Raw genomic sequence first — 72,089 nt, 5'->3', positions numbered from 1 at the left:
AGCTCAATCTACAATTCAAATTGTAATGTATGAGATTTTCCTTCAGTTTCCAGGATTTTCCTGTATTTAGACCATCATCACATCTTCCTCAGAGCTCAGTCTTCAGTATGTCATTATAACTCCCAGTCAGAGGTTATATATTGTATGATATTTATCTTCATACGATCAGGTTACGAGAGCTTAGTGTTGGTATATGGAGCCAGGGTTTTATGAACATCAGCATAATTTATTTGTTGAGCAACATTCAGTGTTGAAGGTCTTCTACTGCGGAGGTTTTGACATTATGGACCGTGTCACTTTCCTTTTTCTATTTGTATTTGGATGTTTTTTTAACCATGTTGTAATAGCGACGACACAAGTCACATTTACTATGAAAACATAAATGTCCTGTCACTGTCAGTCAGTTAGTCAGTTAGTTATAGTCACCTTGTGACATCATCAGGGATGGAGATCCCTCATCAATATTAAGGCCATATATAAGAATTCCCATATATGGAGATCCCTGATGTCATCAATATTGGCCAGCAACTCTACGTCTGACCTCAAACCTCAAACCCTTAGATCTCCATAAATGGAGCTGACCTGTTCTGACATCCCATATTGTACTATGATCTGACCTCATTAATCCCTGTATACTCAAGACACGCTCCATATATGGCCAGTACATAATTAATTCCATTATGTTGATCTGACTCCCCATGCCAAAGCGCCAGCGCTCGCCCAGCAGTCTGCTGTCACCCAGGCCGATGCGTGCATGTGACCTCGCCCTTTTCTCGCCCTAAGGTCTACAGTGTCAGGGTTCTACTATTGTCAATGGCTACTGGACATGCTCTGTTAGTATGTATGTTACACTAAATGGAACTTAAAGCTAGGTCAGATAGCTACTTGATTTGCCATTATTCCAAATATATATCCTTTTCATATTCCAAAATATTTGCAATGATTTACCTTTTATGAAGAAAGCCATAGGCAATACAATGCAGATGCGGTGAAGCTAAATACAACTTTACCTTAAGCAAACAATGATTATATCAACTCTACATGAATGAATGACTTGCTGGTATGAGGATAACATTGAGCATTTAGCTTGTCCCTCATCCAGGTGTGCTAAATAATAGTTAGTAGGTAGTTCTATTGTAGGGCTGCATTTCTCTCTGTAGCCTACTATTGTTGAAGCTGCATATATACTTTCACAATTTCTCATTTGTGACATTTCATATATTTTAGGGACTTCTACTCAAGTGAATTTGTTATAATTTCACCACCCTTGCATAAGTGAAGTCAAAATAAAACTAATCTGTTTGATACTGTAGATTTCATTAGGACTGCTTTATTTCCTCCCATTTGGGAAACCATATACGTTTAGTGCCATAACTCCACGAGTATTCAAGCTACAGTTACACAATAATTGGTATTGCTCAATTCAGCAGAACCACACCTTCCATACAAGCCCTCATATGTGTTGCTATGACAATCCATGTCAGAGTCACTACAAAGTAAAGAAGACACTCTACATAGATTTACATTTCCGCCTATTGTAGGTATGTGTTCAAATGTCTATATCTCATATTTACATTCACATATTGACATTATTCGTTTTCTAGAATGTAGAGGGATGTCCTGGCTTCAGGTATGCCAAGTTGTAAACCTCTCAGAGCTTCCATTGTGAATCTACATGAGTTTATATGCCTTAATCCCCAGACGGACAGGCTGTATTTTTACTTTGGGTGTATAACTTTAAATATCAATTTCACCACTTTTGCAGTAAAATATTTGTATACAAGAATCCATTTCATGTATGGGAGGCCTTAGAGATGAGGAAAAACTATGTTGTGTTTGGTCCTAAGCCCGGTAGGGGTATCTCGAAAACTAAAGCACTTTTTGACTGTTCGTCACAGGACTATAAGTGAGTGTGTATGCTCATTTATCCAAGGTGTTATTCTGGAGTTGCATTTCTTTTTGGTTTTTAACGGAGCCACTATATTAAGGGCAGATTCTACTTTGGAATTAAATTGTTGGACCATATCATTCACTGAGGGAGTGACCAGTGATGGGGGAGCAGGTGTGAGATGACGGGAAAAAGCAGTGGGGGTGGATGTGTTAAAAAAACGTTTTTTTATAGTATATTCTGTGTTGTTTTTTTCTAAAGCCGTAATAGTCATATTAAAACATAGCAAATAATGATCCGATAACTCAGGCCTTTCAATGGTCCTATCAATCCTAATATTCAGGTTTCTGCTCATGACCAGGTCAAGGGTATGGCCATGGTTATGAGTAGGCCCAACAACATGCTGAATAAAATCGGAAGAATTTAATAGTTGTAGGAAGTCCATAGCCACGCTGTCTGAGGCATTGTCCACGTGCAAATTGCAGTCACCTATAATCATTGTTTTATCATAGTTTGTGGAACAAATAGATAAAAGCTCTGACAATTCGGTTAAAAACAGGGCTTTACTTGATTTAGGAGGACGATAAATACTAATTAATGGCACAGAGGATTGACTCTCCAGTGTAGTAGCCTGGTACTCAAAAGATAAAAAATTGCAGAGGGCTAAAGGTTTGATTTTTAAAGTGTCAGAGAAAATATTGGCCAGTCCACCTCCTTTCTTAACCTCACGCACTTGGTGGATGAAGCTGTAGTCCGGGGGACATGCGGCTGCTAACAGAATAGCTCCGTCGGAACCAAGCCATGTCTCTGTTAGAAAAATGATATCAAGCTTTTCTTTTCTAATGATATCATTTACTGAGGAGAGCTTGTTAGTTATTGATCTTATATTAAAAAGGGCAAGGTTTAAAATAGCTGTTTTTTCAGAAACAGATGTTGTGTTCACTTGCCGAGGGACAGTGACTAGATTTGAAGTAGATATAACACGTTTTAGACAGTGTGAATGAGCTCTATGTGTTATTGATACAGGAATATGTTGTGGGGGCAAAACTGTACAAATAGATACAGCTGAGTTTAAGGGATGAGTAATGTGGCCGTCCGACCGCAAGGGGGAAGGTACTGTACAGAAACCAGTGGTGGAACAAAACTGACAGATGGCCATCTTTCGGTCGGACGAGTTAGAACGTCGCACCACCAACAGTCAAGCGTGAGAGTCCAGCGTACGCTGTATATGGAGTGAAAGTGATTTGTTTCCCAAAATACTGGGGTGAAGGCCATCGCGGCTGTAAAAGGTTCCACGAGCCCAAAATAGGTGGAAATTGTGGATATAAAAAACGTGGCTTGAGGAGCAGACGGATTGGAGCCAGTAATGCAGATCCAACATCCTAGTGAAGCGGCTCTCCCCTCTGCGCATCGGGGGAATAGGACCTGATATGAAGTATAATCCCATTTTATACTTTGAAAATAGCCAATCTACAAACTCACAAACGCGTCCCATTACTGCCCATTTTGAGCTTGTAGATCGGCTATTTTCGAAACATTTTGATAAATCTTCAAAACATTTCCCTAGCTGAAAATATTTGCATATGGGGGTCTGAAGAATGCATGTCAATTTGGGGGTCCTTGATTCAGGGTTTCAGCTCCCTATGTGTCAAAGTCTGTTGACATCTTCTTTTCAACTAACCAGTAACCTTCATAGCCCATTCAATGGTTCGCTTTGTGTTTATTTCATGTCTGTCTTCTTCAATTTTATCGATTTCATTGTCGTTGAGCTCTCTGTGTCTTTTAATGTCTCTGGTGTCGTCTGGCTTTGTCCGCACTGTTTTCTTCTCTTCTATTTTTCTCTTTACAGGTGACAGGTCAGCCATTAACCAGGAATCAAATTTTTCATCTTCTCCAAATATGTTAAAATTAACCTTAAATGAATCGTCCATTTTGTGTTCTGTGGAGAAGCAACACGCAGGCGATAGTAAACAACAACAACGTTTTAAAGTTGTAGCCGGCACCTGTTAGTGCGGAAGTGCGGATTGATATGAGCTGAGTGCTCTGAGAGGGTGTTTACACTGAGACGATCCGCAGTCAAACCGCATAACTTTTTTATCGTTTTGCCCTTTCATCTACACACTGCCGACCAAAACGGTGAATGAATCCGTTCATTTTTGAAACCGGGTCCCAGAGTGGATAAATATGAAACCGCAACTTTTGCGCCACTGTGTGGACGTCCGAATCTGCATATTTCCCATATTTTTTAATTAGAATACTTTATAGTTTCTTTAATATAGTCCAATCATGTATTTAGGTAAATCTATAAAATCATGTCCTAAACCTTAATGTTTTATTGTAGTCTATCTTGTAGCCTCTACAGGTAGCCCATTGGGCTACTTGCCTCAACCAGGCACTTTCCCTTTTCTGTATTTTTGTATGTTTCATTATTTAGTTTGTATAATGTGCTAAATCAAATAAAATAAATCATAGGAAACAAGACCAAATAATCAACTATACACTTAACAAGCCAAAAAAGAAGCCCAAAGTAGCTTATAATAAACAGACATGGCAACACTGGCATCATGTCTTCTTCTCTCTTTTTGAGGCTTTGTGCCAGCTAGTGCTACAGCACCACCTACAGACTGGCCATATATACTACAGGCGCATTCAGGGCCGGTTGCCGTTTTGGTTGTTTTAGTGTAGACACATAGATTAATTGATTCGATTAAGTGTATATGATCAACTTTTTGACACCGACTCCGTGATATATTTTAAAACGTCTCAGTCTAAATGGGGTCTGAGGCAGGCTTTGATCAAAGCTGGCGTTGATTAGCCATCGGTCTGTTATAGAGCGGAGCGGTCATTATCAAGAAATAACAGACCTCTGAATTCAGCGATTGACCAATCAGAATCAAGCATTCAACCAAGCCATGTAATAAATATATATAAAACACCATTTTAAAGGGATAGTTCAGATTTTTTGAACTTAAGTTGTATGAAATACTTGCCATTAATATAGTGGTTGCAACTGTATTAATTGATTGCCCGAGTCCTGTGGTGGGAGTTCTGCTCTGGTTTTGGTGAAATATCAAGTAGTTCCGGTCATTTTGTGGGGGGCACTGGGGGCCACGCAGTAAAAGTAAATAAATCCACAAAACTAACGTAATTTGTATTGTTGATTTCTAAAATATTAGTGCAACTTCCGTTCTTTTTTTACCCCTCTATCACACAGAACTATGTTTTTTGTGTCCATATCACTACGCCCAAAAAATAGTTCCATGTGATAGAGGGGTCAAAGTTGAACGAAAGTCGCACTAATATTTTAGAAATAGGTCAACAATACAAATTACGTTCGTTTTGTGGATTCATTTACTTTTACTGCGTGGCCCCAGTGCCCCCCACAAAATGACCGGAACTACTTAATATTGACCAAAACCAGAGCAGAACTCCCACCATGGGACTCGGGCAATCAATTAATACAGTTGCAACCACTATATTAATGGCAAGTATTTCATACAACTTAAGTTCAAAAAATCTGAACTATCCCTTTAAAGCATTTGTCTTCCTGCTGTAGTATTCACATATTTCAAAGATGGCAGCATTAGCAGTACATATTAACCTATTGCTAGATTCTAGGCTTCTGGAAAGCTACATGACTTGAGGTATAGTGCCAGAGTTTTGGCTACAGAAGAGCCATTTTCAAGATAGAATGGTCACGTTGGGCTCAAATGGAAGCTTAGGGATAGCTTGAATACAAGGGCGAGTGTAGCTGATCTTAAACTACCAAACCTAAAAAATAAGGTAGGCAGAAGCGCATTTATATATACGGGGGTGGAGGATTGGAACAAAATCCCAAGGGAAATTAAATTTGCCCAGTCCTTGAACATTTTTAAAAATATGTTGAAAAACTGGCTGATGGGCAAGCTAGAATAGTGCTGTATTTATCTATCTATCTATTTATTATGTATTTAATGTTTTATTTAGTGATCTATGATGGTGTCGTTGTAATGTCCATTATTGTCAACGCATGTTCTTCCTATATCATATGCTGTATTTATTTATTTGGACCACAATGGAATTAAGTCTTTGACTTTTTGTGCAATCCTGAAAATTCTGTACTGCTCCTTTTGAACTGTATCTTGAATATATCAAATAAATCAAATCAAATCAAAAAAAAGTTTTCTAAAAATCAAGTGAGGCATATTCCCCATAAAGTGCTGGAAAATTATTTTTTCAAGCGAACAGTACGTTTCTTTGTGTTTCTGGGGATGATGTACAGTCATACATTTAACATAAATATATTTCCAGGGGGTGCATAACCCCATTTGTCCGACTCTTACTATTCTGCCTCTGCCCAGATGGGTGCTGTGAAAGATTACGTAATGTGATACGTTGCCACAGAGGACGGCACAGCACTATATAAGCATAAACAACTAGACAAACAATTTGAGAGGGGGTTAGACAGAGGTGGACAGTCATGGGGGCTTTTCTAGACACACGCCTGCTTTCGTACCTGTACTTGACCTTGATATTGTTTGCTTCATTCTCTCCTTTGTCCGCCTCACCTTCCGCTTCTTGTGAGTTACAGGCACAGTTCAATCTAAACAGAATGTACAAGGACGGGGACTTCATTCTGGGTGGCTTGTTTGATATTTACCTCTCCTCTGTGTTCCCTGAGCTGTCTTTCACCTCCGAGCCACAGGACCCCACTTGCTATGGGTGAGTATCACAAAATAAAATAGCATTCATGGACCTTGTTTTGATGTAATTTTATATATTTATTATTTAACCTTTATTTAACCAGTAAAAAACACATCAAGACAGAGTCTCTTTTTCAAAACTACACATGCATGTCTTTGCTAAACATACACTACAAAACAGGCAACAATACACAGCAATGACCTATAATATCAAAAAAAGAAAGAACAAAAAGATAATAATCCTACATAAGGTAAAACATGACAAAACAAGTGTTGGCTGAGTACATCTACGTGATCATGTTAAACATTCTCAAGGGAAATAGCGAGGCCAATTTGAGTCAATGTTGTGTGGTACACTAACATAGTGCTTGATGTTGTATATTTTCGACAAATATGCAATAAATATACAAACAGTGGCATGTTGTGTGTTAGTTTTCACATTGAAGGGTTCAGATGGGCCCAGACCATGGCTTTTGCAATTACTGAGATCAACAGGAACCCCAGCCTGCTACCCAACGTGACTCTGGGATACAGTCTCTATAGTAACTGTTTCACTCTCGGAGTTGCCTTCCGTGCACCATTGGCATTGGTCAGTGGCAGAGAGGAGCAGGTTCAACTGGATGAGAGCTGCGTCGGCTCTCCTCCAGCGCTTGGATTTGTGGGCGATCACTCGTCACATTCTATTGCCATCTCTAGTATCTTAGGTTTGTACAGAGTGCCCCTGGTAAGTTTCTCGCCAATCTGACGTATGCTTAATTTTGGTTATTTGGTTATGTATTTATTTTGCCAATATATGCTGTACCAGCTGTAGAGTATCTTTTAATGGTTTGAAAGAACATATTTACTTGCAGGCATATAGCATGTGAGTGAGCAGGCAGATTTTGAATGTAGTGTGAAACGGGTTTTCATATGGTCAGAGTGCAATGCATTCTGATTCATCCTGGACCTGAGAGTAGGATTCGTATGGCCCTGAGTCAGGCTGGTCTCGTGGTCACATATCGAAACTAAAAATATATCATTTTTATTATGAGCCTATATATTTAGCAATCCAAATATATGGCAGCGCCTCATTGTAATTGGAAATATGATGTTTGTGCCTGCAGATATTGATATATAATATATATATATATATGTCATATCCAGAATATTGTATGTAAACATCATAACATTAAGTTTTTTCACGATTGTTAACACACGTTTTTCAAAACAATAACGGCATTTTCAAAACTGCACACACAAAACTGAAAACTTCTCCAACTGTGTTCAGCTCCTCACCCGCCACATTGTTTGGTTACATACATGCCCAGACATCCCTATTGCAGGATTAAAATGTAGGCCTACATTTTCTTAGTCAAACATAAAACAGCACACAAATATGCAGCCAATTTTAATTTTTTATTGTTTTTTATTTACATTACTGTAAACCGGCCTGCTCAAAGGTATTAGTTATATCCTACTGTATAGCACATCTGTTGGCTATTAGACACTAGCTGAATCCCAGACATCATATACAAGGTCATAGCGTGGCACTATGAGTTTGTAGATCTGCTCATTTTGAAAAGTTGTGAACATTTGTGCAAATCTTTGACTATATATATTATATTGTTCTTTATTTATTTTAGGGTTAAACCAATACACTCAAACATTTGCTTCTGGGGGCCAAATACATCATTTTGGGCCTCATTGACATGATCAAGTTTTGAGAACCACTGATAGGCATACTGTAGCAACATTGTTTTTTCAGAAAACTGTTTGGAACTAAATTAGACAATTGTAGAATTGGCTTCATGCAGGTCTTATTGGCCTACAGCAGGGGTGCCCACACTTTTTCAACTTGAGAGCTACTTTCAAAATGACCAGATGGACAAGATCTACCCACCGGAAAAAAAGAATACGATGCCATTGCTGAAAATAGTTTAAATATGTACCTAAGAGGGCTTTGGAATAGCGGAGCTGGCGTTACATATAAGACAAATGCACTTGGAATGGGAAATAGAGGCAAGGGGAGAAATGGAATAGGTAGGGTTTTTGTATTTAATTTGTAATGCTACTACAGACAGCAACACTCTTGAAAACAAAATACTGCATTGTGGGTTTGAGCTGACAGGCCCTTTTTATGTCAATCAAGTCACATTAATTCAAGTGGCAGATGCCAAAATAGTTTTTTTTTCATTGACTATGAACCTGTAGGCCCTACAGGTTCATAGTCAATTGGGACTTTTCCTCGCTCCACACACTGCTTTTCTTGCAGGGAAAATCTGTCAAAACAAAATGTAGTATAATTTGCGTCGGGTTATACGTTATATGTCATATGTTACATATGTTATATGTCCAAATAAATAATAATATTGAAAATAGCCGATCTACAAGTTCCAGCGTGTTGCGATGTGTTTGTGGATTGACTATTTGCAAATTTACAAAAAGACATAACCCTAACCGTTGGAGATGCAAGGTTTCTGCCTGACAGCAACTAAACAGCAACTACTGTATAATGACTTTTCTTTCCTCCTTGTATCCCCCCTTCTTTTTACAGGTAAGCTACTACGCATTGTGCACCTGTCTGAGTGACCGCAGTCAGTTCCCTTCCTTCTTTAGAACAATCCCAAATAATGCCTTCCAGGTGAACTTCTACAGACAATAGATGAGTTGGTATCAAGTAGTTCATGTTCCACACACTCACAAAACATTCCTCTTGTGAGTGCAATTGATACTGTGTCACCTCTCATTTGTTTGTGTGCACTCCATTTTAGCCCGTATCAATTGCCCCAGCCTCGCCGACCTTACAGGGGTATATGCACAGGCTCAATTTATGTAATTTAGGAGGCCGACCTTACAGGCGTATATGCACAGGCTCAACTTAGATAGCATTTTTTTTAGACATGACACTCTATAGTGTATACGCATAGTTTCATCATATAGAAATTCCACTGTTTTTAGCTTATGTATGAGTCATGATGACTATTTTTATGTATTTGATGTATACCATGTTTTTGTTCTTCGCTCTGGTCGCTCTGGATTAAGAGCGTCTTCTAAATTGTAAATTGCATTATTGCTGGAGCTGAAGGTCTCTGTTGACATCAACAGAGAACGATTACACCTTTTCATTGTGAAATCTGTTGACATCAACAGAGAACGATTAAAACCTTTTCATTGTGAAATCCGTGAGAGTCACTGATTTACAACTATGTGAATAATCTAGCCTAAACACACATCCCTACGTTCTCCATCCAATCAGGTGGAAGCTATGCTCCAGATTATGAGACGGTTCGAGTGGACCTGGGCAGGATTGTTGATCAGTGACGACGCCTATGGCCACAACGCCGCCCGACTCTTCCAGTCCGAGCTGGCCCAGTCTGGTTGGGGTTGCCTGGCTTATTTGGAGGTTTTTCCCTGGGGCGACGACCCAGCTGAACTGCAGAGGATTGTCACCGTGATGAAGAGCTCCACGGCTCGTGTGGTCATTGTGTATCTCTATGGGAACCATATTGTTAAACTCATGGAGGAGGTTGGTATTGTGATCCATGTTCATTTAAAGCTGCTATAAGCAATAATGTCAAAATCTCAATTACCTTTTCTTTCTTTTTTTTGGTATTCAGACAGCCAGCAATGGGTAGAACGCTAATTTACTCTCTGTGACACATCTAGGGGCCGCAATCTGCATTCAAAGATGTTCCTAGAAGCTTTGTCATTGGTGGAAAAAAAACCTGGTCGCAATGACTAACCAATCAGGAAGCAGACAGGCAAATCGACCAATGACAAAGCTTCTAGGAGAATCTTTGAATGCCGATGTGTCACAGAGGCTATTGTTTTGGGAGCGTTCTACCAATTGCTGGCTGTCTGAATACCAAAAAAAATAAATATATAAGGTCATTAAAATGTTGACATTATTGCTTATAGCAGCTTTAATGCATTTAGACCGGAGGCTGATTTAAAAAAAGGCTTCTAACAGTTGTCTGAATAACCTATTGTTCTATGGCAGTGTTTCATTTCAAGGACCCCCAGAATTATCTGTATTTGGCCGCAGAGCCCCATCTGAAAATATGTTGTTCCAGGACCTCCCCAGAAGCAAAGATTTGAGTTAAAATGTTACAAGCAATGTTACAAAATTCTACAAGCTCATAGCGCAGCACGTGCTATGAGCTTGTAAGATTGTTCAGTAGCTAAAGTATGGGTTAAAAAGAATCTGAATAGAACGTTGAAGTGAAGATATCATTTTATGAAAAAATCACACTTGTGTGAAGTGAGGGGCGCTCTTATCGCCATTCAGCCAATCAAATCATCGCTATGGGGTACGACACAGACCCACAAAGCTGGGCATAGGAGGGGCTAGCGCCCGTCAAAAAACTAGGTTGCTATTCATCTGCGAGCATGTTTTTATTGCAATGCAATTCAGTCACTTTCTTAGGTTCACCAAATGAAATGCTCAGCAATGTGTATTTTTGTAATGGTATTTTCTCGTTTGCCTTCAATTTCAGCACTTCTCTGCACAAAAATAAAATAATGACTCTATTAACATATCTTGTTATAATAAAATTGTATATTGTTATAGTTGTATTCTTCTTATTCGTATTCATATTAGTAGTAGTAGTAGTAGTATCCCATACAATCCGAGAAAGCATCTGTGGCATTTTTTATTTATTACTTGCGCGAGCAGAGCGGCGCAAGTACTGTATTCGGCTGCGTATGTCCGTGACACCTTCGGCCAATCAGGGATTGTGTATTGTCTTTGGTCGCGTCGCTCGGCCAATCCAATCAGGGATTGTGTATTTTTGGTGGCGTCGCTCGGCCAATCAGAGCGTAAGTTGGCAGCTTGCTGCGTATGTCGGTGGCTCCTCGACCGATTGGATTGGGGCCGTGTGTTGGTTGGCATCGCTCGGGCAATCAGGGATTTGGTGATGATGTAACTATGTATGTTTATCTAAAAACGGACATATGTGGATGACGTAACAGATTTAAGTAGGCCATTCATGGACTTGTGTGCGAAGCGCAAGTTGGCAGCTCGATAAGAGTGCATTTCTAGTTCAGAAAAGTGTTTAGAAGACATTGGCAGAATCGGCCTCAGGTTTAAATGGGCTAACAGTCACACCACGGCCATGTTGGCATTTTGTATTGGAAAAACCCGGCTGGCAACGGGTTGGCATTGCATGAATAATTATGGTCTATTGTTGTTCAACACATTCAACAAACAGGTGGTGAGGCAGAATGCGACAGGTCTTCAGTGGATCGCTGACGTGGCCTGGGTAACAGATCCTAACCTCCAGACTCCTCACTTCATGCCGTTTCTTAGAGGTACGCTGGGCGTTGCCGTCCGTCGTGGAGAGATACCCGGCCTCAAGGCCTTCTTGTTAAAAATACATCCTGAAAATGATCCTGACAGCAGCCATGAAAATACTATAGTGAGTCTTTTGTCTCATTTTGAGGTTCGAGGCATTCTTTATTGTGTATGGGTACATACGAATCAAACTTTGTTTTGTTCAGCTCCTCTGACACTGTTAGCAGCATAGTGATAACGATACACCTCTCCAGTGTTCAATTCCACATTTGCACTTTGTTTACCATGTTGATTTTCCAAGCTGGCATGGAATAGAAACGAGCTTGGGTTTATCTAGCATCAGTATTTTAATGACATTGTGGTACTGCTGCTAAAAGTGCTTCAGGAGCCAGAAATAAATGACAAGGACTGGTTATATCAGAGTGGTGATTAAAGCTCAAACCATTAGAAATATGTTTGAGGGACATACAAATGCATGTTGTAGTTCATTTAAGTTAATGGCAGGGTGGCAAATAGTAACCATTTGTTTAAGCCTTGCATGCAAAGAGGCTTTCAAAGCTCACCATATTCAGCCAATTGTCTCATCAATTGTTATTATTATTATTATTACGTATATTATTATTAGTAGTAGTAGGCCTAGTAGTAGTAGTAGTAGTAGTAGTATCACAATCAATCTGGGGAAGCATCTGTCATTTGGGATTTGTAGGCTACAGTGGTGTAATGGTGATTTTTTCTTTCAATACCACATCATTTGTATGCCAAGCTAGTAGTGATGCGCGGGCCGGCCCGTTGTCCGCAGGTCCTGCGCGTTGGGTCAAGGTTTTCAGCGCAATTATCGGCGGCGGGCATTCTGGTACCTGCTCACCTATCCGTGTCCACTTTAAGAGGACGAGTTTGCCCCCCCCGGCACACACACTCTGCTATCAGTGCAAGCACACACTGCTTACCTGTCATCAGCAATTTTTACATGTCGGGAGGAACGCGGTACAAAGTCACAAATTAGATCCAAACTTTGGATGGCAGAAGATCCACCAAGGACAGCTCTCCTAGATTCCGATTTATGGAGCTTTGAAAATCCTGCAGCCACGCTCGGGGCCCGGAAATTAAGGCCCGGCCCTACCTGCATGGGCCCTCATCAAACCCTGTACAGACACTGCCCCCGCTGCCACCCTTAGATCTCCATATATGGAGCCGACCTGTTCTGACATTCCAGACCTCAACAAACCCTACACTCAAGACATGCTCCATATATGGCCTGTATAGAATTCATTCCATATGTTGATCTGACCCCCCATGCCAAAGCGCCAGCGCTCACTCAGCAGTCTGCTGTCACCCAGGCGGATGCATGCACACAGCTTCTTGCGTGCATGTGACGTCTTCTTGCCCTCAGGCGTCTTACTGGTTAGGCTCCTTTGACATTGTAGCAGCATAGTAACTGTGATAATAGGACAATAATTGTACCAGGGGTCTTCTCTGAGAGAGATGAAGCAGGGACTCTCACTACATATGTATAACATATAAAAATGTATTTTTAAAATAAAGAAAAGGAAAAACACACAACATTGGCGGCCCCCCAATAGTAACCCCAAGGACCCCCTTGGGGTCGCGGACCCCTTGTATTCAATTTCTCTCACTTTTTTCCCCCTTCTTTCACTTGTGTTTCTTCAGGTGAGGCATTTTTGGGAGAACACATTTCAGTGTAAATTTGCACCCCTTCCGTCAGAGTGGGTGGATGCTGGTGGAAGGGTGTGTACTGGACAAGAGGACCTAGGAACAGCAGAAAGTACCCTTTTGGATGTGTCTGATCTCAGACTAGAGTATAACGTGTACAAGGCTGTGTATGCTCTGGCCCATGCCCTCCATGACATGTTGCAGTGTGTGCCAGGAAGAGGGCCTTTCGCTAGGCACAGCTGTGCCAGTTTGCAGACAATACAGCCATGGCAGGTGTGATATTTATACACATTTCTAGTTGGATTTTGACTGAGAATAATAATGGCATTAAACTAATGGAAGTCTTTTTTTGTCAGCTCCTGGCCATCTCTGGTAAAATCGCCAAAGTCCTAATTGACCCTGCCCCTTTTTAGCAAAATGTCCTATCACACTTGAGAAAGGCCAAGCAATTAGCCTAAATATAAGGTTTAATCCTATTTAATGCTATGTAGGCTAATCCTCTTTATGTTAACAGACAGTGAAAGTGAAATAGACATACTATTTATAAACGTTGTTGGTGAAATGATTAAGACATTTCATATAGTGTTGTTTTGGATAATTTATTTATTTTTTCCTGGAAGCCTTTAAAAAATGACTTGGCCCAATAGTTTAAGAAGGCGACGATATGCAAGTATGGCGTTGATAAGTAGATAATGTATACACATAGATACTACATTGGCTGCCATATTGGTCAGGGCAAGCTGTGCCTGCGTATGTCTTTTCAGACAGGAGGTCTCTGCACAATTAAAATCTGTAATTCCGACAGCACATTCGTCCGACAACGTGGCTTTGTGTGCGGTTAGGGACAGGGCTAGTAATGGGGCAAGTCGGACCAACGCGCCTCAGGAATAATACGCCTTAGGAATAATGCTGCTAACCCATAGAGCACCGAAGTCTGACGTCACTTTCAGTAGATGGCACCAACACACAGGTTTATAGGTTTTTTATTTGCATTGAAATCTCCATAGGGCGATTTTATGTCGCTTCATATAAGAACTGTGTTTGAAAAATAAACCGACCACCCCGGCGTTTCTGTCAGGGGAGTGGCTGTGCGTCGTTAATGATGTCCATTCATATTTGATACAGCCAGTTTCTAGAGAAAATGGAATTAATGTGACCGCAAAAGCCTTGAAACTACATATGAATGCAATGTCGCTGAGCATATACGTCACGCCCAGCTGTCAACATATTGCGTTCCTGAGATTCCTCGTTGACGTAAGCTCAGCTGGTGGTGACTCGACTCGTACTAACCACGATACATTATATATCAATAAAATAAAAATAAAAATAAACGTAATTAACGTTCAGTTTCTGTTGTGCGACGGGCTGCGGGCAGAAGCAGCCTACCCGGAAATGTAGTCTCTGGGTTGTTTGGCTCGTTTCTAACGCTTATTTTGTTACTCTTTGGGTATATTTGTACATTTCCACCTTCAGTCGATGCTTCATATCCATATGAGTGAAAAGGCCGGGGTGATCGGTTTATTTTTCAAACACAGTTCTTATATGAAGCGACATAAAATCGCCCTATGGAGATTTCAATACAAATAAAAAACCTATAAACCTGTGTGTTGGTGCCCTCTACTGAAAGTGACGTCAGGACTTCGGTGCTCTATTGAGTTGAGTTCGTCACTTCCTTCATCTACCTTGGATCCATCATCACAAACAATGGCAACATAACAACAGAAATAAACCGGAGAGACCAAATTAAGGATATACAACACCTTAATAATAATAATAACACCTTAGTCCTCTCCATCCTTCTCTACGGAGCAGAAACCACTCACACTATCCTCCACTTTGACCCAAAATCCGCTGGCTGGAAACGCCCCTGCGGTGCCCCCCGCACCCGATGAATTGATGCGGTCACCAGGGACTTACACACCAACTGGGCTTGTCACTGACTGAAGCCGAGCCCCTAGCACTGGACCGACCCAAATGGAGAAGATTGGTGAAACTGATTGGCTCTACGAATGGAGATGCCCCCGCCGCCAAGCAAGAGACCTGATGATGTCCCATTAAAATAATCATGACTTGCTGGTTTTTCAACCGGATTACGTTTTCATACCAAACATGTTTTCCTATAACCATTCGCCTTATACCAACTCCCAGGTCCAAACAGTATTGGAGGATCCTTGTGTATAGCCATGACTCCATAAAACAGATTGTACTCTCCCTACTCACTCATCAAAGTTGCTAACACTTGCTTGTTCAGCAAGGCTATAGAGCGTCGCAGTCCCGCCCCCTTGCATGACGACGCCAGGCCCAGGAAATAATTCCCAATGCATTTTTCCCATAGACATTTCAAAACTTATTTATTTAAAGACCTTTTCCGGGTCTCTCGAGGGGGCGAGACTGCAACGCTCTATAGGGCATAGCAGTGGTGACCATTTTGCGGTGCCACACATAGAAAACCCAATATTTTTTTTCCCATTCCCATTTCCAAGAAATATTAAATATAAATTGGTTTAGGCTTGGAACCACCCAGGCTCCTGACCATAAACGTTAAATTGTGTCATTTAATTATACTATACTATATATTAATAAATTGCCCTTTTAGGCGGTTTTCAAATATTTTTGGACACAAAATCAAATGTTTTATGGTCATGATTCACAAGGAGCCTGAATGGCTTCGTTCCAGGCTTAACAGCACTGCTATGCCCTATTAGGAATTAGGATCGATGGAAGATGTCCATATTTACTCTAAAAGGCTTAATCTGCTGTGGTCTCCCTGCTGCACAGGTCCAAGGCTCCAGCTACGAAGCTGTTCAAATGAATTGTAAATGTCAGAATTCTTTGCATTAGACTTAACAATGGCCAGGTTATGGTCAGTGTCTTCCGAATAGCAAAATTACCTTGATCATGACCTTTTAAATTCAAAATCATCCAAAATGGTCATAACAATATCAGAAATTAATTCCACACACCACAGTTAGTTGAAATGGTGGTAGTACATGTATATACACTCAAAAACTAAAGAAAGTTGGAATTTCATCATAACCAATGGCGACCATTATTTATTTGGCTATTGCACCATTCGTGCCACTGTCGGACAAGCACCTCTGTGATTTTTCATGTCTAGGGACAAATTGACTCAGTTCAAGTGAGTCATTTCCCCTAACACCAAACTGCAAACGGGTCTACAGGCCAGGTACTGGAGTAAATACAGCAACAGTCCCTGCCATTGTCACTATTGTGTATCTTGTATACAGTAGGTTTTAGCTTTTAATACATTTGCTCATCAACATTTTTAGCTTGTGTATTACCTGGAAAAGGTCAAGTTCACGACATCATTTGGAGATCAAGTATCATTTGATGAGAATGGTAATGCCATACCAATCTGTGATGTCTTGAACTGGATGTGGCTCCCTGATGGAAGCACAAATGTTCACAATGTAGGTGTGGTCAAGAAATCAGCTGGAGGGGAAGAACTCATCCTTGATGAAGACAGAATATTCTGGAGCTTTGAATCTGCAAAGGTAACTTTGGCATTCTAAAATAACTAATACCAAACTCATGATGTGAATGTAATTTAGTTTGGACTGAGATTAATTAATCTCCTGTATAGCCACCTCAGTCAGTGTGCAGTGAGAGCTGTTCCCCTGGAACCCGTGTGGCCAGAAGGAAAGGACAACCTGTCTGCTGCTTTGACTGTATTGCTTGTTCTGAGGGTGAGATCAGCAATGAGACTGGTAGGTTTACATTATGTATGTTTGTGATTGTCTTACACGGTTATCTGGCTGATTATACTCTACTTGTATTTACCTTTAATCTTCTCCTGTGTGTTAGACTCCACAGAGTGCACCAGTTGTCCAGAGGACTTCTGGTCCAGTCCCCAGCGTGACCACTGTGTCCCTAAGAGCATGGAGTTCCTCTCCTACCATGAGGGCCTGGGAATCTCCCTGACAATCATCTCATTGCTAGGCACAGTTATATGTGCCATTGTCCTGGGAATATTTATCTATCATCGAAGCACACCCATGGTACGCGCCAACAACTCAGAACTCAGCTTCCTTCTCTTATTGTCACTTAAACTATGTTTCTTGTGTGCACTTCTGTTCATTGGTCGTCCGAGACTCTGGACTTGTCAGTTGAGGCATGCAGCATTTGGAATCAGCTTTGTGCTGTGTGTCTCGTGTATCCTGGTAAAAACGATGGTGGTGTTGGCTGTTTTCAAGGCCTCCAAGCCTGGGGGTGCAGACATTATGAAGTATTTTGGTGCTATGCAGCAGAGAGGAACAGTTCTGGTTCTTACTTGTGTCCAGGCAGCAATCTGCATAGCTTGGCTCGTGTCTGCCTCACCAACTCCTCATAAAAACACACAATACCACAGTGATAAGATAGTATATGAGTGTGCTGTGGGGTCAACAGTTGGTTTTGCGGTGTTGTTAGGTTATATTGGGTTACTGGCACTCATAAGCTTCCTACTAGCATTCATGGCAAGGAATCTTCCCGACAACTTCAATGAAGCCAAGTTAATCACTTTCAGCATGTTGATCTTCTGTGCCGTGTGGATAGCCTTCATACCAGCATATATCAGCTCTCCAGGCAAATATGCAGATGTAGTGGAGGTGTTTGCTATTTTAGCATCTAGTTTTGGACTTTTGGCGGCGCTGTTTGGACCAAAGTGTTATATAATCCTTTTGAAACCTGAGAAAAACACTAAGAAGTCCATCATGGGCAGAGGTGCCACGAATATGTAGAAACAACAACAATATATGTTCTCTGTCTGTATTTTAAAACAAATGTATATGATTATATTAATTTGCTGATAACCTTTTTGGCAGAAGATTATGTTTGCTACCAGATTAAATTAAACATAGTAATCAAGTCATAGATGCGGACACGTATCATCTATCATGAATCAAAGTTGGTCAAAAGTGAATTACCCTCCAATAAAGGCTAAGTTCAGTAAGTTTGGTCAATTTAGATTCTCAGTGGCCTTAAACCTGATAGGTAATTAAGTACATATAGCACCTCTCACAGAGAGATCTCGCAAAGTGCTTTACATACAGTGAAAATACAATACAAAACAAAACAGGGTATTAAAGCAGACAAAAAAGGCTGTACAATATTCATCTCAAGCAGGACAACAAGACAGCATGGAAATTTGGAAAATAAATTCCAGAACCATTAATAAATGCATGTTAGTGGGGCACAGTGGCACAGTCGGTAGTGCTGTCGCCTCACAGCTGTGAGGCCTGTTCAAATAGTAAAGTTTAAAGTTGTTCTTAAAAATGTCCACAGACTTGTGGAAGAGTATTCCAACGTCTAGGGGCTACAGATCTAAGACCCTGTTCAGCAGATCTTATTGACTTTCTGGGCACATAGCGTGGGACCAGGTCAGTCAAGTATTCCTGGGGCCTGACCATGCAAAGCCCTAAAAGTGTGCTCAGGACCTTAAAACGAACCTAAAATTAACATGAAGCCAGTGCAAGGAGACCAGGACTGGAGTGATGTCTGCTGGGCCTGGTTAACAATCTGGCAGCAGCATTTTTAATTAGATGGTGATGGTCCAAAGGAGCAATAATGATGTTGGGGGCAACAATAAGTGCCTCAGTTTAGGCCTAATTTAGCTAGAGTAAATTGTCTGAAATCCAGGCCTTAATGGCTAACATACATTTATGTAAAATATTAAAATTGAAATCAGCAGGGTACTTGGTGTTAAAAGAATAATACAGTTGTATATCATCTGCATAAAAATGGTAAGATATGTCTTTAAAAGTGCTAATAAGGGTCCTAATGGTAGCATATAACGTGCAAATAAGTTTGTACCAATTAAGGACCGAGCCCTGGGGGATTCCACAGTAAAGGGGAACATAATTTTACACATGTGGGCCCACCGCTACTGAGAACTTTCTACCTGTAAGGTAGGAGGCAAACTAGTCAATGTCCTTCTCAGTGACCCCCACCCGATCCCTGAACCTATCAATTAAAACTGAGTGATCATCAATTGGCCATATTCAGACCGCAGCCATCTTGCCAGCAAGAGTCTCAACACACGCTGCTGGAAAAGGAAGATCAGCATCAACATAAAGCTTGTCAATGTACGGAGGCACACAGTGCTGTAAAATATCAGTAGCTCCATGCTTTTATTCTGGCTTCTGGATTTCAACACACACACACACACACACACACACACACACACACACACACACACACACACACACACACACACACACACACACACACACAGTATTGCATCACAGTATATAAGCATAATATATAAGCATAGTATATAAACAGCTTTGAACCCGAGACATTATTTTCTCACCGTTCTACAAGTACAACTACACCCGCCATAAATAAAGCTAACTGTTCGGTTTGGCGATGTTAGCCGAGCCCCGACCGGCCCGAGAACAAGCAGATTGTTAGAGACTAATACGCACAGTTGTGAACTAAATGTTCCAATAATAGCTTATATTTGATGAACTCAAACATGCATTTTATAGGGTTTTTATTAATTCATTATTAATCATAAACACATACAACATACATTCACACGTTCTGTTCACACTTCCCCCAACACAAGATGAATTCAGTACCCTGGAGCTTGTCTGTCCTATTGGTCTGGTTCTATCCTGCTCTGTTGGTAGGAATTCTAGCTATCATTTAAACACTCTAAGCTGACCAGAATCGGCCCTGTCTCAGGACTCCTCAGATCTTGGTACAACTTAGCTTCCTTGATGGTTTTCAGACTTAGTTCAGTGATATGTGTATCACTAAGTGTGTGTGGTTTTAAATCTACGTTACCATTAATTAATTGTCATTAATCAATTGATCGGGACACAAGAAACACAAGAACACTTGGTTACAATCTAAACATCCTATTACATCAATTATGAATAATGCACAATTATATATAGCATTTATACACACCGCTGGCATCTGCCTGCTTCATCACGTTCGTTGGTATTGGTGAATCTGGTCTAATACCAGGCATACAGAATACTTAATGCAAGCCCTCTGACTGAAATCACACCTCCATGCTAACACTTACAGCCAATCAGAAGCCACTGAACATGTCAGCTCCCTGCCTGCACCGCTGACCTTAGGCTGTTAGACTATCACATATTAATTATTTAGGCTTTTTACCAACCCAATATATGATTTGAACACATTAAACAATTGAAAAGGAATTCAAGATTAAAGTTACTTCATCCCATTGCCATGTGCCCAGCCTAGTGAGTTGAGTCTCTCCTCTGAGAAGGTGTCATAAATGGCCTCTCAAGAAGAGGTCGTAAAACCCCCATCTCAAGGGTCTGTATGTAGAATGGAATGTGGAGACCTGTAGCTCTCTCTCTCTAGAGAGCTACAGTTTGACCAATCAATTTGACCCAATATACATTTCTCCCATTATGAGTACAAATCTCGCACACCCATAAATAACACGACACTAACCTTTCGCAGTATGCCATCAAACTCGTGTTTGATCTCAGGGTGTTCGATCCTCATCATCTTCCTGATTGAGGGAGAGTGGTATGTGGCTATCACCTCCACATCTAGCCCCATACCAAGCAGCGCTGCAAGTATGGAAATTTTATTTATGAAGTGCCTTTCAAAACATAGTTACAAGGTGCTGTACAATTATCAAAATGAAACAAACAAGGCAACATAACAGCAATAAAGCATAATGAGGACCTGTCAGTCCACGCTTGAAGCCCTCTGGTTCCATCATAACGGAGCAAGAAACAAAACACAGCAGAACAGAAAGTTATTTCAATAACAGCATGCTACTACACTCAGACGATCCTGCTGTGAACACAACATTTAAAAACCTCAAAATGACCTGTACTAGTTCAGTGTGAACTTGAAAAAGTGCCCTTCTGGGCACAGGTATCCACCAGGAGGATAGGAGTGTGTGTGATGTTTGGCAAAATGTTTAGGAGTAATATAAACATGTTTTGTTTGTTTGTTTGTTTCTTGCAACAATTTTCTTCATTTTGTTGAGGAAATGCAGAGCCAGATCACTCATAGCATCTCTGAGGATAGAATTCTGGATGAGCAGGACATGTGCAGCATTTTGTACAAAACGTGCTACTCCTGAAAACTTTGGAAGGCTATCTTAGCTAATCAGTGTAGAATCTGAGAAATCCAACAGGGTCGTCTTGCTCACATGACTACATAGATCATGTGTACCGATTTGCGTGAGATTTGGATGAAATATGTGCGACTAACATAAACAATGTGTTTTGCAGAAATCGGCCTCATGGTGGCGCTATAACCGGCAGATGTGGAGGGATGCAGGGAAAATGTTTTTCCATGGCCTCTAGGGAGTGTGCATACATAAGTTGTATACAGATCGATGCAGTTATAGGTAAAAACAGGAATTGGCCTGTTATAGCGCCACCGTGAGGCTGTTTTGGGAAAGAAATAGTGGCATGTCGTCCTCGGCCTAGTGGAAATGTGCGTGTATAATTTCATGGAAATTGGACACTGTGTTTGTGATTTGTGGCATTTTGTTCGAAACGGACCAATCATGTGAGCTTTGGAAGCCAATCTTAGCCAATCAGGATGGAAGATGGGAAATTGTGCAGATCCGTGTTGATCACATGACTATGGAGATAGTGTATAACGAATTGTGTGATGTATGGATAAAATGTGTACAAGTTATCTACATAAATGTGTTTTGCCTAAATCGGCCTCATGGTGGCGCTATAACAGGCCGTTGAGGAATATTTGGGGCAGAGGTTCGTCGTTGGCATCCAGGGAGTGTGTGTGCACAGTTTGGCATGGATCGGGCCAACGGTGCCGGAGATTAGCTGATAACGGACGGACGGAAGGACACACACACACACACACACACACACACACACACACACACACACACACACACACACACACACACACACACACACACACACGGACGGAGTGCAAAACATACTCTCTCCCCATGCCTTCGGCCTGGTGGAGACAATGATCTCCTTCGTGTCGTCCAACATGAAGGAGTAATGGCAGTATTTTGCACTGAATCCAGGTGTGTCACATCTGGCATCACCCAAGAGTTGGGGCCGTTGTTGGGGCCACAGATCATCATCCTCTGGTGCCTGCTTCTGGAAGACTCGTGCCAGGAGTTAATTCCGCTGTTGCTGGTACAGTTCCTCAATGGCAGGGTGTAGATATGCCTTTTGCAATCATTCAACTTCATTGCCTTAGACCACTCTGAAAGCTCAGTGAAGGTGCCCCCCGTAAACAGAACAGGTTGACCTCTGGCATTCCCCTGACATCCGGCGATGACCTCCATATGTCCTTCTGGCCACCATTGCACTGCCACTTGACTTTCAGCTGTGCACCAGTATAGAACTTGTGCACATTTGTGTCAAGGATTGCTTCTCCACAGACCTGGCAGAACTTGAAGAGGGACATTATTCTCTCCTCATCCACAAGGACCTTCCCAGTAAATCTCACGTCGTCCTCCTCCTCCCCAGATGAGGTTGTCTCGGGCTAGAAGCTGTCATCCCCTGGGTCATCAGCCTCCACACTGGTCTGAGAAGACCAGTGTCGTCTCAAATTCACTGGAACGATATCCTGTGGTCTGAATGAAAAAACAGAATTTGATAGCAATCTCTTTCATATGAAACTATGATTGTATTCAAATTCAAACTTTTAATTACATATGCAGCTAGAAATGGATGACAACCTGAGTATATATTCTCAAGTGAGTTTTTTTTATTTTTTCACAAACAGCAAGGCTAACTTACAGATTGACTTGGCCCGGGCACTGCCACTGGAACGCTGTACGACGATTCCTCTGGAACTGCCACTGGAACGCTGTACGACGGTTCCTCTGGCACTGCCACTGCCACTGGAACGCTGTACGACCGTTCCTCTGGCACTGCCACTGCCACTGGAACGCTGTACGACCGTTCCTCTGCCACTGCCACTGGAACGCTGTACGACCGTTCCTCTGGCACTGCCACTGCCACTGGAACGCTGTACGGCGGTTCCTCTGCCACTGCCACTGGAACGCTGTACGACCGTTCCTCTGGCACTGCCACTGGAACGCTGTACGACGGTTCCTCTGGCACTGCCACTGCCACTGGAACGCTGTACGACGGTTCCTCTGGCACTGCCACTGCCACTGGAACGCTGTACGACCGTTCCTCTGGCACTGCCACTGCCACTGGAACGCTGTACGACGGTTCCTCTGGCACTGCCACTGCCACTGGAACGCTGTACGACGGTTCCTCTGGCACTGCCACTGCCACTGAAACGCTGTACGACGGTTCCTCGGGCACTGCCACTGCGCACCGGTTCCTCTGGCACTGGCACTGCCACTGGAATGCTGTACGATGGTTCCTCTGTCTGGGTGAGAGTAGAAACAGTTACTACAAAAAATTACTACATCTGGACAGCTGTATGAGGCCTGGTGAGGAATAGTTTAGTCCAGGGGTAGACAACCATTGGCACCAAGGATGGTGATCAGATCACTGGCACACTGGCAACTTAAGTGTGAGAGACAGGCTTTTTGGTAAACTATTTAAAAAAAACGTAGTCAAATAAATAAAGTCCCTCACATTTGTATGTAAATTACATCCTGCACATAATTCTACATTCATTAAAACTCTGAACTCCGACTGCATGGGGAGAGTTGAGTTATTGCTCTGAATCTAATGATCATTATAACTAACAATGTGAGACAAAACATTTTAAATGAAGGGAAAAGGTTATATTTGTGTACAATCAAAATATGTTGGAATTTTCTATGTGGTGTCATTAAAATTAGCGTTGACAATTGGCATGGCACACTGCCTATTTAGAAAATACAAACATGGCACTTTGTTTCTAAAAGGTTGCAGACCCCTGGTTTAAAATAGTTGTTGTCCAAGCAATATACACATTTGTTTTATTTTGGTATTACATTAATTTGACTCGTTTCTTTTCCTGACTAACACTAATCATGTGAGGAATATGAGAATTATAAGATCACAATAAATGGCATTACAGCAAATAGAGACATAGGCCTACTGTAAATGGAGTGCAAATAAATTCACTGTACTGCAGTGCGGTGAAACATCTGGCCCAGTCTGACCAGTTTGGAGGGAGGGAGGCATTATTGGACTATATTTTCCAACGTTGAAAAGCGAATTTGAAAGGAACTGACATGTTGCTCCAAATGTTTACAGTTGGGGGTTTTGATAGCGTGCGTTGAAAATGACGTTTATTAAAACGCGAAACAAACAACAAAAAAGATGGGGCCACCATGGCATGGCAGCCAAATTTATAGACCCACAGTTATGCTATGTTATAGCCATGTTTTCTCAATGTAGTCGGATGAAGTCATGTTTCATACTGTATACTAAATACTACCACGATTCGATCAAAACAGTACTATTTACTGTAAATAACTTTATATGAGTACCTCTGTGCGACTCCTTTTCGCTGGCGGAGGTTCCTCCAGGTTGATAGAAGGAACTGCCGTGGTCGACAGCACGGCTCCAGGCTTTCTACCACCCATAAGACGGTACCTTGTCATGTCGCCGCATTCAAACTCCTCCGGTTGGAAGTGCAGACTACACACACGCTCATTCTGTAGCTCCATGATTGGCGTGTTCTCGTTGTACTTCGGGTTCCTGATTGCTCTGACCCATTCCCTGCAACGCTCTGGGTCGTTGACTGGGAATTTGAAAGAGCTAACTGTTATGGTCTGGCTCCCTGCCTGTCCATCTTTCCACTTCGGCCACTCCCCCCTCCCATTGCTTCTACAGCCCCCTACACACACCTGTCTCCAACTGCCTCATCAGCCCAACTGTTCCCTTCTCACTACTCACCTGTGCCCACTTCCCCTATCAAGCCTCCACCTATAAGACTGGACTCTTTCTGCTCATTCCTGGCTAGAGTATAACCTAACGTTGGTGTGTTTTCCGGACTCCTGCTTTTCAGTAGATCTTGCCCCAGTGTTCCTCAGGTTTGATCTTCTGCTTGCTTTTTGGACTTTGATACGACTTACTCCTTTGTTTACCTTTTGACCTGCCTATGGATAATATGGTTTTTGTCCTGCCTGCTTCAGTATGTAAGGCTTCCCCTTAAGTTTTGTCTTTAATAAACTCTTGCAAAGTACTCTGCCTGTGTTGCCTGCATTTGGGTTCTACTTTGACACGCACCATAACACTAACTTCACCAGGATGATCCCTCCGCTTCCGAGCTGTACAGTGTGGTACTGCGCAACGGCGACACACTTATGTTTACACTTCCAAAAAGTCGCAAATACAAATACTACTCAAGAAACAAGTCTGATAACTCAAGACTGCTCTGAACTCCTACTCTACAAAGTGAATATGGCGCTCCCGAGAATTTATACCCAACACATGGGCGCTAAGCATGCCCAGTTGTGTTGACAGATGTTATGTGTATAGCCGGTGATGTTATTATCTATGCAACCTGGGTGGAACCAGCATGGATCAGGTGGATGTGTTTGGGAACGGCGCCCCCTCGAGGAGGTTGGCTGCGCAAGGCATTCTGGTAGTTGAAGTTATTAAGGAAGTGACAACGGTGTCTCTGACGTCAGAGCCACTCGTGAAATCTAAAATATCTAAAACCAGAGATTACACAAAATAACCCCAGGAAAGTGTTCTAAATCTTATAAACATCATGTTTATAAGTGTCCCTTTAAGCCCTACCAGAGGGTCGCCATGCAACACCTTGCAACATGCAACTAATTGCAACCATTATTCCCAATTGCAGTTGCAAGGAGTTGCATTGGTGTGATTTGTTATGAGTAGTTGCAAGGAGTTGCAGCTGGTGTGGTTTGGGCCTTAGTCTAGTTTTAGTCGACTTAATATCATAAATCAAAAATGTATTTTGGCGGGCCTTGATGACGTCGTAATGCCTGATTTCACACTTTCTGAAAATAGCAGATCTACAAGCTCACAACGTGTCACAGCGTGAGTGGAGTTTACTGGATATCTTGTCCACTAGTCCTGTCATGTTCTATTTCAGAACATACTGAACTTGTCTGTGTTTTTGCGCCCTCTGGTGGACGCTGGTTAACTTTGGGTTTCCATGCAATTTACCTTCATTCACAAGCAAGATGCTAGTCGATGCGGTCACACAGTTCAACTGCTTATACAGTATTCCTTCTCACTTTCTGTTCATGTCTTGGAAAGTATCGTCTGAGTACTGAATGCAATTATTTCTGATGTGTACTGTACATTTTGTAGCCATGTGCTTCGTTTGGATTTCCCCATTGCATTTGTGTTTGGTGCTGAGCCTAGTTTGCTTGCTCATGCTAAGCTAGCGCTAGCTTCCATTCATTCCTGTACATTGACATGTGGTGGTAGTTTCACAGTTTGGCTAACACTAGCTTTATGCAAACTAGAAGCATTCTAGCATTGTTTCATTTTAGCATTGTGTCTTTTCATGTATGGTACAGCAATTCATATATGTATTTTATGATACAGTTCATGTCTTCATGACAATTCTTAAGGACAGTAATTCATTATTGTGTTTCATAATTCCAATTCATATTGCAGTAATGTGTAGGGTTATAAAAACAGGTTAAAAACTATTTACAGATCTCTACAAGCTATTTACATTTTCTATGTAATTTAAAAAATATATAATCTACTGTGTAATACTGCTTGTAGACGTTGTAGCTGTATGTCTCATGCTGTTATTTCATTGAATGTTTGTACAAATGGGCATTATTTAATGGGTGCATGTGTTTGGTCCGACTAGTCATTGGTCCGAAACACGACAACCCGCCTCAAACCCTAACCTAACCATAAACGCAAGCACGGGAGCAGACGCTAGTCTGAGGTGCGGACGCATGTCGGACCAATGCTCCGTCGGATCATAGTATGCCTCCCTTATTTAATTAGTGCTTTTTTGTTATTGTCATATTTTTCAGTTTTACAATTTTGGCTTGATACTGGTAAGAAGTAAAAGCCCCTTCAATACTCTGCCTCTGACCGTCTCTTCAAGTCAACTGTTAGCTGTCTGTTTATCTGTGTACCCTCCACACACATTGAGAACAGAACAGTAAAAAACGTCTTCACGGCGGGCACGGCTGAAAAGGAAAACAGGATACTACAGCATCACTCTGACCTGCATCTTCTCTCAACCACCATCGAGAGACATTCATCATGTCGACTGCAGGAGACGCAGTCAAGGCCACCACACCTTCCCAGGCTAGTGAGCGCCTCTTCCAAAGGAAGCAAATGTTCCACTCCCAGTGCAGCAGCCGCCAAGGCACGAGCTAAGGCTGAGGCTGCCAAAGTACGTGCTGCCTTCTCTAAGAGAGAAACGGAATTAATGGTTCAAGGAGCTGAAATGACACTCAAAGAGGCTCGTATAGCTGCCGAGTTATCCTCACTACAGTATGAACGAGACGCTGCAGCAGCGGAAGCAGAGGCTGAGGTTCTAGAGGCAGTGGATTCTGGAAGTGGAGAAGGCAGCAAGAGAGACAAGGACGACACAACTCAAACTGCCATAGAATGCACACAAGCTTATGTCCAACATCACTCTCAGCTGCCTCATAGTCACACAGAACGTCCACAGCAGTATCCTGGTGAGGAGGAACCCCCGCTGCTCCAACCTTACACACCATCACTTCCTTTCATTCATCCCAATGTAGACCCCCAGTCAAATAGAGACCACGACTCGACATCTCCAAGCAGACAGAGACAGCGTGTCGACTCCAGAGCGGATCGGGACAGCAACGGTCATGGTGTCAATGCGGCTCAGCAGCTGAGCTGGTCAACGCCCGCAGATCACCAACAGGCAACCGCGAACAACGTCCTCCCAGATGTAAGGCCGCATACAGGCCATCCCTCTTTTACAAAGCCCACCTTCCCTGACCCTCGTGCCTCGTAATACACATTCCGGTATCACTCACCCAAAGATGTACAGCAGTCTAGAGTCTAGACTGCTGTACATCTTTGGAAGGCTTCATACACACTCAGAATCATCCCTCTTCTGCTCAGGCCCCCTCCCCTAATTCACATGCTTCCCAACACAGAGCTATCGATGACATGAGTGACGCTGAGTGACATTGCAAGGTACTTGGTGCGCCGGGAGCTTGTGAACACAGGGCTCATCAAGTTCAACGATTGCCCAGAAAACTACTGTCCGTGGAAGTCCTCATTCATGAACGCCACAGGAGGACTGGACTTAACTGCAAGTGAAGAGCTCGATCTCTTGTCTAAATGGTTGGGGAGCGAGTCTTCTGAACATGTCATGAGAATCCGTTCTGTGAGCGTAAACGACCCTGCCACCGGGTTAGAAATGGCCTGGGATCGCCTTGAAGAATGTTACGGCGCCTCTGAGGTGATTGAAAGGGCTCTCTTTGAGAGATTGGATAGGATGCCTAAAATCAATCAAAAGGATCCACAACAGCTCAGGGAACTGGGAGACCTACTGAGGGAGCTGAACTCTGCAAAAAGGGATGGCTACCTGACAGGACTTTCATGTCTGGACAGCGCCAGGGGCATCCAACCTATCGTTGAAAAGTTACCTTTCAACTTACAGGAGAAGTGGATGACTCAAGGTTCACAGTACAAGGAAATGCACCACGTCCAGTTTCCCCCTTTTTCATATTTCACAACCTTTGTCTGCAGTGAGGCACGCAGAAGGAATGACCCAAGTTTCACCCTCTCAGCAGCCTCTATGGGTCCAAGCTATTCCTACAGGCCCATCACAGGCTCATCAAAGCCAGAAGCAGTAAGTAGACCAGGGAATGTCAAAACCCACATCTCCACTTACAAGGCAGAGGTTGCAACCAACCACTCTGCTCCTGAGTCAGATGAAATAAGGGACATAAACCATCACTGCCCCATTCACAGGAAGCCACATGCGTTTCCGGATCATGTCACACAATGAGCGCATCACCTTCCTTAGAGAAAATGGAATCTGCAACAGGTGTTGCGCCTCTAACACTCACCTGGCGAAGGAGTGCAAAGCGGAGGTGAAATGCAGGGAATGCAACAGCGACAGACACGTTGCAGCTCTGCATCCTGGACCACCACCTTGGAACGCAGAAGGCCTAACAGAGAATGGCGGGGAGAGTGATGGAGAGACAGATCCGCCAACAGTCACCTCAGCATGCACCAAAGTCGGAGACCAGAGCTCCAGGTCCTGTTCCAAAGTTTGCCTGGTGAAGGTCTATCCCAGAGCTCACCCAGACAAAGCAGCAAAAGTCTACGCTATTCTGGATGACCAGAGCAATAGGTCAATGGCCAGGTCAGAATTCTTCTACCTTTTCAAACTCACCGGATCGAACTCTCCATACACCCTCCGCACATGTTCTGGGGTTATGGAGACATCTGGGAGAAGAGCTACAGGGTTCACAGCGGAGTCCTTGGATGGAGCGGTACGTGTGATGCTCCCCACACTCATCGAGTGCAATCACATGCCAGATGACCGGTCTGGCATTCCTACCCCGGAGGCCGCACAGCATCACACTCATCTAAAACCCATCGCTCACAAAATACCACGCCTGGACCCAGAGGCCCTTCTGGGACGTGACATCCTCCAAGTACATAAAGTACGAGAGCAACGCAACGGCCCACACAGCGACCCTTACGCCCAAAGACTGGACCTGGGCTGGGTCATTATAGGCAACGTTCACACTGGTTTAGACCACAGCCCAGCAGTTGTTACTTCTTACCACACTAATGTACAAGAAAACGGATGTCCATCCTTCTTAACTCCATGCTCAACCCAGCTTCAGGTCAAGGAGACATTCAGTGCCATGGAACAAGTCAAAGAACCTCTTTAGGTTACTTGGTAACCTAAAGAGAAAAGCAACTTTACTGTCGTGCGCTGCTACTGGAATTAACCAAATTCGTTTGATTAAGATTTATTACTTATAAATTAACTCAGGGAAGAGCTCTCTCTCCGTTAGGGAAATAAATATAACGTGAATCTTAAATCAACGCAACCATCTAGCTCTTGTCTACAAGAATAAATATCTATTATTTTGCCTTTCTTTCTAAACTATAACATTATTTCATGCTATGTGTTTGTAAACCGAACGAAGCTATAGTTGTGATATATGTTTGATCAGAACGGACTTCATTGTGTACTGCCCTTGACTAACTTTGCACCACTCTGTGCGAGTTATATCAACAGCAGACCGCACCGGCCTGACAAAAGTATTTTCTCAACGCGCAAGATTATTCGGTGTGAGCTAATGTCTCAAACCAAATGTCTATTGACGCGCTCGTTCCTGCTATGTGGTATTATTTGAATGTATGATTACACACGACCAGGTGCAAGTATTTTGTAACCAGTATTTCGATATAATAAACATACCATTTTGCTGACACAACAACCAGGTTTGATTTAATCATTTATTTCAGTTTGTGTACATTGATTATATCATTGCAGAGGGGAACTGTATTACAGCATTTATATAATCGCTTTCGAAACTCACGTCTTCAGTTTGACGTTAATATGATACGAGTAGATAGGAATTATATGTACGTTTGATTCGTTTCAGTGCGAGTCAAGAATATATATAATTGCTGGCTAATTGACACCATAAATAGGCCTAATCTCGCTACATTTAGTATCTACAATTACAGTGAAAGTACAGGTTAATATTATGGAAACAAACCATGCTTCCTTTCACAGCACAGTTCCACCTTTCTTACACGGTATCTTGCAGGGGTGCATAGCCTACTTAGTTTAGACTAGTCATTGGTTAGACATGGGTTAAGGTTAGGTTTACGTGTTCTGCCCCGTGGGAGGTTAGGGTTAGGGTGAGGGTTTGAGATTGAGGTTGTAGTTGTAGGACTATAATGACTGGTCTAACCAAATGACTAGTCTAAACTAAGTACTGTCTAAACTAAGTACTGCACCCAACTTGCAAGGTTTGACATGTTAATTTACAGAGTACATACCTGGTAATTAATAGTTATTGCCAGTTCAAAATTCTAAGTTAAAAATACACCCTGATGGGTAATGGGGGAGGATTATAATCTACAATTACCAGGTAGGTACATGGAAATAGAGCACACTTCCTTTCACAGTATAGTTCCTCCTTTCTTACTGGTAACAACTGGTAATTTTCCTGACAACTAGCAGGTAATTACATGGTAACTGTAATCACTGTGTTTACATGGGTACTACCCATGTAAACGCATAGTAGCCTACCGGGAAATTACCTTCAGGTTACTTCAGTAACCTCAGTTGTATAAGTGACTCGAAGAAGAGAGTAATATGGGTCCGAGCCACTTGGTGGCACTGGAGCCCAGAACAAAACATAAACTCACAAGCTAATTTATTGGGTCGTGGAGCTGTCACTCAGAGCGATGCCCCCGGTCTCACCCTCAGGTATAAAACCGGTGGGCGTGATCGCTCGAGTCATTCCTATCAACCATTTTTCTGCCGCCTTCCAAAGCAGACGGGCAGTTCAATGACTCTCTTCTTCGAGTCACTGAGGTTACTGAAGTAACCCGAAGTTGTCTTAAGTGCCTCTCTCGAAGAGAGTCATATGGGTCATCATAAAACTCCCGTATGATCACCCCGGCTGACAGGACCGCTCCACGGTCCCCCCTTTCCAGGAGACACAGACACACGAGACGTCACCATCACGTGAATGTGTGTCCCTCTTGTAAGGGAGACTGAGAAGGTTACTGACCTGGTACTAAGAGAAGGCCCCTCCTCGGCCGCCGGGCCATCTACCCGGTGGTCCAGAGTCCTTCTAATAGGCTAAATGTTAAAAAACACTAACAGAGAGGTGAGGGGAAACAACCACACCCCAGGTGGTCTCCCACCCTACAGACGCAACCCCTCCAAGAGGGCGGGATCCCAGGTACCTCCACCAGGTCCTCTGCCTGGTGGTCAAGGGATCTTCCAGAGGAGCTGACAGCTATGCTGCCTTATGTGCTCCCAGTAGTCTGCAGAGTTCACATCTTACGTGACTAACGTGCGGCAGCTCCCAGGACTGCATGGGCCAGTTTCACGGGAGCCACATCGAGATTGTAATACGTGGCAAAAGTTGACGGGGTCGACCAACTCGTCGCCGCACACACATCCTGTATGGGAACGCCCTTCGCTAAGGCCCGGGATGCGGACATGCCCCTGGTGGAGTGGGCACACAGTCCCTCTGGGAAATCCACTCCACTGGCAGCGTAAGCCAGTTGTATGGCCATCCATTGTGAGATCCGTACTTTCGTGACGGGTCTCACCTTCCGCTGCGCTTGAGGGGCCCACGCAACGAAAAGTTGATCCCCTTGTCTGAAGGGGGCTGTGCTGGCCTTGTACAGCTTCAGCGCCCTGACTGGACAGAGGCGATTCAACCGCCTGTCCTCCTCTGAGGCAAAGGGCGGTGGATGGAAAGCCACCAGTTCAACTGGCTCACAGCCAGAGGGAAAGTTCTTAGGCAGGAACGACAGGTAAGGCCTGACCGTAACCCTACTGTCATTGCCACTGAATCTCATGCAGCTCACGTTGACCGAGAGCGCGTGAATGTCGCTCGACCTCTTAGCTGTCGCCAACGCGACCAGCAAAGTCGTCTTTTAGAGAGAGAAACTTCAGGTCCACCGTGTCCAACGGCTCAAAGGGAACCAGGGATCTAGTAACTGGCCTGATATGCATGACACCTTTCATGAACTGACGGACCAGTGGGAGCTCACTCACCAGGCCGCTGTTTATGCCCAAGTGGTAGGCGGAAATCGCCGCCAGGTTGACCTTCACCGAGGATAAACCTAGACCCCTGTCTAGGAACTCCTGTAGGTAGGACAAGATGAGAGCCACCGGAGCTTGGAACGGGAGGATCCTTCCTGGCCTATTTGAACACCAGCGTACAAACAGCTGCCCTGCCGTGTTGTAACGGCGTCTGGTAGACGCGGCCCTAGCGCTCAGAATGGTCTCGATGACATTCTGTGGCACGCCGGCTACTTCAAGAGGGGCCCACTCACGGGCCAGACCCATAAGTCCAGGTCCTGGGGGCGCGGGTGGAATATTTCTCTGCCGGCCTGCGTCAGCAAGTCCCACCTCAGGGGAAGTTGCCAAGGCTCGTGGTAAAGAAGGGGAACAATGTCCTGCCTCCATGATCCCCAGGCCGGAGCCACCAGCACTAGTTGGACGTCCTGCAATCTCACTCTGGCTAGCACATGTGGGATTAGTTCCTGTGGCGGAAACGCATAGAGTAGACCTTGTGGTCACTGGCCAAATTTGGTTCGCCACCTGAGGGTGGAGAGACCAGTTGCCGTAGCGGAGTGGCCCTCTCAAGAGGAGGTCCGGTACGTTACATACATCCCTGGTGGCGTTTAAGCCCGCCACAGGCCTCATATCCCCCTTGCCTTGCCTTTTCGGGGGCGATCCCGGTGTGCAGCCTGGACGGAGCCCAAGGCGGTGGGGGTATGGGAGAGCGTCCGAGCACACTCCTCCTGGAGACGGGGTTGCAGGGTCCGATTGACCCCTCCGGAGACGCTGTTTCCGGAGGGGTCAATTGTCGGTGGAGCGGCCTAGGACCGCATCCGACCTCCCGTTGTCGCAGCCACCCGACTCGGGAGAGCCTCGTTGGTGGGCTGATGAGGTTCCGCTGGAGGGAGAGCAGCATCCAGAGCCAGCTGGCGAGGCCTGGCTGATGTCTTGGGTCTGGCTCCACAAGCCTGTGTACCAGTGCGGTAATGAGCGTGTAGAGCTTGTTGTTGGCATGCTGGCATCGCTGTCCCTTTTAGTGGGCAGGACGGGCTCCTTGGTCAGTGGCCTAATGCGGTGGGGTCGAGTAGGTAGGCTCCTACGGTTGGACCAACAGTTGGCGTTCGACAAGATCCCACTCTTCAACCGGTGGGCGGGGAGGAGGTGAGGGCCCGGCGCGAGCCTCAGCGCTGTCGTCCTGGAGAGGAGGCTCCTCGTCCAGGTCATGGCCGTGGAGAGGCGAGCCATCGTCGTCGAAACGAAGTCCTGGGGCGTCGGCGTCCAGGTCTGCCAGATCGTCCTCGTAGCCCACCTGGTCTATGACTCTATGCTCCTCAAGAGGCTCTTGGAAGGAGGGTAGTGTAGGTCATCTATAGGTGCCTCTTGGTCCATGTACTCTCCCCAAGCCATATCAGCTGGCAGCTGATAGCGGGGTGGGGGGGGGTACGTAGTCATGGTTGGGACGTCTGTACAAGGTTGGCGTTCTCATCGGGGACGTCGGGGTAGAGGCCTAGGTCGTCCCTGGATCTGAAGGAGGAGTGGAGGTCGGAGCCAAAGCTCCTCTCTGTTCTGAAAGAGGTGAAAGAGAGCGATGCAGTAGGTTGGCGGCGTGGTGCTGCTGTCGCTGAAGCCTCGTAGGAGGGACGAGCAGAGTCAATGCTGGTCCTGGGAGCCTTCCTGATAGGGGAGGGGCATCCAGAGTCGTCCTCGCACCGCTGTGTCTTGTTGCTGCTGGGGCCATGGTCTGCCTCCCGGCTGAGGAAGGGGGGAGGGAGCATCTTGGGTGGGACCATCCAAGCGGGCTCTGACTCTGGAGAGCCTGCAGCCTTTCTCTCTGTCTGAGAGTTGGAGACCACAAGGGCAGAGGCCTAGGATCTCAAAGGCATCTCTTGCATGCACTAGGCCTAGGCAGTGCATGCACATGGAGTGGCCGTCATCTGGAGAGATGAGACCAGACCCGTGGGGGGAATCCAATCACCGTTGTCCCTTCCTGTGGCCATGGTCTTCTCTTCCACTTTCTTAATTTTCAATCAATCAAAAATGTATTACTTTTTCATTTTTATTTTTTTGAAGCCTTTTCCACAAAAAAAATGGAACCTTTTCCACAAAACGAACAAGAAACATTATTTTTTTCGGAATTGTGAAGAAAGCTTGTGGTAAACAAGGCCTACATTGTGTTGACTAGCCAGCAGCCGAGGACTGAAGGCTACTCCACGTGGTGTAGAGTCACGGAAGATCCGTTCCCTTTGTGGGAAGGGTTCAGACGTGACCTCCGGGTTAACAGTGGAGCACTGCTAGCTAGGCGGCGGGTCGTTGTAATCGTCTGTTAGCTTCGGTCCGCTGGGTTGTTGTTACCGAGGCTGTAGCTGAGAGTAGCGAGGCTGCAGGCTGCGTGGCGAGAGAATGAGGAGGCCTGGCGCCTATCCACGTGCACGGAGGCAGCAAGCTATCTCTAGCGAGGGGTTAGCTGCAGGCTAGCTTAGCAGAGAGGCTAATTAGTAGCAGGCTGATGTTAGCTTGGAGTTAACAAATGCTAGCAGTTAGCCGAGCTAGTTTAGAAGGGAACGGACAAACTACAAGCTGCCGGGCGGGCTGACTTGAGTTTCGTGTCCTATATAACTTACGGAGAAGAGTTGAATATAGCTTGTGGATAAACACCGTCTTGTGGCTGTGGATTTCCGCGGTACAAGTCACTTTTAGACTCGTCCGTCTTATGGAAAGGAGTGTTCGACAGCCGTGGTGAGACTTTGGTGTAGCTGTATGTGTGCATCCAACGCGCAGAAAAATGTAGGTTCTGAAACAGAACCACAGGAAACATCTTGCCCTATGTGAGCCTCCCCCGATTATAATTACAATTGCCAGGTAGGTACATGGTAATATCATGGAAATAGAGCACGCTTCCTTTTACAGTACAGTTCCTCCTTCCTTACTGGGTAGTGGGTACCTATCAAGTAATTACATGGTAGTTGTCAGGAAATTACCTAGTAACAACTGGTAATTTCCTGGTAGGCTACTACCCGCGTGTTTCATGGGTAGTACCATAGAGTATATAAAAGGATAGAGACTGAACTGGCGCGAAGCTCCGCCCCCCCAGCTATTCATGTCAGTGGAAGTTGCTCAGTGGCGTTTTGAAGCACCCGGAAGACTGCCGGAAGTCCCTCCTCCGGACCTCAAATTTGAGGTCCGGGGTGACGTTGGAGTGATGGTCCTACGTCACGTCACAATGTTAAAGCCCAGCTGCACGGGGTTTCCCGGTCATGAATCCACGGGTCCGCCTGTAGTCCCTCCTCCTACCACTAGGGCCCAGAGCTTCAACGTTGAATAGCCTCACTGGCCCCTTGGGTAGTACCCATGTAAACACAGTGAATACAGTTACCATGTTATTACCTGGTAGTTGTCAGGAAAATACTTGGTAATGACCTAGTACCTACTGGGTATCGTGCCTGGTTGCAGAGTAAATCATACTATAATTCAGTCAATGTCTGTCTGTCTGTCTGTCTGTCTGTCTGTCTGTCTGTCAGAAACACCGCCATATCTCCTCACCGCCTGCACCAATCGCTCCCACTTTTCACACAGGCATTGTCCATAATAATATGGAGGTCTTAACGAAGCCCTTTTTCCAATTTAACAAATTATTACAAAGGGGGGGGGGGGGGGGGGGGGGCAATATCTCACAACGGGTAAGGGCTAGTACTTATAATTACCGGGTAGTTAGCTGGTAATTGTCAGGAACATACTTGGTAATTACCTGGCAACCAGTGTCATTTACCATGGTAAGTTCCATATAATTACCAGGAGATTATACAGTAAATAGTTATACAATACTTGGTAATTACATAGTAATTACTGAGTAATGTATCTGTAAGTTAACATGTAATTACCAGGTAATTAATGGGTAAATACTACTACCTGGTAGTTACCTGGTAATTACCGTACCGTAAAATGAAGGGTTAACAAATCGGTGTGACACTTACAGTATTAACTGGGACACTTATACTGCCTAATGCCATTACAGCACTGTTTGGCATTTCTCAACTGCCACTGTCTAGATCTCAAGCAGACCTTATAGCCTTTGTAACACTACTGGCAAGACGCCTAATACTTATGAGATGGAAATCGCCCATACACATCCCATACACAATGGATGAGAGATATTTTTAATAATTTGCAGCTTGAAAGGATTAGATACATAATGAGGGGCTCTGTCACATAATTCCACATAGTGTATGGGACCCTTTTCTTGTCTATGCAAGGGAATCACTTTCCCGGTCATCCCTGAATGACTCCCCCTCCTATCTTCTGGTACTATGGGCCCAAGTGCTAAACTATGAACTATATCAATTGGACTTCAAGTGGTGAAGTTACGGTGTGACCAAAATGGCATGGTGTGTGTGTGCGTGCGTGCGTGTGTGTGTGTTGTTGGTTTGTTTTTGCTTTTTCGTTGTTTTGTTTGTTGCCTGGCGTTCCTTTTCCCCCCTCTCCCACTGCAGGGTTGTTTTTCAAACGTCATACATGTGCCATGATCATAGCTATCAGTCACTCATTCGACTCCTGGTGTTCCACCCTGGTGTCTCATGGCCACAGACATACATACCTGGAGTACTTTTACTTTTCATCAACATTTCTTCACGATAGTTATGTTGGTAAAGATATGTCCTGCGCGCTTCAGTCAGCTGAAGGTATAAGGGCTCGTGCACTTGCATCAGAGAAAATAATAATAATTCAGGAGAGAGACTATACCCAAATAAAATATACTGTACTGAAGCACTCATGGTCTGCACGTGTTTTATTGTTTTGCAGGGGTGACATGACATTTTGACTTTTGTCTTCATCAGTCAAAACAGGGTTAATAGATTATTAGTTACTAAAGTTAATATATTAATCTATGAATGGTTTGTTACTTTAAATGTAATCTGGTAGAAAACTAAATGTATATGAACACCATTATCAGCAATCAAATATATCCATATACCTGTACAATCATTGCTGTAAAATACAGAGGCATATGGCAGTGGTTCAATAATGATACCCATTCTACAGCTTGGAGGCATCTCGACCCATGATGGCCTTCTTTGTGTTCTTCTCAGGTTTAAAAATCATCAAATAACACTTTGGTCCAAAAAGTGCAAGCAAAAGGCCAAAACTAGATGCTAAAATAGCAAATACCTCCACTACATCTGCATATTTGCCTGGAGAGCTGATATATGCTGGGATGAAGGCTATCCACACGGCACAGAAGATCAACATGCTGAAAGTGATTAACTTGGCTTCATTGAAGTTGTCGGGAAGATTCCTTGCCATGAATGCTAGTAGGAAGCTTATGAGTGCCAGTAACCCAATATAACCTAACAACACAGCAAAACCAACTGATGATCCCACAGCACACTCATAGACTATTTTATCACTGTGGTATTGTGTGTTTTTATGAGGACTTGGTGAGGCAGACACAAGCCAGGCTGTGCAGATTATCGCCTGGATAAAAGTAAGACCCAGAACTGTCCCTCTCTGCTGTACAGCACCAAACCACTTCATAATGTCTGCACCCCCAGGCTTGGAGGCCTTGAACACAGCCAACACCACCATTGTCTTAACCAGGATACACGAGACACACAGCACAAAGCTGATCCCAAATGCTGCATGCCTCAGCTGACAAGTCCACAGCCTGGGATGACCAATGAACAGAAGTGAGCACAAGAAGCATAGTTTGAGTGACAACAAGAGAAGGAAGCTGAGTTCTGAGTTGTTGGCGCGTACCATGGGTGTGCTTCGATGATAGATAAATATGCCCAGGACAATGGCACATATGACTGTGCCTAGCAATGTGATGGTTGTCAAGGAGATACCAAGGGGCTCATGGTAGGAGAGGAACTCCATGCTCTTAGGGACACAGTGGTCACGCTGGGGACTGGACCAGAAGTCCTCTGGACAGCTGGTGCACTCTGTAGAGTCTAACAGAAGAGAAAATTAAAGTGACCGACAAGTACAATATTGGCCTAAAGGTAAGCTACTGTACATACAGGACATAATGTAAACCTACCAGTCTCATTGCTGATCTCTCCCTCAGAACAGGCAATGCAGTCAAAGCAGCAGACAGGTTGTCCTTTCCTTCTGGCCAGGCGGGTTCCAGGGAAACAGCTCTCACTGCACACTGACCTAAGCGGCTATAGATGAAAGTAATAATGATCAATCACAGTCACAATCACAATTCACAGCATGAGCTCAACATTTGGAAATTTAGAAAACCAAAGACCTTTTTTGTTTCAAAGTTCCAGAAGATTATGTCTTCATCAAGGAAGAGTTCTTCACCTGCGGAGGCTGACTTCTTAAACATACCTACATTGTGAACCTTTGTGCTTCCATCAGGGAGCCACACCCAGTTCATGATATCACAGATTGGCAAGGCATCACTATCCTCATCAAATAATACTTGATCCCCAAATGACGTGGTGAAGTTGATCTTTTCCAGGTAATACACAAGCTAGAAATGGTGATGAACAGAATTATGAAGAGCACGTGTCTTTAAACAACTACTGTAGGTGTCGAACTGACATGGAGTTTGGTGTATCACAGTATTCATTCACCATGTGAATAATGCTCAATTAAAGATGTTGATGAAGCCATATGGGGAACACAAATCACGTAAATAAACTTTAAGCATGTCTCGAGGATATAAAGTGTTGGATGAGCCGCAATTATACTGCCTTTTTTTACCTGCGTAATATTGCAAAAGTCTCAAAATGTGTTCACACATTTGTTGCGGGTCAAGAATGCTTCTGCGAGTGTACTGACAGCAGCTACAAAAAGAGATAATCTCTCTACCTTCATTGGCCTCTCTGCTCTGGGTCCTGGTTTAATGCAAAAAAAGAAATCTCCTCCTCACCTACAAAGCTCTTAATGCTCACTATATTGCTCAGGCACCTCCATATTAAAATAGCTCATTTAAGCAATATTACACGAGAGGGTGTGGGTTAACGTGATTATTGCCACGACAGTGATGCGGTAAGGAACGAGACAAAGTCGAGTTCCACAAGCATCACTGAAGTGGCAATAATCACGTTAAACCACACCCTCGAGTGTAATATTGCAATTATACAACAGTTACCCTTAAAACTAAGAAAATCGCTGAAGAAATATATATTTTTAATGACAGATGTTGTCACTACGACCTCAAATGTCCCAAGAAACTAGCTAGCCTAGTTTAAACAGTCTAAACAGAGAAGCTGTTGTTTTGATTAGGTGGTGAATGGTGCTGGTTTGATCCACGGCTAGAAGCCGTTTCAACCAATCAGATTGCTTCCTCGAAACGACCTATTGTATAATGTGTCTTATACGCCTGCTAGGACGCCAGTGCGCTCCCACTGTGTAAATATGCTTGCGGTTCCAATAATATCTAAGAGTAGAGCAGGAGGCAGAGCATTTTAAGTACCATATGCTCCTCGACTGTGGAACTCTCTTCTAGTTTTCTTCCACGAGGCCCTCTCTACGTTTAATCCTTTAAGGCCTGATGCCGATTCTAAAAATGTCATGAAACATTTCCATGATTCCTCAAAAATAGCAGATTGAAAAAACCTAAACTGCTTTACCTTTTTTACTATAAAAAGAAAAATGGAATTGTTCAAATCTACAGGATCACAATGTGTCGATGTAGATTGGCTAGTTTCAAAATAGTAAAAACAAACGCAAAGGAGTTTAGGGATAAAACCCCTTTCAGTTGGGCAGCGATTCATTTCCAATGAGACCAACGTTTTTTTGTTTTTTTTTGTACACGCCCTCGAGATGTCAGCAAATGACAACGCAAACGTATTTACGTACGTCGCATGAAATTGTCACACGCATGCCAATTTTACTTATGCGTTGTCGCGCCCCTCATGAGCACACCTGTCCAGGTGATAACGTCTGCATTAATTGATGCCTGTCTGAAAGTACCTCAGCATGGCGAAAATAGGGCCCCAGTTCTCTCCATGGACTATGGATATTTTATTATACCATATAATTTTGTGCCATTATATTAAAATTATTATTGTGCATACATTATATTATCTGACTAGATAGCATATACTGCAATTGTACCTGCCATTATTGTCATACTGCTGTTGCTACAGCTATTATTGCTATTGGTGTGATATTTTTACAATTTTTACTGTTGTTGGATCTACAGTTGATTTTTCTCCCTCCATCTCTCCTTCTCTCCGTCTCTCCTATCTCTATTCCCAACTTTTTTTCATTTGTCCCTATAATAAAATTCAATTGAATTTACTGCTTTCAATTATTATTATAATTTATTATTCAAAATTAAACTAAAACTCTAGTAAGTAGTAGTGCATTAATATCCCACCTGCCATGGCTGGACTTTCTGCAAGCTGGCACAGCTGTGCCCAGTGAAAGGCCCTCTTCCTGGCACACACTGCAACATGTCATGGAGGGCATGGGCCAGAGCATACACAGCCTTGTACACGTTATACTCTAGCCTGAGGTCAGACATATCCAAAAGTTTTGTCTCGGCTGTTCCTAGGTCCTCTTGTCCAGTACACACCCTTCCACCAGCGTCCACCCACTCTGACGGAAGGGGTGCAAATTTACACTGAAATGTGTGCTCCCAAAACTGCCTCACCTGAAGAAACAGAATGAAGACTTTAAAAACAGACATCAGCTTGAAATTGCAGCTTAAACACATGCATCTTGCGGACAGACAAAGCATCAGCGAATGTGATCTTCCCTCCAAACCCATCCTTCCTCTTTGATGTCTCCCTTTTGACTGATACCTGTCCATTCAAACTCTAGATGGGCCCACCCAAAGTTATTAGTAGAGTTCTCAACAGGCCGACAAAATTAAGGCCTGGCCCTACCTGGGCCCTCATCAAACCCTTTACACTCAAGACACTTCCCCTGCTGCCACCCTTAGATCTCCATATATGGAGCTGACCTGTTCTGACATTCCATTAATCCACAAAACCAACACAAAAAAGCACACCCGGGTGAAGTGAGGGGTGCTCTTATCATTATACATCATACAATATCTCATGAACTGACTGACTAATCAGACTTTATCTGATTAGTTGGTTACATTTCCAATATGAACAACTGAATTTATCTGATTAGTAGGTTAAATTTACGTCATATTTGACGGACATTTGACCTAATTTTGCCTTTCATTGGCAAATATGAGACTAGCAGGACAGCATTCTTGCTGTTAGCAGTGTCAGCCACAAGAATGTCCCTATCAGTACATGAGGGATGCTGCCGCTTCCTACTGGCAATGTTTAGGTGGTGCTGGCACCAATCCTTGCATTCTACCATACGGCCTGATCAGAGTACGAGCCAGTCAGCCTGCTGAGTTGCACCCTTCCCACTCTCCTAAGCAGGGTCGAAGCAGGGTTGCAGTCACTGTTGGGCCCTGTCAGGGCCTTGAATGGGCCTAAGTGTCTTAGACAGATGGTCTCCAAGACCCTCATTAGGTTGTGAAACAATCCAGCAGGTATAGGTGGGCAGACAGGCCAGCCCCAACAGGGATGTGGGCACAGTCCACGCAGGGCCTCGCTGCCCATGTGCTGACGACAAGGTGTCCCTCTATCTGAGATCTGTGTGACGGACTCTGTATCGATGCCGTCCGCATTTATCAGGTTATACCAGTGTGGTATCCGTGTGGCAGCCAACACCCCCCTCTCGGAGTGTGCTGGTCTCTGCATCAGGACATGGCCTTCAACAGTCTGTTGGCCTAGTGTCAGGCGGGCTGACTTGAGTGGGAGTCCCTGCAGACTGCAGTAACCTGGTTACACTTCCCGAAGGGCACCATGGGGCTCAGAGGAGCTCAGGTTAGGGCCCCACCAGTCCCACTTGGGGACCATACCGTTAGCCCTGCATGGAGGCTCTATGATGAGCCCCCTTTAAAATCCTTTAGTCAGTGAGCCCGACATCCAGTCACTCAAGACAGCAGTCTGTCACGTCTGCAAGGAGAAATGTGGGAGTTGCGAGCTATGTCAATCCATAACAAGCTCTGCAGGCCTAGGCCAGGTGATGGAGTAGTCTTACGCCTCGACCCGACATTCTCCCCAAGGGGGCACATCTCAATCAGGTGTCCGACAAGTGCCTGGGTAGACCACGGTCGAAGGCTGGACTGTCCCATAAGGCTGTCCCCAAACATTCAAGGTTTGAATGTTCGCTCGTTAGGGTTGGCACTCGAATCTTAATTAATGGGCTTGAACCATTTTTTTTATTTTTTATTATTAAATAAGAAATATTATTTTTTCCCTTTTTTTATTAACTCGAAAATATATCTCGGCGATAATGCGATATAAGCAAGTTTCTAGTGCATTCCTGTCAGAAGTTATGATTTTTTAAAGAAATATCACCTAGTTCTGCTGTCCCATCTCCTGTGCACATTCATTTGGAGATTGATAAAGAGCAGGGGAGACGCGCTGCGCTCTGATCAAAGGTTATTTTTTTTAATTAATTAGAAACAAATGGTCCGGATGTTCGCTCGAAAATTCCTGCCGAAGTTCGAGTCCTAAAAAAATGGCTAAGGTACAGCCTTACTGTCCCACTGGATCACAGGGGTGATCCAATTTTACAATTTTACAATTTAGGCATTTAGCAGACTCTTAATCCAGAGCGATTTACATTAACACTAGCGCGTCGGAGCGGTCAGGCTGACCGATTTTGAAATTTTGAAGTGGATTTTCTTTGCCCATGAAGTCCTGAGAAAGTTCCCCTTGCATGACTTTTTCTAAATGTTCGATTCAAACCATCTCTGTTTTTTTTTTCATCTGAAACGTTTTGGAAATATGATTTTAGACATAATTCTACTAAAATGTCTGCTCTTTTTCGGTCCGTGGGACCGCTCTTAGAGCCCTCACCCTTTCTCCCCCACAAGCAGTGCTTTTCACACCTCCCTCCCGGCTGGAGACGGGCATTGTTCAAGCTAATGTGTCATTTGCATGACATCTTTAGCATAATTATGTTGGAATAATAAAGTTTATAGCATTGTGACTATGTCGCGCATATTCATTTCATATATCAAAAATATGGTGAAATATGGTGTATTGACTGACTGGCGTATTGTTTCAACCAAACGCATAGCTCAATAGATATAAATACATGTTGACTATACACGCCATCTTTATAGCATAATTATGTAAGGTGGCGATGATAAAAATGAATCAATTATCCTGGAATAATAAAGTTTATAGCATGGTCTGTTTGACCCGACCGACATTTCCTTGGAGCGAGAATGTTCGCCGATGCGCGAATCAGCGCGATGCCAAATAAAAATGACAGTTTGAAATCAGTCCAACCCGATAGACGTCCCGAACTTCTAAATGTTTTATCAGTAAGAAGAACAGTTCTGTCCGTCCTTCGCCTGTAAACTTTTCTGCACGCGACCAGTGGAACTGATTTCCACGCATCACGGCTCTCTTTTTTTCTCTCTCCCTCTCTCTCTCTCCCTCTCTCGTGGAGAGGGAGAAAATATCCAAGTAACTGACGGTGAGGTATGCGGAAGTGCATTTTAGATAACGCTGTAGCACTATTTGTGGCAGTGATGCGTCACATGACTTGATCTATCCTATGGTTTATATATAAACCGTGCTGCTGCTACGGACCTTTCTGCTGGCACAATAAATCAAATATATATAAATGACATCGATCATAGGCGGCGGGTATGTAAGGCTAGGCCAGGCTTAGCCTTCCCAAAAATTATGCTGGGTATTTTTAAAATATATATAGGCTAATATGTGCGCAGCATTATATAGAAGGCTATAGCCGCTCCCCAACTCCTTTGTCTGCAGCCTAAACTTTTCTGATTTGCACGCATGCACGCACAGCTCTTTCCTTTTTTTGGCACAATCAATCAAATATATATTAATTACATCGATGTTTCCCCCTCTATATAAAATGACAATATATAACTAATGTCGTGTTTCGTCTGAGCAATGTGCCTGGCTCTGGCAATAACGTGTGGTAGCCTATTGTATTGGCTCAATACAAAGTCGGACAGTGTTTGCTGCGCAAGGGTATTCAATAAAGCGCTCACACCGTCACTATAATTATAGTTTGGTAAACTGAAATAAAAAATAACTTTGAGTTGTCCTGTCTAGTTGAAACTGCTGCCTTGAATTCGTTGGAATGTAACATTTAGAAGACAATGGCAAGCCGTCAACGGGTGCAGAGAGAGGTGTGAAGATCATTAGACAGTGGGGGAGACAATGGCCAATGAAATAGCACGAAAAACACTGGTCAGCCTGACCGTTAGCCGTCATATTAGTAGTGCATTTTTTTCAGACATCCTAGTGTTAAGTCGATCCAACAGGAATACAAGCAGGCGGGAGTACCGCTGTGGAATGGTGCATCTCTGATAGAGATTTAATCTACACAGCAGCGACTTGGTCGACTCTGTCTACATTCACCCGGTTCTACCGACGGAGCGTGACGGCATCCGCTCACCCTGGGGGAGTCGTTCTTGCATGCTACTCAGCTGAGCCTAGGTGGTGTCTTCCGCCTAGGCCACTACTTATATGGATAGTTTTGGAGCATGTTGGCAATCGCCTGTGGCAAGGATAGCCACGGTAATGGCGCTCGCCACTTATAGGCTCTGATGAAATTCAGGGTTAAACTGCCTCGGGCTGCCGTGGGGGCAGATGGGTCTGTTTATTTCCTCACGGTGTGTCTTAGAGAGTTCCCATACATATTGAATATATATCTAGTCTCGAACACGATAGAGAACGGAGGGTTACACTGTAACCCAGGTTCTCTGAGTGGAGAGACTGGCTCTCCACGAAATAGCCGCTCCGAAATTCGTGTCAATCAAAAGTCAATCAAAGTGGCCATGCCCGGATGGGGCTTAAATAGCCTGCTGATTGGCATCAGGGCAGGGCCACCATAGATGATGTGTCTTAAAGAGATATCCACGTCCACTGCCCTGTGGGGTCAGTTCCTGTACATATTGAATAATATGTAGTGGAGAGCCAGACTGTTTGACTGTTCAAAACACATTTTGACTGCCGAAAACTCTTGGGATTAGAATATTGGTTTAGAACAGTGGTTCTCAAAAATAGCCCAGCTTGCCAACTTTACTCAGAAGTGCCCTCTCATTTGAAAGTGCCTGTGACATATTCTGCATGATACAACTTGTTTTGACTGTTCAAAACACATTTTGACTGCACATAACTCATACGTCTATGTGATAAATTCGCAGAAACAACAACTCTCTTGTTCCACTCTTACCTTCACAATCAAGTGTCTTCCATTTACCAATGCAGCACATTTTACACAGGTTATTATTGTGTGTGTGCGTGTGTGTGTGTGTGTGTGTGTGTGAGTGTGCGTGTGTGCATGCGTGTTTGCTTGTTTTATCTTCCTATGCTGCTACAATGTCGGAGGAGCAGATGTAACAAGATCAAGAGCACCTTGAAACATTGCAATTAAAAGACTCACTATGATATTTCCATGGCTGTCAACGTCATTTTCAGGATGTATTTCTAACAAGAAGTCCTTGAAGCCCGGTATCTCTCCACGACGGACCGCAATACCCAGGGTGCCTCTCAGGTAGGGCATGTAGCGAGGAGTCTGGAGGTTTGGGTCTGCTATCCAGCCCACATCGGCTATCCACTGCAGTCCCGTCACCTTCTGCCGCACCACCTGTTGATTGTGGTAATCAACAACAACAACAATAATAACAATAACAACTAGAACTGCACTCTGTCGAGTGCCTACTTGCACGTTGCACACAAGTAGGCCACTAGTGCGTAAGCAGAGCGCACAAGTAATGTCGACCGCTACAAATTTTCAAATCTTAGCCTCTCTGTAAAACATTGAAATTAAATCCTAAAGTTGGGTTATAACTGGCTGTCAATGGTGACGTAATTACGATATGTTTCAATATTGGTTGCGTAACATGTAACGTATGTATACATGTATGTAAGTTGTAAGTTGAAAGTTACTATACTGTGGTTGGCTGGATTTTTATGTGCGTATGCTTGGTAGGTATATATACTGATGTTGATGGTGACGTAATTAATATATGTTTCAATATCAGGTTATAACTGGCTGTCGATGGGGACGTAATTAGGATATGTTCAGTGTCGGGTGAATTAAAGGTAATGTCTGTATGTATACATGTATGTAATCTGAAACCTATCTTTATTACGTCACCATCAAAACCAGTTATAACCCGGCATTGATTCATATCTTAATTACATCACCATCAATACCTACCAAGCATACACGTGCATTCGTACCAGCACGACCACAATACTTGCGCGCTCTGCTTGCGCAAGTAATAATCATCATACTATATTATCATCATACTATATCATACTATAATCATACTATAACCACAGACGAAAAACAGTCCAAATTTAATTCTGACCCCTCCACGAAAAGGCCTCGTTGTCCTGAACCCTTATCTATCTTTTATACATTATGGATCAATAGTGTGGACTTAGACTGTTTTTCGTCTGTGGCATTAATTCTGACAATGTCTGAATGTCTGTCTGTGTGTGTGTGTCTGTGTGTCAGAAACACTGCCGTAGCTCCTCACTGCCTGCACCAATCACTCCCACTTTTCACACAGGCATTGACCATAATAATGTGGAGGTCTTAACGAAGCCCTTTTCCAATTTAACAAATTATAAATTAATAATGAATTTATTAGTGAATTAAAAATGCAAAAACGCACCCAGGGTGCAGTACCCCCCGCGGCCAAGTATTTCACAACGGGCAAGGGCTAGTAATAATAATAATAATAATAATTAGAAGAAGAAGAAGAAGAAGAAGAAGAAGAAGAAGATATACAATCTTCTGTTAACTATCAAGAGAAAAATGATATAATACAATCTTAACAATATCATACTTAATTCTAGCAATTAGATGTGTGATTGGTTTGATTATTTAGTTAAGAAAAAAAGTGTAAAGGAAAATAAATGCACAATTGCTGCGCATTTAATGTGACGAACCTGAAGTGATTAAATTGCAATTAAGAAATGCTTGCATTAAATAGCCCACGCACGCACGCACGCATGCACGCACGCATAGTGAAACTAACCAATCTACAAGCTCACAGCGCGTCACATCACACTGTGAGCTTGTGGATCTGCCATATTCATTCCTTTTGTGCAGCACTCTTGTATGATGAAGAAGCATTAATTATATATATATATATATATATATATATTCGGGCAGTGCCCGACAGCAACAATATGAAAGTGTTCACTTCAACATAGCATGCAGATTCCTCATAATAATCATGCGTTCCTAAATGAACATGGGTCACATAGCCCCAACCTCATCCATGAGTTTAATCATACGGATCCCATATACAATGACAACGACCACGCGAGCCGTGGATTCCTTCATCACAGAGACAATCCTCTGGATTTCATCGGGGTCGTTGTCCCAGGGCATAACCTCCAAATACGCCAGGCAACCAAAGCCAGACCGGGCCAGCTCCGACTGGAAGATTTGGGCTGCGTCGCGGCCATAGGCGTCGTCACTATTCAGCAGTCCAGCCCAGGTCCACCCAAACCTCATCATGATCTGGAGCATAGCTCGCACCTGATGGGATAGAGAATGGAGGGATAAGTGCCCCAGAACATAATATTAATATTAATATTAATAACAGCAACTCATAAGCTGGCAGTGTGGCGCGAAGTGACACAATGTGAGCTGTCCAAATATGCCATGTTTTTCTGTATATTGTTGGAAATATACATAACCAAAGGCGCGCGCACACACACACACACACACACACACACACACACACACACACACACACAATTGAATTGTATGTATGTTTTATCCTTTGTAACAAATCCAGTGTGTTAGGGTGTAAATTGCACAGCCTTTTATATGGCAATAAGGTCTGACTTATGCAGAGTGGATGGGATTATGGGATGTATGGGGTGGGTCATCCAAGCATGCATTAATTGCATTGCATAATTAATTTCACAAATGAATTAACTGAGTTAACTCAGTGTTTTTGTCTTGCGAAACAGCAGCCACGTATGCAGAACACACATACACACACTTGACATAGCTATATTGCCCCGAGCTGAATTAAAACAGTTGCACTGTGTTTAGAAAAAGGCGATTTGCTCGTCCACATATGATGTAAATTCCCCTTTCATTGTCAATGGCATTTAATGTTTTTGTTAAGACATGAATATCCTACACAGATTCCACAATGGAAAGTTCTAAAGAGAACAAAGACGTCAGGCTCCAGCAGTATAGTACACACAAGCAAATAAGAGGCGATGATGTGCAATATAATTTACACTCACTAGAGGGAGGTATTTGTTAAGTTTGTGTGGAATGTGTACTACTTAGAGGTTCACCTGGATGGTATTGCTTATGATTGTTCTAAAGAAGGAAGGGTACTGATTCCGGTCACTCAGACAGGAGCACATGGAATAGTAACTTATCTGGGGGGAAAAAAAGGCACAACATGTCTTTAATATGCTTCCTTTTTTCTCTCTCTATCTCAAATTTCCCCTGCAGGCAAAGCATGTGAGGCATCATGCTCACATTGGATGCATGTCAACCAAGAGCTTGTGCAACACAATTGTTCTCTCTCTCTCTCTCTCTCCCCCCTCCCCCCACAGGAACACAGGAATTAACAATATGATCTTGCCTGACATTTCAATGTGCACATGCTGCAATGTATATCTTTTTGAATGTTAACATTGTTGGGATCTTATAATTAGAATAGTTTTGTGTGTGCATTGTATTTAACAATTTAAAAAAATCCAATCCATTTGGTCTATTGATGCATGTGTGTAATCTCTGTGTTCATGTCAAGGTGCCAGTTTGTCCATAAAGTATTTGCCAGAGAATCACGTATTTCTATCCATAATAATACGTTTTCCCCTAAAAACTGTGTTATTATTTCTATCCATAATTATATATTTTTTCCCATACAAAAACCTGCACTAGCCACACATTCTATTTTTGTTCGAGACTAGATATATATTCAATATGTACGGGAACTCTCTAAGACACACTGTGAGGAAATAAACAGACCCATCTGCCCCCACGGCAGCCCAAGGCAGTTTAACCCTGAATTTCATCAGAGCCTATAAGTGGCGAGCGCCATTACCGTGGCTATCCTTGCCAACATGCTCCAAAACTATCCATACCAAGTAAGTAGTGGCCTAGGCGCAAGACACCACCTAGGCTCAGCTGGCCAGCAATAGGTACTGTACTGATTTAAAATCATTGAATCGAATTGAATGAATGAACCAATATCGTTCATGTATCGTATTGTCAATCATGCATCGTGTTTGCTGTTAAAATGTGTCATGTTATATAACATGTCATGGTGTCATAATGTTTCATGTTACAGTGTTATAATAGGTGAAACGATGTGAATATTACACCAAACAGTTTACTCCCCGACCCCAAATACAAAGACTTTATATGGGACCAAGAGAGCGGCCTGACTCAGGGCTGTAGAATTCATACGCTCAGGTCCACAATGAATCAAACCTGGAACAGATATGCATTGCACTCTCTCTGACCTTGTGAAAGATACATTCTGAATCGGCCTGCTTCGCTCACATGCTCTGCGTGCAAGTAGTTATATTTTTCAAGCTTTAAAACAGATACTGCAACGTTGCTGTTGGGCCGAAACCTCTTATCTTCATATTTTAACTTTATTTTTTATTTTTGTAAATTAATTCCCTACTTCATACTATGGTGTCACGCAAAAGTATAAAAAAAAGCTGATCTACATGTTGAGCGTCTAGATCGGCAATTTATTTATTTTTTTATATTTAATTTATGTATTTTGAATCCTGAAAGGTAACAGTTGGTTTCCAGAAACTACATAGGCCTACATTCTACATCATATTTGATAAACAACCAAATCACCAAAATTAAGAATAATATCAAATATTCACGTAAGAAACTTACCATGGGCACTCTGTACAAACCTAATACACTAGAGATGGCAATAGAATTAGCTGAGGAATCAGCACCCACAATTCCAGGAACTGGAGGAGACCCAACGCAGCTCTCATCCAACTGAAACTGCTCCTCTCTCCCACTGATCAATGACAAGGCTGCACGGAATGCAAGTCCAAGTGTGAAACAGGTATCATAGAGAATATACCCCAGAGTCACGTTGGGTAGCAGGCTGGGGCTTCTGTTGATCTCTGTAATGGCAAAAGCCATGGTCTGGGCCCATCTGAATGCATCAATGTTGAAACTAACACACAGAATGTCCACTGTAACCTTGCATATTCATCTTTGTAGAAATATACATCAACTAATCCTTTACACGGTCACCCATTCTCTTGCTTGCTATTGCATTTGTGATACCCACCCATAGCAAATGGGGTCCTGTTGCTCAGAGGTGAAGGACAGATCAGGGAAGACAGAGGAGAGGTGGATCTCAAACACTGCACCCAGAACCAAGTCCCCAGGCTGGTCAATTCTGTTGAGATGAAACGGTGCCTGTAACGCACAAGAAGAGAGAGATGAGGAGGACAAAGAATAGATGGAAGACAACAATGTCAGGTATGAAAGCAGGTGTGTGTCTAGAGGAGCCCTCATGATTGCCCTCCTCTGTCCAGTTGTTACGTTTTATACACAGTGCTGTGCCCTATCCCCTGTGGCGTTACGACTTATGGCGTTACGACAAACACAGGCACTTGTGTAGGGGTGTGTGTGTGTGTGTGTGTGTGTGCGTGCGTGCGTGCGTGCGTGCGTGCGCACCCGTGTGAAGTGAGGGGCGCTCTTTTCATCATATGTCATCATACATCATCTGATTATGGCCAATAACGATTTGCGTCCTCACTTTTGTCTTCAATGTTTGTGTTTACATATACTTTTGTCTTCAATGTTTGTGTGTACACAAATCCTCAAAGCTCCATAAATACAGCTGCAAGCAGAAAAGGACGTATTTGGTGGGTCTCAAAAATGGGTGGGACCAAATGTGAGATTTGATTGAAGGACTGCGTGGTGTTGTTCCCAAAAAGAAAATAATCCACACTGAGATGTCCATAAAGCTCAACGAAAAACTTTACTTGATCAAAAACAAAAACTTACTTTCAATTGGGCAAAAATAAAACAGAGTATGACAGAGCACGTCAGAAATCCTATAAAGCTTCAGAGCACGTCACCAAACCACAGAGTATTACATAAAACAGCAGAGCACGGTACAAAACCTTTTGACTCTACACCTGCAAAACTGGAATGAGAAAATCCCCCTGCCAGCAAGCTAACAGGTGTTACTAACTGCCACTAATCACTACTGCAGAGTGTGTGATTGGTCAGACACAAATTGGAAGGTCAAATGAATTGAGCTAGGAATGACATGACACACTTCAAAGCACAAATAAAGCACAGGTAATTAAGACATCACATACTTAGAAGTGCAAGATCAAAGGAATTGGGCTATCAATCAGACATCAATTACTTCAAAGCATACGGTACTTAAAGGTATATTCAGTGATTTGACTTAATCTAAATATCACTTATTTTTTCTTTTTTTCTGGATAATCCTCCCTACTATAGAGTGTGCTGACCATATAAGGAGTTCCTCCCTGTCCCCAGTGAGCCCCTGGGGTCAAAAAAACCCTAGTTTCAGTTTTGGTGGCGGGTGGCAAAGCCTTCATCCAATCAGGATGAGAGGGGCCTTCCTCCAATCATGATCGAGTGGGGGCGGGTGGGTGCACATGCTGTTGGCCTGTTGCACTTCCCCCCACTGTAGAGCGTGCATGTGCACATTTTGTTACCGGGGCGGACTGGGTGGTTTTCCAAATCACTCAAATCACTGAATGCTCCTTTAAAGCACAGCAAATACAATAACTTAAGCTTTGCCTCCTACATACCCAGCCCCTAATTGTTCTTATCTTAGAAACAATTATCAATTAACAGAAACACAAAAAACAGTGGGTCTTAAAGTTTCAACCAAAGAAAACAACAAAAGTGTCTCTTATATTGTCACAGTTCAACGGTATTCATACTGCTTCTAGCAGAAGACAGACCTTAGTGATGGGTCTATCTAGTGCACTGGTCTTGGTCTCTTCACAGTAGCTCTTCCAAGCTTAACTTGAAATGGACCAAAATAGTCCACGCCGGTTCTAGTGAAGGGCGGTTCATCTGGTATGACTCTGTTGCGTGGTAGGTCTGCCATCTGTTGTTGTCCAGTAACACCATGCAGTCGCCGACATACAAGGCACTTAGCCAGGACTCTTCTGATCGCTGCACTAGCACCGGGGATCCAGTACTTTGGACGCAGCCCGGACAGAACGTGGTTGCGACCACCGTGACCTACTACTTTGTGTACCTCTTGAAGTATGAGCTCTGACACCCGAAGGCCCTTAGCCAGGATAGCTGGGTGTTTGGATTCTTCTGGCATGGCTGAGCGACTGAGCCTTCCACCAACTCTAATAATTCCATCCTGGAGAACTGGATTGAGCTTGTATATGTGGCTGCTCCTTCTGACAGGTTCACCCTTTTGTAGAGTGTTGATTTCCTCTTGGAACGTCCTTCTCTGACAGTAGCGTATAATATTTAGCTCAGCTTCTTTCAGATCATCCACAGTGAGCATTCTTGTGCTGAGGCTCCTTTTGTAGCTCGCCATAGCCTTTTGAAGCTGCCGTCTTTGTTGATCCTCGTCGGCACCAGACAGTGCAATGTCAGCACTCAGATCCCTTTTCTTCTTGGCCAGGCACAGCAATGTGTCCTTTACCTTAAGAATCCATGCGACCGCTTTCTTCAGGCGAGTCCATGAAGAGTAGTGCTCTATCAGTTGCTGCACTGTATCCGACTGTTCTCCTACTGCCAGAGCATTGACAGTGGTATTTTTCTTCATCTCAGGATCTGCTGTGCTGAGATCTTTCATATGATCAGGGTTCTCTGGCCAGCTGTAAGCTGACTTGGTGAGAAAGTCTGGCCCAGTGATCCAGGCCTGGTTCTTCACGAAGGATTCCACCTTCTGTCCTCTTGATGCGTAATACTTGAACGTTATGTAGTCCTCACAAAATGTGGGATTCTTGAGAAGCTTCTTCTTTAAGTTCAAGGCACGCTGCTCAGCTACAACCCGGTTGTTGGGCATTCGAACCTCCTTGTTCTTTAGTGGTAATCCTATACAGTAATGCCCCTCTACCAGCTTAGCAGACTGTGACACACTGTCCATGAATTGGAGGTCCTCTCTGGACATCCCCACTTGTTCTTCTTGGCAACCTTCAGGGAAGTCATATTTGAACTGTTGGTTCCACAGTTCATCCAGCTTAGCCACAGATATCCTATTGGATGTAGCATGCGCTACTCCACCTCTTGTTGCATCGAAGTTGCCCTCTCTCAAGGGTCCATTCACTGTCCATCCAAGGACAGTTTTTACGGCATACGGCCCGTCATTTTCACTCCTGATGACCTCTTCTGGTTCCATTGCCTTTGGCACATTGGTCCCAATCAGCAGACCTATTTCCGCGTTGATGTGGGGGATTCACACTCGCTCCAGATGAGGCCACCTGTCCACGTCTTCTTGCCGTGGAATGTTTCTTGTAGTAGCCGGAATTGTCTTTTGAGAGAATACTTCTTGCAGCTCAATGAAATTGCTGCCTTCCAGACTGCTCACCTCTAAGTCTGTTACAATATTGCTGTGGACTGTCTTCTGATCCCCCATGGTTGTTAGGAGAATGTCAATCTTCTTCCCACGTAGGTTGAGCTCATTCATGAGATCTTCTGTGCAAAATGTGGCAGTACTGCCCGGATCGAGGAAGGCATACGAAGTAACCACTGTGTTGCCTTTCTTGGCCTTTACTTGGACAGGAACGATGGCAAGGATACTCTCTGCTTCCCCAGCCCCGTTGGCGGAACACATCTTGTTCTCTGCGCCCACAAACCCACTGACCACAGACTGCATCTAACCATCCTCCGATGATTCTTCCTTAGGTTTGGCCTTGTCTTTGACTTTCATGTGTAACACAGTGGGATGTGTCCATGAACAGACTTCACAGGTTAATTTCTCCTCACAGGACTTGCTCATGTGCCCTGGTTTCAAGCAACCGAAGCATAGCCCTTTCCCTCTGAGAAAGTCGATCTTGTCTTTATGTAATGACTTCCTTAACTTCTTACACTGTACCATGCTATGGTCACCTTGACAAAAAACACACAGCTTAGTGAAAGCATTGACAGAGCCGGTAGGACTCTTCTTACTTGGTTTTCCCTCTGTGCCGACCCTTGCTTGATTATTTACTGGTGTCGCAGTTGTGGTGCAAATTGTCTTAACACTCTTCCTCTCTGAGAAGTTTACTGGAGACGTAGCTTGTCCCTTGCTGCTGTCCTTTATATCTCCAAACAAAGGGTGTAGCGCAACCTTGGCTTGTGTGTTAATAAACTTCACAAGGTCTTTGAACTTGGGTCGTCGAGAGTGCCTCTCTTCAATATCAAAGGCAACACTCCTCCATCTCTCTCTCAACTTGTATGGAAGTTTACTGACAATGGTGCGCATGTTGGCTACGTTATCCAACTCCTCCATATACTCCATGTCAGTCATTGCGTTGCTACAGCCGGTAAGGAAAAGAGAGAGTGAATTGAGAGCTTCACCGTCGTCTGCTTTAATTGTAGGCCAATTTAAAGCTTTGTTCATGTAGGCTACAGAGATCCGGTATTCATTCCCGAAATGCTCCTTTAGTAGCTCTTTTGCCTTGCAGTAACCCTGCTCTGGATCCATATGAAGGCAACTCCGTATTAACTCTTGAGGCTGTCCGCTCGTATACTGCTCCATATAGTAGACGATCCTTGCTGTTCTCCGTTTTACTCTCCACGCCATGCTCGAATGCTCTGATAAAGAGTCTGTATTCTAAAGGATCTCCTTTGAAGATGGTAATGCTTTGTTGTGGTAGAGTAGAAAGTATTTGTTGCTTTACCAGGAAATCTGTAATAACATTTTGACGCTGCATTACAGTGACCAAAGTCTCTGGGCTTGCTGAACCTTCTGAGTAAACAGAGCTGCTGACTACAGAATGGCCTTGTACTGCACCTCCTGTAGCTGCCTGGTTTAACTGAGCAGAATTAGCTGATGGCATTCGATTGTTTCCATCACTTGTGTTACCACGTTGAACAGTGGCTGGACTATGGCTTGCAGCAAATGAGACATGCCCTCCTACTGCACCTTTACTTTCCTGTAGCCCAGCCTTTTGTACAGCACTTGTTTCCTCAAACTCCTTCAATACTTTCAGTTTAGCATTCTTAGCAGCCAGAGCAGCTTCAATCTCATACTCTTCCCTCTCAGCTTTAATCTTAGCTTCCTGCTTATCCAAAACTTGTCTTCTCTTCAGTGTTGCTGCCTTTGACAAAAGTTCAGCCTTTTCCAATTCTGCTTTCAAGCGTGCAGAAGCAGAAGACGATGCTTTAGAATGGCCAGAGCTTGACTTAGACCTTTTAGAGGTCCTAGATGCTGCCACTGATATGCTATCTGCAGGACAAACAGCTTCATTTGCTTTCCTTGCTTCCTCCATTCGACTATGAAAATCTGTCATCCATGTATCAACTTCCCAAACAAAGTCACTGAATGCATTTGCCTTTGGCTCAAACCAAGATTCTTGATCCTTGTTAATTTCCTCTTCTGACACAACCTGCTGTATTAGCACTTTAGCTGAGTTATTTAGCTGGCAAAACTCTCCAAAGAGCTGATTGTATTCAACATTCAACTTGGTCTTGACCATCTCTAAATTGCCATCATCATCCATCAAATGAGTTATCTCATTCTTTTTCATTGTAACTTGGCACAATTTAGCTTTTCTTTCACTTATTTTTCTGTGCAATGCTTCTTCCGTGGCTTTGGATGTAGGCTTCACTACCCGCTTTACCACTGTGGGTGTATCTTCATCATCTTTCATGATTTCTTGATATGAATGAGCCTTTTCCACTTGTTAGCTGAGTTTGCAATTAACAGCACAGAGCTCCAAAGTTCTCCTTTAATATTCAGCAATCACACTGTGGCTGTGATGCCCTTACTTTAGTTGCTGGAGAGGGCCTTTTAATCCTGTGATTCTTTTCCACGTCCAAAGTCTCCGATATTCTGTTCCAATCCAATGCACAATCACGAGGAGTGGAGGTTTTGTACTAATGTATCCGCAGAAATGTTTAAAAGGTGTATCCCATGGTGTACGCGTGGTGTTGTTGTTCCCAAAAAGAAAATAATCCACACTGAGATGTCCATAAAGCTCAACGAAAAACTTTACTTGATCAAAAACAAAAACTTACTTTCAATTGGGCAAAAATAAAACAGAGTATGACAGAGCACGTCAGAAATCCTATAAAGCTTCAGAGCACGTCACCAAACCACAGAGTATTACATAAAACAGCAGAGCACGGTACAAAACCTTTTGACTCTACACCTACAAAACTGGAATGAGAAAATCCCCCTGCCAGCAAGCTAACAGGTGTTACTAACTGCCACTAATCACTACTGCAGAGTGTGTGATTGGTCAGACACAAATTGGAAGGTCAAATGAATTGAGCTAGGAATGACATGACACACTTCAAAGCACAAATAAAGCACAGGTAATTAAGACATCACATACTTCAAAGAAGTGCAAGATCAAAGGAATTGGGCTATCAATCAGACATCAATTACTTCAAAGCATACGGTACTTAAAGCACAGCAAATACAATAACTTAAGCTTTGCCTCCTACAGGGAATCATAGCTTCAAATTGACATATTGGTTGTTCAGTTTGACCCAGTTTTGGAGATATGGCTTATAGAAAAATGTCTTGCAGGAGTAGTGGAAAAAAGACCAAGCAGAGAAAATGGACTTCTAAGCTTTAGTTCAGTGATCTGTGACTTTAGGGGGCGCTGTTTTCCCTTAATTCCTCCATTAGTCAACCAGCAGTGTTGCCATGTCTGCTTATTATAATTAGTGGGCCTTGTTTCTAAAGAAAAATAATGCATAGGCCTACTGTACCAATTTTACAATAATTTATAACCTGTTAATAAAAAATGTATTTGACAAAAGTGTGTAGTTGATTATTTGGGCTTGTTTTTAAAGTGTAGTTGATTATGGAGAGTTGGTAACCAAGTGGACCTTATTAGATCTTGCCTGTTATCTCTCCTTTTTTAAATAGGCTGCTGTATTTATTTGGCCTTTTATAGTATGAAAAAGGGAAAATAACAGTGGCAGATGAATTAGGCCTATGTAAATGTTCCAGATGAGTACAAATAAAAGAGCTATATGAATGCAATAAAAAAAAACAAAAAAAAACAGTAACCAACAGACAACAGGACAGTTTGCTCTCAAACCCTCCCAGCACAAATTGTGCCTCTTGGCTCTTCTCTTAATTCCTCTGTTTCATTAGCCTGTTATTATTATTATTTGTCTGCAGACCCCCATCTGAAAATAATGTATGCCAGACACAAGATTTGTGTTGTTTGTATGCATGTAGATCGGCTATTTTCGCTTATGTTGGGCTTGTTTTCATATACCGGGTTGCTTATTTCTCTCGCAGAAACTGGCAACCCCGCAATGATAGCCGTTAGCTACATTTAGTTAATATATTGATATCAATCCTGTAGCTAAAACAAGTACATTATCACGCTATATTACATATCGATGCGATCTGCGTTATTATGACCTTAATTTTCATGGCAGGTACATTCCAAAGCAACTAATAATAACCACGTTATGGTGACATAATGTTACAATGTTTACAATACATTCATTCGAGTCTTCTTCTGCTATTGGAAATAGGAAGCCATTTCCGCATTTTCCATTGTTGTGGCCACCAGTGCCCCCAGCTGGAACATTAGCATGAATTAGCTTTAGGCGGACCAAAATAAACACACTTTTTACAAAATACCGTTGTTAATACTTAGTACTAATACATTTTGCACAAACAAGTCATGCATCGCGTTCAAATGAAGAAAATGTAACCATTAGGTTATCTCACAGACATAAACAATAATGCCATTCATGGCTAATGATTTTGGGTCCCATTGTCTTTGCTCTATAAGGCGCAGCAGTGACTCACCTTGCAACATGCAACTCCTTGCGACTACTTGCAATCATTATTCCCAATGGCAAGTTGCAAGGACTTACATTGGTGTGGTTTGATTTGTTGCAAGGAGTTGTGAGTAGTTGCAGCTCGTGTGGTTTGGGCCTTATGCTCTATCTAGACTCTAGCCTATGTTGTGCACCTCTTGGTGCATATGAATCTGTGAATTTTTCAGGAACTGTAAGATCAAATTCAAAACTTAACATTTTCTTTTTCATCTGTACTGCATCATAGACGTTCTTATGAAGCATATGTTTATACATACTATTAGTCGTATAGCATGACCAATTCAATTATCATTAACATCGTATTGCTACATAGCATTAGTAGGGCTGGGCAAACAAATATTTATCCAAACACATATAGACAAGTAGAACCAATAACAGACTTAAGCATTTTCATTTAGGTCAATTGAAAAACATCTGAATAAATGCTAAATGGTATTCTGACGTTATCTTGAAATAGTATCTCTTGTTTTAGAATGTTATCTTCCATTCAGTTGCATAATATAATGTATTTAGTCCTAACAACCAGCAATATTTCAACTATAATTTTAGAATTTCTCTTGGAGGGAGAAAAATGTGTCAGTCTACTTGAAGGTGGTGTCCTATTTGGATATTAAAATAAATGTCAATTAATTCCTCAATCAAGACAACTGGATACTCTGAAAATATGTTGGGGCGCAGAAAGCCTTACTTTCACCATTTATCTTCCAGTTCACTCATTAGTCATTAGGTACTGTATATAACAGGAGGTAATTTATTGGGGAAGGAAAGGGAGGATGTGCACAAACCAAAGGAGGGATGTTTTTGGGCTAGTGACTTAATTTGCAGATTATATAATATCAGTCCAGTTTATATACACTGTTATACAGTTGTTCCTCTTCCTGCCATCATTTGATGAGGAGGAATCTAAGGCAGGCGTGGCAGAGGTTGAGTAGTTCTGGACTCGGAGTCGGAGAGTGCAGATGCTTCAGAAGGTGACTTGACAGAGGTTGCAGACTCCTTTCTTACAGTGGTGTTTCTAGATTCTGTATAATGACAAATGTAATATTGACCACAATAGCAGGTTAGGATACATAAAGTGGTAATTCTAACCAAAACAATCCAAAAAGGTGACTGCATAGTCTTTCTAACCTTAAAGGAGAGAACCACCCATTTTCAAAAGTCAACTATGTCATGTATATGTGTTAATAATGATGAGTCGAAATGAGCACAACACCCCCACCTTCTGTATATCTTTATTAGCCGAAAAAAAGGCAGTTTTGGGATTTTGGGGTCACGTGAACAGTGACGCCGTCAAGATTTGTTTTTCTCCGGCCGCCCGCAGTTTACAATGGGAATAGCATAAACAGTGTGACTTTAATTGAAATAGAACGATTTTTAGAGCATTTTCAGCCAATTCAGTTGTAATATGTCCAAGATCTATGTCTTATGAGCCGGAATATATATCCATACCCCATTCAAAACATCCAGGATTTATTCCGAGCGCTATTATTCATCTCTCACAATAATATTTGGGTGAACGTCTGACGTCATGACGCAAAGCCTCCACGGCACGCAACTCAGAAGCCAAGGAGGGAAAACGACAGCGACAGACAACAACAACAACAACTTCGTTCTAATGTCGTCTAGTGATGAGGATGGTTCTTTATCGTATTCGAGACTGGCTCTCCACTACAAATTATTCAATTTGTACGGGAACGCTCTAAGACACACCGCGATGAAATAAGCAGACCCGGCTGCCCCTGCGGCAGCTCGAGGCAGTTTAACCTCGAATTCCCTTAGAGCCTATACGTGGTGAGCGCCATGAGTCTGACCGTGGCTATCCTTGCCACAGGCGCTTGCCAACATGCTCTAAAACTCCACTATTCGTACCAAGTAAGTAATACTCGTGGCCTAGGCGCAAGACGCAACCTAGGCTCAGCTGGCCCAGCCAGACGCTGCGGCCAGTCAACAAAACTCGTGGCCTAGGCGCAAGATGCCACCTAGAATCAGCTGGCCCAGCACGATGCTAGGCCATTGACCACCGGGGTGAAGGGCTGCTCAAGCCAGCCCGTCAGATGCCCGGCCGACCTGACCGGTCAAGGTGCCGGTGACCCTACCGCTGAGTAGCACGCAGGAGCGACTCCCACAGGGGGAGCGGATGCCACCACGTTCCATCAATAGGACAGGGTAAATGTAGACAGAGTCGACCATGTCACTGCTGTGTAGATCTCTGCCAGAGATGCACCATTCTACAGCAACCAGGGGGCTGTCATCCCATGGGCAGAGTGTGCCCGCCTTCCAGGCTACACTGGCACTCCTGCCTGCTTGTATTCCTGCTGGATCACCCCTGTGATCCGGTGGGACAGTCCAGCCTTCGACCGTGGTCTACCCGAGCACCCCTGCTAAAACACACGAAGCGCTGGTCCGTCACTTTGTGGGCCTACGTGTGGCCCTGACAGACGACTCCAACGCTCTAGCGGGGCAGAGTGGGTGACCAGCTCTGTCTGCACACTTCATCCGTCTGCATGTGAAGAGAGGACAGAGCTCAATCACCTGATTGAGATGTGCCCCTGAGAGAACCTTGGGGAGAAGGTTGGGTCGAGGTGTAAAACTACTCCATCACCCGGCCGAGCTTGTTATGGGTTGACAGAGTTCGCAACTCCCACATTTCTCCTTGCAGACGTGACAGCCAACAATACTGCTGTCTTGAGTGACAGTATGTCAGGCTCACTGACTATATGATTTTAAAGGGGGCTCCTCATGGAGCCTCCGGGGCTAACGGCCTGGCCCCCAAATGGGACTGGTGGGGCCCTAACCTGAGCTCCTCTGAGCCCCAGGGTGCCCTTCGGGAAATGTAACCAGGTTACTGCAGTCTGCAGGGACATGCACTCCCGCTCAAGTCAGCCCGTCGGACAGTATGCGGAGCCCTGCACAATCAGTGAGGATGGTGCTGGCTGCCACGTGGATACCACACTGGTATAACCTGCTAAATGCGGACGGCCTCGACACAGAGTCCGTCCCACAGATCTCAGATAGAGGGACATCTCGTCATCAGTGCCTGGGCCACAAGGCCCTGCCCGGATTGTGCCCACATCCCTGTTGGGGCTGGCCTGCCTGCCCACCTATATGCCTGCTAGATTGTTTCACAACCCAATGAGGGAGCCCAGTCTTGGAGACCATCTGCCTAAGACAGTTTGGCCCATTAGAGGCCCTGACAGGGCCCAACAGTGACTGCAATCCTGCTTCACCACCCTGCTTAGGAGGGTGGGAAGGGTGCAACTCAACAGGCTGACTGGCTCGTACTCTGATCAGGCCGTATGGTAGAATGCAGGGATTGGTGCCAGCACCACCTAAACATTGCCATGTAGGAAGCGGCAGCATCCTTCATGCACTGATAGGGACATTCTTGTGGCTGACACTGCTAACAACAAGAATGCTCTCCTGTGAGAAGCCGCCAGGTGTCCATGCTTAATTGGCTCATGCCGCAAGGCAGACAGTACCACCTCCCGTGGGGGGACTGCCGACCTACTGTGCGAGGGCTTAACGGTGCGAGCACCCTTCAGTAACTGGGTGATCTTCGTGTTGCCCTTGTGTGGGACAGCGGTCCGCCGTGTCACCAGGTCACCGGCGTAGCCCATTACCCCTGGATGAGGAGGGAGCTCACGCTGTGGCTCTGATAACCGGTTTCCACCACACACAATTACACCCAGGCGCTTAAACGGCCATGCCGTAATACACCCTTATGGTGGTTCTGCTCACCCCTGACAGTCTCGTCACACTCTGCTGTGTGAACAGACGGAACTATACACGTTTACATACATGTAAACTGACACTGTCAGCAACACGCCCGCATAGTGCCTGACCGTAAATGACAGACAGGCACTGGTCACATGTTCAGGGGAGCCGGGGGAACAAAGTGCACCGTGGTTGCCCTCAGCCCTAAGGGGCGGAGGCCCAAGCTGGCTCACTGTAATCGGGATGAGCCCTGAAGGTGGCCCGTCACTGGAGCGAGGGACAGAGTCCCAGCTTTTCCCTCCAACACATGCCGAGAAACCTTGCGGACTGTGAGAACTGACTCCTGCAAGCCCTCCAGTTGGGGCACCGGCCTAGGTGCCCAACGTGCCGCCGGAGCCACATTGTTGTGGCACTTCACCTCTTGAGCAAGCGCACAACAGCCGGTCAACCAATTTTGGATGTGAAGGCTCTCCCGCCAGGGTCCCAGGACTGCGTCAACGCAGGGGGCTAGGTATATGCTGAATGGGAGGACACAGAACTCAGGTTCTGCCGTGAGATAGCGTCAGTGCGTCGGATCTCGGGGTCTGAGAATAAGCATCCCCCATTCGAGCATGGCAGGCCAGTTTCCTCGGAAGCCGGCCTGTCAAACCCTAGCCCTTCCTTGACCGGGGAGTGTTGTATATAGCATACACCCACCTAAGACATGGTGGAACCTACCCAGGGGTCCACCTGAATTGACAGCCACTGTCTCGAGAGACAGCAGGCGGGGGCTGGGTTCCCTGAACTGTCAGGACTGAGGAGTGGGCTCAGCGCGCTGAGCACGTCTAGCCATACCCCGCCGGTTGGCCTCCTACCGGAGCTGCCAAACCTAACTGGGGTTGCGCAGCTTGAGGAGCTGTCGAGGCCAGTTGCCTGCCACTGCCTGGGGAGCCTGAAGCCAGTTGCTGTAGCTCCTCCATAAGGTCAGGGCCCTTATGGTCACCGAAGCGCCATGTGTAAGCAGGTGCTGGCGGCATTGAAAAAAATAGCCATGTGTTGGCTAGCTGCGCCTAGACAGCCATGAGTTTGTGACTTCTCTGGATGAGAAGAGCTTTCTCTGTGGTTTCAAACCGGTAACCGGATTCTACCACGCAGAGTCACACCTAGGTGCGTAAACGGGCCCCCGGACCGCGGCGGCAGCGATCAGCGACAGCAGATGGCCTCAGAGATCCGCCGACTGGGTCAGCTCTCTCTGGGTTCTACCCCGCCGGCCGCCGCAGCGGTATACGGCCGCCGCAGCGGTATACAGCCGCGATGTTTAACCCGGAGTTTCTCCGACGAGGTCGGTTTCGCTATGCAGCCAGGGACCCAAGGCTCCACCAACGAGGTCGGCTTCACACTTGGGACCCTTTGGCCAAACAGAGCGCCGTCACAAGGTTTCCCCCAACGTGGTCAGGTTTCCCCAGGGAGCGAACGCACGGACAAGACTGAGGCTTCCTCCGCCAGCGGGTTCGGCACTCAGCTTGTTTGCTGTTGTTGTTTGTGGAGCTACGCGGCGCCCTGAGAGGAGTCGTCGAGACGACCGACTCTCTTCTTACCTCCGGTAAGCGGACTGTGTGCCACGCAGCTGTATGTTGCCTTTAACGGACAGACAGACCCAGCACGTCCTGTCTGTGACAGAACTACAACCCTGTCGCGTGAGCTGACGCCCCGCCAGCAATACGACAGTATAGTGCGCTATGATGACTGCCCAGCATAAAGGGAAACATTCGACTGACCCAGCATGTTCTGTTTTTGTCACTGAACCCAGATCCACAATACCGAACTACATCACAGGCGCGTAAGCTGGCGCAAGACCAACAATACATGTATCTATGTACTTTTTGTATGTATTTTATATGGACCCCAGGAAGATTAGCTGTCGCCCCGGCGTCAGCTAATGGGGATCCATTCAATAAACAATACGCCTGTATAGTGTGCTATAATGGCCGTCTGACCCCAAGGGATTTTGTTAGTCTCCCCTACAAACGAGACAAAACAGCTACCCAGAGAGGGCGACTCAACGCTCACTCCCTAAACTGCACACTGTAGTGCATTAATAGGCTGCCGACACTCGTAAGTAGTCTCACAGAAACTTTCACAAAATCCCTCTTTACAGACCTGTCCATACCCGGCAGGGCAGAAAAGTGGTGGAGCCATAGCCTGAGCTTAGCTCGCCCAGCTCTGCCAACCTGGAACATTTTAGTCTGTTAGGCTGAAGTGGAAATGACTGGCCTTTTGCCTCTAAAAACAGGACCCATGGCCCCCCCCCAGCCTCAGCTGGAAGGATGAGACCATTCATACAGGAGGCGGGATCATCATACCAGGGCCCCTGCGGGACACACACTGGTCATGGCCATCCTCTGTGGGCATATGAGCTCCACATGTAGCCTGAGAAACCCCACTGTTTCCATCTCCTCTTGTCTCTATATAGATATAAAAAATCGAAGTGGCCATGCCCAGACGGGGCTTAAATAGCCCGCTGATTGGCATCTGGGCAAGGCCACCATAGAAGATGTGTCTTAAAGAGATATCCACGTACACTGCCCCGTGGGGTCAGTTCCCGTACAAATTGAATAATTTGTAGTGGAGAGCCAGTCTCGAACACGATAGAGAACAGGAACTTTTGTGTGATTACATTTACCTGGATAACATCGGATTGGATAATACGCTTGGTCCAGTCATCCATAATGCTGAAGGTTGTAAGGAATTTCTTGACAGGGAATAGCTCATAACATGTCTACAATGGAACACATTGCAGATAGAAAGAGGATAATTCAAGCTTTCCGTACAGCTGCAATGTTGGTGAGTTTGACATTATTTAATACAATTAGATAGGACTGTTCTGTTTGGATGAATGGGCTGTCTATGGGAAGTTGCACCTACTGTAGGTAGCACCTTGCTGGTGTGATATCTGGGAATCAATAATTATCTTGGACATAGGCTATGTGTGAACAAATGTACTCAACTGTTGTTTAGTAGGACTGCTATAGTTGGCTGACTTAATTATGCAAGCCACTAGCCAATTTGTCTGCAAGGTTTGTCTTTGATATGCAAGGACCACCTGGGGACAGGGGTGTCGATGGTTTGTTTTTACTGTGCCTTTTGTTTGAGTTCCTGAGTCACACCTAGGGCAATTACATGCTAAACAGTGGATCAAAAGGCTACAGTGATCTACCTTCCAAAGTTCCAGGGATTGGCCAAAGGCCAGTCTGGTGCTATGTGTATTGTAAATGTACTTAATCCGTTAGATTTCTATGTTACTTGGTCAGTCTAACGGGCGGCGTCATGCCGTCCGGAGGAGCCTATGCTATGCTGTGTGTTGTCGAAATAAACCATCTCTGAGGAACATCTTACTCTGCTGTCGTGCCGTCTCAATTCTCTCATGCTCCAGTATTTTGGTTAAGTAAGACTAGAGTGTTTCGTGTCTACCAGATACGACACTGGCAAGATGGCAGCCGTGTGCATATCATCAATTAGGCAAGAAAAAAAATAAAGAAAAAGGCTTAGAGCGCCGAAGTCCTGACGTCACTCACTCATCCCCTGGTTCATGGAAGTTTTTCTCTATGGAGAATAACATGGGGTCATCTTGAAATCGTCTCATATAAGCATTGTGGTCCAAAAATAAACAAACTGTCTCTGCGATATAGTCAGGGAGGTGTCTCTGTATTGTTCGACAGTCACTCATATATTTGATAGTCTGTTTCTAGCGAAAATCAAACTAATCGGCCATGTTTATTTTTCAAACAGTTCTTATATTAGGCGATCTAAAATGCCCCTATGGGGATTACAATGAAAATAAAAAGTACATGAACCTGTGGACTTGCGCCCTCTATCAATATCGACGTCAGACTTCGGTGCTCTATTATCACTGGATATCATCAATGTGTCACCAGACACATGAATACCAGATATGTAGTAAAGGTTTATCAGTAGCCATGTACATTATGTATACTTGCCTCCCATCCCCACAAGGTGTACTGGCTTCCCTGCATTTGCGTCTTCTATCATGGTGGCAAGTATGGACTTCTGTTGCAGGTCGTACTCTTCTTTTATAACGGGCAGGAAGTAGGAAGACTGGTACTCATAGAAGTGGTACTTTCTGGCAACTGTACTTTACAAAGATCTGCCCAGTCTTTGATTTCTGTAAATGTGGAGCCAGTGAACAGCACAGAAGCCATTGACACAATATTTGTCTGTGGCATCTCTCTCACATCTGGACATGACTGCCAACTCCCTGTGTGTTGTTTCACACACACCCAACTAATCTTAATTTGACTCCCTTTAACAATTTTACAAGTATCAATGATTCCAGACCCACACTCTGGGCATCTTTTAAAGAGTTGCATTAGGTTTGATTCGTTAACAATCCACTTTCTTTGATCCCAAACATCACTGTATATCTCAGAGTCTATACTAGAGTCTATACTAGAGCTTTGTGATGTGGGAAGTTTAGTCAGGACTTGTCTCCGTATCTCCTAATGAGCTACAACAGCTTGTATCCATTGGTGATGAGGTGGGTTCATCTTCGATTTGCTGCTGATTAACGCGTTAATCGTGCGTTAACTCAAAGTCCTTTTAACGGCGTTAATTTAATTAACGCGCGATTAGCGCATGGTGAAGTTTGACAGAAGAGAGGCGCATCATTAACCTGACTCCGCCAGATGGGGCAGCAGAGAGTACACTGGGTTCCCCCCTCCTGCTCCCATCTGGGAACTCCCAGGCAGACTTGATGCCCGGCCACAAAACGGCCTGGCCAATCAGCAGCAGCTATCCCGCCTATCCCGGACTCCGGACCGTCAGGATAGGGCACTGGGCAGTTGAGCTGTGAGCAGAAGTCAGCTAGGCTGAATGCCTCCGTTGGGCTTGTTATTAATTAATTTGATTCACAATGTGTTAGATCAGAAGCTCTTTGAAGTGGGCATTGGGCAAAAGCAAAACTCTGGCAGTTTTGGTTGACAAACATAGTTAGTTGTGAAAGCTTGATGCTAATCATGCTACACAGACCATGCTAATGAGTGTGATGTATATGGAAAACCATAATTCACATTAATATAGCATAAAGAACCATGTTTTAAACTAAAGTGGATCTTTGTCTCTCAGGGCCTGAGAGAGTGACATGACGTGTTTAGACAGGATGTATGGGCAGCTGCAGGAGGGACCCTAAAGATCTGGCTTGCTGATAGTAGGCCAGGACACCTACTGTGCCTCCTGGCTCTGTCCTTCCTGGTGACCACTACCTTATCTAGACATGTTTGACCATTTGGTACAGGGGGGTTGGGACCACCTTTGCATTCTTCCTTTGATGTCTCTGTCTTTGAGTGGTATAAGGTCTACTGAAAATGTTTGTAACAGTTAGTCAGTGGCTCACACGCCGTGAGGCGGGTGGCCTAGGCCCATGCAGGAGAGATGATCTGTACTTTGTGTCTGCAAATAAATGGAACTCCGGAACCTTCATCTGAATGCCTGTGCTTCTTCATCCATCTATCTGTCTGCAGAACTTCTCCGTATTTTTGCCTGAGTATTTTCTAGTCTAAGTATTTAACGTCTGTTTATGCTCTATGGGGAGAGGAAAAGCACTCTCTCCTTTGTAGAACAGATTCTTCAAAGTGGTGCCGAGCTCGGTCGTGTTGATGCATTTTTGCGTCAGGCGAGAGAACCAGTGGACAGTTGACGATTCAGTCTAATAGATATTTCGGTCGGCTATTTTTGGACGGAGGAGAACGACGACGGCGCCGCAGTCGAACCGACGGGGTTCAACACGGCGATCACCACCACGACGGAGGCGACCTGCACAGAGGGGCGGCGATGGGCAACGGCGTGATGCTCTCGGCGATCGTGACCAGAGGGCGATGGACAGCGGCTGGACGGCGGGGAGAGGGTGCTATGGAGCACAGCGTGCCCCGGCCCGTGGGCGTTCATCGGCGGTCGGCGGTCCAAGGGAGGCGATGGCCACTTCATTGACTCTTCACGGCGCGTCTCGACTCGACAGGCGCCGGCGGCGAGGCATCGTGGCTTCGTTCCATTCAGCGGCTCGACAGAGCTGATCTACGAGCTCGCAACGCGGCGAATCGCAAGTTTCTGCCTCGCAGGAGCCTACAGGCTCCTGTGATGACACTGATTCACTTTCTCGTTTTTTAGTCATGTTGTATTGTCATGACTAAAAGGGAGGAGGTGATAAAGTGAATTCAGATCAGAATTCAGAATGAAAGTTTCCGGACGGGACAAAGGGCAACTCGACAACAGAGCGGCCTACGCCATGCGGTGCATAAGTGTACTGCATCACAACCTCGTTTGGCCCGTGTGCGCTGACTGATGACGAAGGTGAGACAAAAGGAGAAGAAACGTTACAGAAGATTCTGTTATATCAGATGGATATCGTTCCATTTGATTCCAAATGTATGTCTACGTTTGTCTAGTTCAACATATAATGGGCATGTGTGTTGATTTTATGTGTCAGGTATTTAATTAGATAAGTTGGCTTAATGGGGATGATATGCCTAAGGGAGATTTGAAATTCTGAATAGAAATATTTACCGGAGTAAAATTAGTTAGATGTTTCTTTGTCAGGCGAAAGACAGCGCTCCTGTCGTACGCATAAGTGTTAATCGTCCTAATTGTGCATAAAGTTCTTATTTTTGTTCGAATAAATTTGTGAATGGGAAAAGTCAACGAAAGTATTTCTGCTATGACATGTGGGGAAAACTCTAAAGTTATATAAATTACTCTAGGATTTTAACGTAAGTGATTAATAGTAGCATGCACGTTTTTTATGTTGTTTCGTGGGTGTGAATCACAAAGAGGTGGTCAGGTCTCGCATTGGTCCGTCCATGACCTAAGGGGTCATGAAGTGAATGTTGTAAGTGCCGCAGTGCTGGTATTTGTACGAGCCTTGGGAAATCTAGAGTGTTGAAATAATTATAGATGATTTCTGCATGTCCTAAAAAGATGAGTTAACTAAACAAAAATGAATCATTTTATGAATGACTATGGTAAAATTTATCCTTAACATTAACTGATGCTAAGAGCATCAGATGTAAAGTTTGAAGAACCGTAACACACTTTGTATTCAATAATTGGGTGCTTTGGAGTGAAGCAAAAGGGGTTGGATTCAGCGACGGTGTATTGTGTTTAAATGTCAGATATATGTTTACGGGTTATCATTTATGTCAATGATCATGTTTTGAGTTATGTAAAGGTTAAAAGTGTTGATTACAGTACAGAGAAGTTGTTAGTGTGTAAGAGAGATTCTTACTGTGGTTTTCGGGCTGGAATGTATTTTTTACTATTTACTTACTTACTTATTTTTTTTCATTGTATTTCCTATGTAATGTTTTAGCCTGAAATTAAATTGAACACAGAAGGGAGTTCTATAAGCACACCGATGATAATACTGTAATGGAATGAGAACACTGGTAACGAGTTATGTGATTTGAATGCCTAGAAGTTTGTAAGCCATTTTTAATTCTACTGTAATTGTTTGATTTCTTTGTGTCATCTTGATGTTCCAGTCAGTGCCAAAGGGAGGACGAGGGTCAATTGTGTTTCCATATTCGTTTTTATGAGACATGATTGTCTCAAAGGGAGGTTATGATGTATATGGAAAACCATAATTCACATTAATATAGCATAAAGAACCATGTTTTAAACTAAAGTGGATCTTTGTCTCTCAGGGCCTGAGAGAGTGACATGACGTGTTTAGACAGGATGTATGGGCAGCTGCAGGAGGGACCCTAAAGATCTGGCTTGCTGATAGTAGGCCAGGACACCTACTGTGCCTCCTGGCTCTGTCCTTCCTGGTGACCACTACCTTATCTAGACATGTTTGACCATTTGGTACAGGGGGGTTGGGACCACCTTTGCATTCTTCCTTTGATGTCTCTGTCTTTGAGTGGTATAAGGTCTACTGAAAATGTTTGTAACAGTTAGTCAGTGGCTCACACGCCGTGAGGCGGGTGGCCTAGGCCCATGCAGGAGAGATGATCTGTACTTTGTGTCTGCAAATAAATGGAACTCCGGAACCTTCATCTGAATGCCTGTGCTTCTTCATCCATCTATCTGTCTGCAGAACTTCTCCGTATTTTTGCCTGAGTATTTTCTAGTCTAAGTATTTAACGTCTGTTTATGCTCTATGGGGAGAGGAAAAGCACTCTCTCCTTTGTAGAACAGATTCTTCAAGTGCTAAAGCTAATGTTGACTTGCAGGAGAGAGAGAGGGGCAGGGGCTCTCGTGTGTGTGTGTGTGTGTGTGTGTTGAGTTGAGTTGAGTTTATGATTTTGTTTCCCTCTTCCATGGCATTTGCAATAAAGTAAGCATTTTCCCATGTTGAGTATTTAAAACGCAGTGGTTCTGAACCAGTGGTCCCTGAGGGGATTCCAGGTGGCCCACAGCTAAATGATGGAGGGTTGGTAACCAAATGAACCCTTATAGATCGTGTAAAATTAAACCAAGTGGGTCCATTTGGTTAAATTTGACACTCAAGAGTTGAATAATTGTTAAACAAATGCATTACATTGGCCTGTTATCTCTCCTAATGGTACCAACATCAATACAGTTCTTTAGTTTGGGTCTGGAAGGCTAAATGTCATGAAATGGTCCGTGGCTCAAATGCAGAATAAATAATGGACCTTGATATGAAACATTTTGAAAACCACTGATTTAAGGTATATTTAGAACGGATACAAAATATGCGATTCATTTGTGATTAATCAGCGATTAACTATGGGCAATCGTGCGATTAATCGCGATTAAATATTTTAATCGACTGACAGGCCTAATATATATATATATAGGCGGGTGGAGGTGCGCGCGCTCAAATACGGAGCATGTCAAACAAAGCACTGCGCACACAGTGGCCTCTCCAATATGGCACAGTGTATGTATCATCTATATAGCCTATATGGCAAAGCGCTGATTAACAAAACATACAACTATAATAGTAAATACTAAACAGTGTGTGCGTCGCACACTGGTACACAGACCAGAAAAGAGAACACAACAGGAGAGGGGCCATCATTGGCACACAGCGCCAGCAGCAGCACAGCGCAGCACAGCGGCCCGAGAACACAATACAAAATATAACATTAACACTAGTGGCAGTACAGCACAGTACATAGGTCTATATATTATCAATATCATCACAGCAGCCAGGAGCAGTTTGGCACATCGGAATACAATCTGCATTACCTTCCACGTGAACCTTCTCCTCCTCCTC

The 72,089-nt window shown here is 44.1% G+C and overlaps 1 protein-coding gene across 1 annotated transcript; it reads right to left on the bottom strand.

The window, feature by feature from the left end:
- Nucleotides 1-38,173: 38,173 nt before the first annotated feature.
- On the bottom strand, nucleotides 38,174-54,296 carry LOC306928804 (extracellular calcium-sensing receptor-like; the record flags this gene model as incomplete). The annotated part of the gene is made up of 9 exons (XM_079509076.1): nucleotides 38,174-39,087; nucleotides 39,177-39,300; nucleotides 39,390-39,617; nucleotides 41,475-41,750; nucleotides 46,568-46,771; nucleotides 48,416-48,685; nucleotides 51,251-51,314; nucleotides 51,453-51,583; nucleotides 53,307-54,296. 9 exons carry the CDS (start codon nucleotides 54,294-54,296, stop codon nucleotides 38,174-38,176), a joined length of 3,201 nt encoding a protein of 1,066 aa, XP_079365202.1.
- Between the last annotated feature and the right edge of the window lie 17,793 nt (nucleotides 54,297-72,089).

This window comes from Electrona antarctica, assembly GCF_951216825.1.
Source record: "Electrona antarctica genome assembly, chromosome: 8".
In the NCBI taxonomy this organism is placed as follows: domain Eukaryota; kingdom Metazoa; phylum Chordata; class Actinopteri; order Myctophiformes; family Myctophidae; genus Electrona; species Electrona antarctica.
Note: the sequence above shows the minus strand (reverse complement) of the source record. Positions and strands in the feature narration are given on the sequence as shown.